General features: G+C 40.8%; 1 protein-coding gene across 1 annotated transcript; it reads right to left on the bottom strand.

Moving 5' to 3' along the window:
- Positions 1 to 25,322: 25,322 nt before the first annotated feature.
- Positions 25,323 to 65,621, bottom strand: BLOC1S5 (biogenesis of lysosomal organelles complex 1 subunit 5). Its single transcript, XM_079713301.1, has 5 exons — positions 65,468 to 65,621; positions 61,001 to 61,083; positions 43,707 to 43,836; positions 36,034 to 36,092; positions 25,323 to 25,660 (listed from the first exon to the last, which is right to left on the bottom strand). The coding sequence occupies exons 1-5, from the start codon at positions 65,583 to 65,585 to the stop codon at positions 25,466 to 25,468; spliced, it is 585 nt and encodes a 194-aa protein (XP_079569427.1). The 5' UTR covers positions 65,586 to 65,621; the 3' UTR covers positions 25,323 to 25,465.
- Between the last annotated feature and the right edge of the window lie 6,468 nt (positions 65,622 to 72,089).

Genomic DNA, 72,089 nt, shown 5'->3' with positions numbered 1-72,089 from the left:
AAAGCAGTTTCATGCAACTGACCATAATAATGGTGAAACTGAGCCGGAATCACCGAAGGGAGGCAGTGGGCCACATCATGTTCATCAATCAGTGCCATGGTGAAAAGCAGGTCAAGACGAAAAGGAATGGCCGGCCAGGAAGGGAGGAGAGCCATCATACAAAACACATTCAAAGAGAAATAAAAGTTTTGTGGAAAATGGAAATTTTTTTCTGGACTCATTGATTTTATAAATGTAGGTTACCATTTAACTGTACAGTACTCAAAGCAGTCACAGAGGAGTTTGCAGTGGTTTTGTATCAGTTGCTGCAAAAGTCCAAAACATTATTAGTTACATTGTGTGTCTCCATAACATCTCTGCTAGTAAAGATACCCGCTAGGGTGCTGGGGACTTTAATGAGAGACTCCTGGGAGGTTATGTTACTAGCATCCCTTTTGAGCCATATTCATTTGTTCATTCACATACTATGTCACTCACTGGAGAAGCAGTTATTAAAATTTATGCTAGGAATGAAGGAAACAGATAAAAGACATGGTTCCTGCTGCCAAGAAGTTGCTTGCCTTACCGATGGAATTTCCCAGTACACCATGTTGCTCTTGGCTATGCAAACATTAGATTCTTAGATTTCTACTCAAGGTTATTCCACTTAGAAAACGAGGCCTCACTACTGTTCACTGAGGTTGTCATTCAGGTATAAGGTGGGGTCACAGGTCTTGTTACAGCACCTGAGTCACAATGGCAGCCTCTGCACGGTGACAAGACTTCACCCCTTTCCCTAAAACTGTGTGAAAACAGAGAAACAGTATCTTAACATTGCTTTTAAATCTTCATGGCAAAAAAAAAGAGAGCCAGTACTCTGCCCAGGAAGGAAGAAAATAGCTGTATCACTTCTGTATATCTGCTAGGACGCTAATGTCAAAATGGGCTCAGACGTTAAGGGACACTGAAGCTGGGGTGGCATCGTTGTTTACAAGTCAATGAAAAGCAGATCAGATCAGACACCCAGTTCCTTGGTTACACTAGCCACACTCTAAGTGCTCAGTCCTCACATGGGGCTGGTGGCTGCCATATTGGACAGCTCAGATACATAACACTTCCTTCACCACAGAAAGTTCTATTGGACAATGTTGGAAATGGACTGGGTCTCCTAAAATGGTGGAAAGTTGGGATTGCACATGGTGCCAGTGGGTTTGGCTAGCAAAAAAGGAATTCTAATTAAATATAATGAGAGATCTTCTTTTAAAAGTTCAGCTGGAACTTTCTAGCATGTAATTAAGCCAAAGAATAATGACCGAAACAAGTGTCTCCTGGCTTTGGGTGTTTGGATACCGACTGTTTTGAATCTTGTCTGTAGGACATACAAGATGCCGTGCCCCTGTGTTCGGCCACTAGGTGGGCCCGGGATCACTAATTGTGTAGACACCATCCAGCTACTGGCTGACAGCAAAGGCCTTGCAATGCAAAGCCCTGAAAAAGGCAAGCGAGGAATTCCCTGGTGGTCCAGGGGTTAGGAGCCCGCGCTTCCACTGCAGGGGACCCGGGTTCGAGCCCTGTCTGGGGAACTAAGATCCTGCAAGCCATGCAGCACAGCCGAAAAAGAAAGAAAGAAAGAAAAAGGGAAACGCATTCATCCTGCACACTGAACAAATGCTGTCTGCCTGCGACTTTATTCCACAATGGGGGAGAAATGCCTTTAACAAGAGGGTCCTCTTATTCCTGTGATTGGACACCTAAAGGTTTGCCCTTGACCTGATCACATGGGAGGGACAGAATGGAGTCCTTCGGCGGTGGGTTTTGTTAAGTGCAACTCATCTTGCTCACCTTGACATACTATTCTATCGTACACCCCATTTACTTGCTCAAATCCAAGTCAACCTGATACACGACTCTCAATCTTAAACCATAAGACAGAGGTACACGGGTGCAGCATTTCTTTAGTCATGTGGGTAAACGAGACCTATAACAATGTCAACTAGGTAACCGGGGCTCAATGAGATTGGTCAGCACTAGTTTATGTCTTCTGTCTACCCCCTGGTGGAGGGATTCATTACCAGTTGGAGCCAAAGAAGGAAAGAGAAAGAGAAAAAAGCATGAATTATTTCCTGAATGTCTATGCAGTCCCTCCCTCAATCCTGTGGGGTTTGTTGTTTATACGAGATTGCCAGCTCCACGGGAGGGGAGCTGAAATCCGTTCTTTCCCTTTGAGCCTGTGCTTTCCCGGGAAAAGAAGGAGCAGCACAGGAGCGGGAGGGGGGCTCTGCCAGAGCTCTTCACTCTGGACTGAAGGGCCCATCACTCTGGGTGCAGAAAAAGAAAGAAAAGAATGATGAGCTTTGCTGCCCTGGCAGGTCTGGAACCCTTCCTTTGGCTGTGGATGATATCTAATGATTCAGAGGAAGTACTGTCCATTCTTCAAAGCAGACCTAGCCAATTGTGTAATGTTTATTCTGAAGCACTGGAAGAAGCCAAAAAAGAAGGGAGGTTGGGGAGAAATTCCTTCCTTTGCAATGATCAGCTTACACCCTGCACCACCAGGTCTGATTACCCTTATCTTTTCTTGTGTAACGACAGTGTTATGACTGCACAGAAGTGACCAGACTCCCCCCTCCGCCCCACCCAAAAAAAAACTCCAGCCACAATATTTGACTCTATGCCTCTGGCGGTAAATCCCTTAGACTGGCCACATGCTGCGTGAGAAGCTATTTCCTTTGATTTATTCATTTACCAGTTCTCACCTCCATCAGGTGTCCCTTGTTCTTACATTAGCGAACGAGGCGAAAAGAAAAGTTTGTTCGACTCACAGACATGTGGTTACCAAGGGGGAGGGATGGATTGGGAGTTTCGGATTAGCAGATGCAAACTAGTATACACAGGATGGATAAACAACCAGGTCCTACTGTATAGCACAGGGAACTACAGTCAGTATCCTGGGATAAACCATAATGGAAAAGAATGTATACATATGTATAACTGAATCACTTTGCTGTACAGCAGAAGTTAATGCAACATTGTAAATCAATTCTACTTCAATAAAATTTTTTAAAAAAGAAAAGTCTGGGGCTTCCCTGGTGGCGCAGTGGTTGGGAGTCCGCCTGGCGGTGCAGGGGACACGGGTTCGTGCCCCGGTCCGGGAGGATCCCACATGCCGCGGAGCGGCTGGGCCCGTGAGCCATGGCCGCTGAGCCTGCGCGTCCGGAGCCTGTGCTCTGCAACGGGAGAGGCCACAGCAGTGAGAGGCCCGCGTACCGCAAAAAAAAAAAAAAAAAAAAAAAAAAAAAAGAAAAGTCTGTTGGTGTTGCATCATCCCTTTCATTTAGGCAGATTTCATCTAATCTAAATATCCTTTCATCTCTTTTTCTCATATTGCATACTGATTTTAAAATTTTGTTCTTTTTAAAAACTAGCTTTTTAGGGGCTTCCCTGGTGGCACAGTGGTTGAGAATCTGCCTGCCAATTCAGGGGACACGGGTTCGAGCCCTGGTCTGGGAAGATCCCACATGCTGTGGAGTAACTAAGCCCATGAGCCACAACTACTGAGCCTGCGCGTCTGGAGCTTGTGCTCCACAACAAGAGAGGCAGCGACAGTGAGAGGCCCATGCACCGTGATGAAGAGTGGCCCCTGCTTGCCACAACTAGAGAAAGACCTCGCACAGAAACGAAGACCCAACACAGCCAAAGTAAATAAATAAATAAATTAATTTAAAAAAAACTAGCTTTTTAAAAAACTGAGTAATACCAGGACCCAGTTAAAATTATTCAGGCATCACAATATATAGAAAAAGTAAGTATCTCTCCCACTGCAGACCCTTGTCTCCCCAGGCCTCACCTCTAAGCCAGTCATTATTACCCACTGCTGTGTAAACTCCAGAAACAGCCAAACCCATGTGTGTGTGCATTTCCTCTTTTTAAAATGCATTTTCACATAACAATATATTTTGGAGGTCATTCCATTTTATCATCAGTAGTGCTGCTTCATCCTTTTTCATGGCTGCATCGTATTCTAGTTTGAATACATAATTTATATAACCAGTCTCATACCGATGGATATGTATGTTTCCAGCTGTTTACTCATATATGAAAAGCTCCAACAAAGACCTTTGTATACATGTCTTCACATACAAGTATGTGCATTTTAAATGCTGATAGATATTTCCAGATTGCCCTCCAAAGAAATTACATCAACTTATACTGTCACGACTGTATATAAGAACCCTTGCTCCCCACTTGCTTGCCAAAAGCATCTAATAATATTCACAATCTTCCATCAAATGACAGCTCTACCTAAAAAACCACACGAGGTATAGGGACCTCCAAATAAACATTGGGTCCTGACACCGAGCCTTCTACCCTATCTCTTTTTTTATATCAATTTATATATTTATATATAAATTTATTTATTTTATTTTTTATTTTTGGGTCTTCGTTGCTGCACACGGGCTTTCTTTAGTTGCAGCAAGCAGGGGCTACTCTTCATTGCAGTGCATGGGCTTCTCATTGTGGTGGCTTCTCTTGTAGAGCACGGGCTCTAGGCACGTGGGCTTCAGTAGTTGTGGCTCCCGGGCTCAGTAGTTGTGGCGCACGGGCTTAGTTACTCTGGGGCATGTGGGATCTTCCTGGACCAGGGCTCGAACCCGTGTCCGCTGCCTTGGCAGGCGGATTCTTAACCACTGTGCCACCAAGGAAGCCCTACCCTGTCTCTTGTGAAACCAGTGTCCCCTGTATAAGCCCTAATACCTAACAGAGCAAAACAAACAAGATGAAAAAAACAGAATGGGATATATGATCAAACCGACTAGCGCCGCCTAGAGGCTCCTTATTTTCAGTACTGCCAAGTTTGCAAACTACTTTAATTGTGCGTGTGCTTTTTGAGGGTGGGGTAGTGAGAGGAATCCACAGTTTTCATCAGATTCTCAAAGTGGTCTGTGACTGCTGCCAAAAAAGCTAAGAATCACTGACTTAGACAATAAAAAAGAAAGAGAAAATTAAAATGTGTATAAAAATTCAAGTGCCTGATTTTATGGCTTAATGTAGATAACTAAATAACACTGTAAACTTACACTCTTAATACATAAAATAATGAAATCACGCTAGAGCATTGATTCTCAAATTCTGGACTCAAAAAATTTCTAAAACAAAGTTTGTCGACCAATATGGTTTGGCCAAAGTTCTACTACATCAAGTAGAGATGTTAACAACAACAACAACAAAAAATTACTATGTTCTGTCATCATTTTTTTTTTTTTTTTTTTTTGCGGTACGCGGGCCTCTCACTGCTGTGGCCTCTCCCGCTGTGGAGCACAGGCTCCGGACACGCAGGCTCAGCGGCCATGGCTCACGGGCCCAGCCACTCCGCGGCATGTGGGATCTTCCCGGACCGGGGCACGAACCTGTGTCCCCTGCATTGGCAGGTGGACTCTCAACCACTGCGCCACCAGGGAAGCCCTGTTCTGTCATCATTTTATAAGACTATTTTAACACCCAAAAGTAGGAAAGGTGTAACCTTAGAGTAAAAGGCGGTCCTTTAAATTGAATAAGTTTAACTCTTTAAAACTCCCTACTCTGCCCCACATTTTCTCACTTCACCATCAGCCCTCAAGTCTGAATGACATAGACAGGAAAATGCTGTCATGCATCATCACTGTCTGTGGGCCGGCCCTCAGAAACCACTGCTATCAGGGACCTGTTTTTTTTTTTTTTTTTTAACATCTTTATTAGAGTATAATTGCTTTACAATGGTGTGTTAGTTTCTGCTTTATAACAAAGTGAATCAGTTATACATATACATATGTTCCCATATCTCCTCCCTCTTGCGTCTCCCTCCCACCCTCCCTATCCCACCCTCCCTATCCCACCCCTCTAGGTGGTCACAGAGCACCGAGCTGATCTCCTTGTGCTATGCGGCTGCTTCCCACTAGCTATCTATTTTATGTTTGGTAGTGTATATATGTCCATGCCACTCTCTCACTTTGAGGGACCTGCTCTTATATTCAGGGAAGTCAGGGCTCCTTCACTGTCTTGTTTTTGGTCTGTGCAGCTGAACGATGTAGAGGAAAAAGCACCAGATTTTGAGTCTTGGATTTGCCATTAATTAACTTCAGTTAAGTTACTTAATGTCTCTTTGAACTTCAGTTCTTACGTCAGACGAGAATAGTAACCCCTTTCCTGCCTACGTCCCAGGACTGACCGGTTCAGATAAATAAACATGCGAGCAAGGTTTTTTGTAAACTATGATTTATGATACAACATGCAAAGTTTATTCAGCTAAAGAGGAGTGAGGTCAGGACTCAACCCCATGACTCTCTGGGGATCCCATATTCTTCATCGTTAGGATATACTCTTTCCTAACATGATATAATTATTACTGTTATTCCTACAATTCTTATATATTTTCATTCCAACCACTGGCTGAACATACAATAGTTATTAATTTGCAAGACTTGGGCTCCTTTGATATGTGAGCAATACCTGTGCCTACAGATGCCAGCTTTTAGTCTAATTAACAAAGGATTTGCTCAAAAACATTCAGTTTGATTTCTTTTTATCTTCAGATATTAACCTTTGTAGATAATCATAAGACCTATTAGGTAGAACCACTCGGCTATACTGCTAAGAAAGAAGTCTGAGCATTATTGTACTCAAACTGAACATATCTTATCTGGTGAAAATGTAAAAAATGGGATGTAAAATTAGAAATGTCAGGTCTTTTGAGCAGTGTAGTCACTTTACTAAATCTTCCGTAAATTATAGGTAGGCATTAAAACAGTATGTGAGGCTTAAAACAAAACAAACAAAACAAAACAAAATAGTACGTGAGCTTGCTGAAGGCAAAAAATTATACTCTAAGGGACTCTCTGGTATACTATATTTTTCTCATTCATTCAATTTTGTGATTATCTAGAATAAAACACTGTTGACTTTTTCTTTTAATCAAGACAAAATCATATCTAGTTAAAGCTGACTGAAGCGTTGGTAGGTCAGGGAGGTCAGGTAGGTGAAGGAGGTCAGGGAAGTCAGGGAGGTCAGGGAGGTCAGGTCCACAGCGGGGAAGCCACTGGCAGCGGGATGGGGTCTCCCAGCAGGGAGGGCGGCACTGAGGGCCCCGCACTTGTGCTGCCAGCTGTGCGAGGTGGTGACACCCGGGCCAGCATCCTCCCACGTGGCCCTTCTTCCTGTTCTTTATTCCCCCAGTGTGGGGCCATGTGACCTCACGCCTTCCTTGGTGACGTCACAAGCGGAGTCCCAGAACTGCCCTCCTCGCCACCCACACTGCTGAGAGCCACACCCTCAGCCCCATCTGCCAGCTCGCTGGCCTTCGGGGTCTCTGTGGCCTCCAGCCTCAACCCTCTGCCCAGCTTCTGAGGCCCGACAGAATCAGCGTCCACCCGATTTATCCCATTGCTGTGCCATTACTTCGCCAACCCGACCTTACGTCAGGCATGAAGAGGACTTCACCTTTCTTTAGCAGACACACTGCTTGTACTTCTCCTCCTCTCTGGAATTTTCTACCTGCTCCCTCTGCAGGGTCATATAATACAGGGTATAGGCTTTGGAGTCAGACAAGAGTAGGTATGAATCTCACTCACATTCTTTCCCTATATATTTTAAAAACATTTATTGAGCAGGTACAGTATGTCAGAAACTGCCAAGTTCTTTGTCTCATTAGTTTTTTCATCACACTAAATCTATGAGGCAGCTGTTGTTATTGTCCCCAGTTTACAGGCGAAAAAATCTGCAGTTCAAAGACATTAAGCATAGCCAGTCCGGATGGGATACAAATTCAAAAATTCCTGGAATTCAGAGCCAATAACTTAACTGCTGCTCATTAGCAACCCTCTAGTTATATGAGCTTAAGCAAGCTATGTAACCTCTCTAATCCTTAATATTCTCATGTATAAACAGGGATATAAATGTCTACTCAGCAGGATTAATGAGATTACGTATACGATGCTACTATCAAAGAGCCTGGTGTCCAAAAGAGGCTCCTAAATGTTTCTCTCTTTTCCTTTCTGTCCAATCACATTCCCCTCATCTTTTACATCCTGCCTCTTCCATGAAGGGTCCTTGACAGATGGAGTGAACTACGTCAGCCTACCGTGGTCTCTTCCTCCTGTACAACCCAAGAGGTCTAAAATTTAGTTTCAAATTGTTTTCCAACCATTTCATGTAAGTTAGTTTTTGTGTTTTCACCTGAAGTTTTTCATAAGCAGCAGCCACATATTATACTTCATTTACATCCCCTGTTCTTTGCAAAGTACATTGCAAGAACGAGATACATGTGGACTGGATTAGCGATGCAGCCCCTGGATACAGTCTAAGACAGATTTTGCTTTAGAAAAATTTCATTCTATATTTCAAAGTGCTTATAAAAAAGGCATTATGGTAAATGCAGATTCATAATCTATTGTTTATCCAGCACGGGTAACAATGAATTGAAAATAAGGAACAAACTGGAACTTAACTGATATATCTTACTGAACTGCTGCATTACCAAGGAAATCATGTTGATACTAGAAAACATTAATAGCATCCATCCTTAGATAGATACCGCAGCCATTAGGATTTAAGTGTTCCATCCATGTGTTGATTATTCACAGCTGGTGATTTCCCTCTGTGGTCGTTAGAAAGACGATGAAGGTAACTGGGATTTATAGAATCGGCTAACTATTCTGTTAAGCCAGTCCTGGCAGTGAGCCAAGATAAGAAGCCAGAAATGACTCCACTGATACAAACTAGAGCCAAACAGCCAAGGCAACTGACTTAAGGCTCCAGACACGGTCTATTCTCCGTAAGCTCCTAAACTATGCCTAAGACCACTGAAATCCGGCCCAGCAGACGCCACAGAAGGAAGAGGGTGCCAAGACCTCGCCTGGCCCTTTTCCACCCACAGGGCCTACCTTAAGCACGTCCCAGGACTGCACGTAGCTGCTTCCCGTCCATTACCACGTGAGGGCCCAAGTCCTCCTGTCAGGCTTAGCTTCATCCTGGACCCTTTGCTAGACCTTGAGTTTTACCTGTTACCTTTTTACCAAAACAAATTGACCCATTTCCACCTACAGTTTCTCAATTTGAGTCTCTTGACTTGAACAGAGCTGGTGGGAATCAAAAGGAGACAAGTCCACAGTGTGGACATGTGGCCTTTAGGAGCCGGATGGAGGCTGCCAACTACACTGTCAAGTAAGGGCCAGGCTAAACGGAAAGACATCTTAAGGGAAGAAGGTCTCAGGTTAGCTATTTCCACTATTTCTGAAGAACTGGCCAATTTCTGATACAATCAGAAAGAAACAATTTTCAATGCCAATTTCATACTACGTTTTAAAAAGTTATATATTTCCTTAGAGAAATATGTCAAACAGTTTGACTTGATGTATCTGAATGGAAAGACACTAAATCAATACCTAAGCTTCCAGGCAGGGGGAAGATTTATGAAACCCAAACAAGCCGGCCTGAAAACATCTACCTTTCTGCGACAAACTTCCGGAGACAGCTTCTCTAACCTCCCTGGGTAATTACAGTGTCTCAAGTTTCTCTTCATCCTGCTCACTGTCCCTCCCAGTGACACTTGCACACAATATATTATACCTTTTATGTAGTAGGGAGGGTATGTCAACACCAAGTCAAATATTCAGATGAAATTCAAAGCAGGCAATCTCCTGGAAGTTTTCAGAGTTTTACAACTGGCATCCTACACTGGCATCCAAATGACTGTGCCCAATTTTGTCTCAGGACGTGAAGAAAGCCTATGTGTGCATCCCTGATGAAATAATTGGTTGCAAAGTTTCCCTTCACATGAAAATTCCAGAAGGCAGTGTCTAAACCTTCATCTTAATCATTCCTTTCTGCCATATGCACATCATTATGCTACATGGGCGATGCCTGGATGGTTAAGGGTCACAGAGAAGAAGGCTCTTATTATGAATATTTACCAACCCATATTTAAGATAAAGGAGCTGCAGGGTTTAAAAAGCTCTCACACTACTATAAAACATGTAGCCTCATTCTTGCTAGAAAGTATACATTTCTTGTCCAGAAAGTCTGAAACAGAAGTCTCAAATTCTCTTTAGGAGTAAAGGGAAACAATGTCATAAAATAAGTATAGTTCCGGAAGCTGCAGGTAATCTCTAGGATGGTTCCCATGAATGGACAGAAAGGAACCCATGGCCATCCTCTCACAAGTACAGGGTCCCATAGCAAAGACAGACAACTCACCCAGCCACAGCCCCTGTCAGTAACGCCAAGTGGGTAGTAATTCATTTCTGCTGGTCACTGGGTTCCAGTGAAGGAAACTGAAATGTCATACCTTCATTCACAACACTGTCTCATGGAATTATTTTTTCCGGATTCCTTGGGAAGTTAAAGTATTTGAGAAGAATATCAGGAACTGTTGTTTCAGCCTGTTTTGTGAGTAGATAATCGCCTTCCAACTCCATTATTGCAGGAAATGATGTGTATGGCATTGTTCCTAGTGGGGGGGGCACTGTGCTTTAGCCAGACCCGTACATGCTTATTAAACAAAACAAAAGCGTGCAGCCTAAGTCACTTCGCTGAACTCAGACTTTTTGAATCTGGTCTCTAGATAAGAGACTGGCCCCAGACAACCTACCCACATACCAATAACATTCTTTTGAAAGGGTGTAAGCAAAACTTGTTTTGAGAAATGAGAAATTTCACCAATACTACGAAATGTGGCAAATGAATAACTCCAATAAATTAAGTGCTATCAAAATGGGTTTAGCAGAGACCTATTTGAAAGGCTTGATTTTTCTCTCATGTGGGCCTGAATCAAAGACCAGCCTGGGAACTAGAAGTAAAACACATTTCATCCTGAGAAGTACCTTTGAGTCCATGGAATATATTAGCTGGTTTTCCTGACATGTGACATCATTTGTGGTACCAGCTGTATGGGTGTGCCATCTAAGGGTTTAGAAAACTAGTATTTCTTTGGCTTTAATATGTATTTTAGGGTCACAGAAAGCAGTCTGATCTAGCTAAGTGCTCCAAGAAGAGAGAGCTGCTATGGACTTCTCTTTAAGAACCTTAAGCTACTTATGATCATGACCTACCAGCCTTTTTATGGGTGGATTACAAAGAGTAAATTCCTAAATGGACATCTAGAATAGATGGTGATGATAATACAACTGTTATAAAAGCAAATATTAAACACAGCACTTATACGTCAGGCTCTGTTTAAAATATATGACATATGGGGGCTTCCCTGGTGGTGCAGTGGTTGAGAGTGTGCCTGCTAATGCAGGGGACACAGGTTCGAACCCTGGTCTGGTAGGATCCCACATGCCACGGAGCAACTAGGCCCGTGAGCCACAACTACTGAGCCTGCGCGCGTGGAGACTGTGCTCCGCAACAAGGGGGGCCGCCATAGTGAGAGGCCCACGCACCGCGATGAAGAGTGGCCCCCGCTTGCCACAACTAGAGAAAGCCCTCGCATAGAAATGAAGATGCAACACAGCCATAAATAAATAAATTAATAAAAATAAAATAAAATAAATAAAATATATGACATTAAGTTAACAAATTTAATCCTCAGAACAAACTAGGTAGGTTTTGGAACTTTTACTACCCGTGTTTTACAGATGAGGACAGTGAGGCACAGGGAGGTTAGGTAACTTGCCCATGGTCACCTAGTTAATAAGTAGCAGAGGTGGAATCTGAACCGTAGTGAATACTCTTACCCCTCAACTATCCCACCTCTGGGAACCTCTGGTGGTTCTCAGACACTTCTGTCCGATTCAGTTATGATACAATGATCTTATCTCCTCTTCATAGAGATTATTATTTGGATGGTTTGTTAATGAAATGAGAAGCACCGAACGTTTTCTGGTTAGAGTCTAAATATTTTTAATAGAAACACCATAGTTCTATTATAATTCAACTTTAGTTTCCAGTAGTTTCTGTAGAGAGATTTTATTTTTCCCTGGAACAGTATGCTGCAGTGCTATACATGATACTTCAATAAAGAGGAAACTATTTCTATGGAATGTCTAATGCCTAGCATTGTCATTCAAAAGCTTAAGGATCTTTAAATGATTTTTAAAAATCCATTACTAAATGTAGAATTAAGTTTAAGAAATACCTCAGTTCTTTCATATTATACCTTAAAAAAATCAGGTGTAAAGAAATACAGGTTCAGGGCTTCCCTGGTGGCGCAGTGGTTGAGAGTCCACCTGCCGATGCAGGGGACGCGGGTTTGTGCCCCGGTCTGTGCCCGCTTGTAATATGTTAAATTAATGATTTTGCATAATCTTTAAGTTTTTTTTTCATCTTCTAAAAAATAAAACTAATTTGATTATAACTAATGTTTTTTTTTATATAACTAATGTTTGAAACATGCATTTTTCTTCTGTACACATTTAATCAAAGTTTTGTTTTTTTGTTTTGTTTTGTGTTTGTTTAAGATATGATGGGGACCTAGACTTGACTCAGCCAGTCCACTGGCCACAGCAACTATGCATATTGCCTCTTACTTTTCACTTGCTGTAGCCTTGAGTTTTCCTTTTCCGAACACTTAAAAAGGAACTTGTCCTTTTCTTTACTAAAACTGAATCTAGGTGGGCAATGGAAACCATACCTCACAGGTGCGTCACCCGCCTCCCCCTTGGGGCTCTCTCCCCTCTCCCTGCTGTCACCACCAAGCATATTTGAGACTGGGGGTCAGCTTCCTTAATTCTCTCCACACAGCGGAGATCATGTTGGAACATTAAAAAAAAAGGGTTTCACTAAAGACTGGGGGTCACAAAATATAACCAGATAATCTGGTTTATAAAGCATCACTCACTCATCTTTGGCCCAGGCCCTCCTACAAAGACTTCATGACTACCTCCATATGAGGCAGAGGTCATCTGTAACCCCTACTTACTAAGGCTGCTATCAAGTGTGCCTAGACTTCCGAAATTCCAGATGAGCAGTGGGGGGAGGGGACAGGAGGGGAGAGGGAGGTTTCCACACCTGCCTGGTCCTAAGAATCACCACTTTTTCGGGTGATTAACATTAGGAATGTCCACACATTTCAGGACTCGAGTGTGGTCTTACTCTGTGTCCCTAATGAAATACCTCCATGACATGATAAGAGAATAAACCCAGAATCGATACAAGAGATACACACAAACACGTGTATCCGATACAGACGAGAGGAAGGCGTTTTGTCATCCTCTTCGGCGTGTAGACACCAGTGGGACCCGGCACCTCCAACAGCACCGACTCACTTCATGGTAACCCTTGTCTGGGATGGCGGAATCAGTTCAGGCAAGAAAGAAGGGAAGAAAAGAAATGAAAATAAACCCTGGGGGCTGCTCCCCCCAACCCCCTGTCACTTCTCCAGCCCCAGTGGAAGCCTATGGGCAGCAACCTCACAGCCAACTGGTCGGCTCACAGAACATCCCACCTTAAGAGGACCAGGGACAAAAAGTTATGGGAGCTCACTGAATCTGCAAATGCAGGTTCCTTTTACCCGGTGGTGCGTTTAAAGAACTATCACCGTCACCTAAGTATGTTAAAAATGTGTGTGTGTGGTGGTGGTGAGGAGGGACGCTTCTCTTCTCTCATCTACTTCTTATTCTCAGCAAATCATTTAAAAAACTTGAACATCTCTTTAGCACCAGATAAGAAACAGGGATACTTCATTGGGAAGTGGGATGGAGAACTTTTCTGTTTCAAGGCAGTAAGTGTAACAACAGCAAGGAAAGCAGACTGCAGGGAGGCTGGAACTGGGGATGAGGGAGGATTCGGCCTCTACCAGAGAAGCCTCCCTTCAGGAATGGATTCTTCCACCCCCGTTCCTACCTGGCAATACTGCTTCCAGAGCTACGGTCCAGCTCCCACAAGTTGAAACTCTAAATACATCTCAAAAACAAACAAAAAAAAGGCCTTCAATATAGTGGCTGATTACTAGCTTACATCACTGGTCCTGCTGCGGGTACTATAATATTTTGGGACACAATAGTCTTTGTGGCTAGAAAAGCCTAATCACTATGTACATCATTGTTTCTATCTGAAGATTCATTCCCAAACAGATATATATTTGGTAATTGGGAGTCACTGTTTTTTCCAAAAGATGTCAACTTTCTACTTTTACAGTATATAGTTTATCTTAAAAGCTTTCCTGGGCTTCCCTGGTGGCACAGTGGTTGAGAGTCCGCCTGCTGATGCAGGGGACACGGGTTTGTGCCCCGGTCCGGGAAGATCCCACGTGCCGTGGAGCGGCTGGGCCCGTGAGCCATGGCCGCTGAGCCTGTGCGTCCGGAGCCTGTGCTCCACAACGGGAGAGGCCACAACGGTGAGAGGCCCGCGTACCGCAAAAAAAAAAAAATAAGCTTTCCTGAGAGAAATAGCAAATATTATAAGCCAGATGACAGACCAGAAACCTGATGGTGTAGACTAAAAACAACAGAACATGTTCATCTAGTCTTTATCTTCATATTCAGCCACTGTGAAACACAAATGTAACAAAAGTAGCAAGGGTAATTCAAACCTCACTTAATCAAACTCATTACTAGCCTTATACTATGGAAGATGTTGGGGGTAGGAGTTTATTAATTAATTAATTTATTTTGGCTGTGTTGGGTCTTCATTTCTGTGCAAGGGCTTTCTCTAGTTGTGGCAAGCGGGGGCCACTCTTCATCGCGGTGCGCGGGCCTCTCACTATCGCGGCCTCTCGTTGCAGAGCACAGGCTCCAGACGCGCAGGCTCAGCAGCCGTGGCTCACGGGCCTAGCCGCTCCGCGGCATGTGGGATCCTCCCAGACCAGGGCTCGAACCCGTGTCCCCTGCACCGGCAGGCAGATTCCCAACCACTGCGCCACCAGGGAAGCACCCCCCCCCCTTTTTTTTTTAACACACAGCACATGTTCTAAGCATGGGATAGAGGAACAGCACAAAACACATTCTTCGTCCTTGAATAACTTAATCTTCTGGGAAAGGAAATGGGAAATCCTTAAATAGGCCTAGCTGCCTAATAAAAGCCCATAGTATTTTCTCACTAATGTATAAAAGCAAAATATTTATCTAAAAGATAAAGATATCTTGTTGATATCTTAACATCTTTTTGATCTTCCTAATAGTGATGCTGTTCTCAAAAGCAAAAAAATTCAGTCACTTGGGCTAACAATTATGATTATATATAAAAAAGCAACAGGGCTGATTATCTAAATTTTGTTGTCATAAGAAATATAAACAGTGCATAGACATACCTATATATGGATGTTAAAAATTCTCACAATCTTAAATTCCAAACTGAGATCTTCATCGCTATCCCTGCCCTGTCTAGACTAGGAATTGCTATTTTCAGCCACATTCTCAAAAACCCACGTGCAGGGTAGCAATTTCCTCTATCAGTCACATATCTGAGTCTATAGAGCAACCTTCCTGTCACACCATCATTGTGCCACACAGCCTCATTAACCTACAGGATATGCACAAATTAATAAAGTTGGAAGTGATGTGAAAATTGTCTAAGTGATGTTAAGTCTCTGTAAATTTAGCGATGGAAGCATAACTGAAACTTAGAGGTCTTTTGACTCTCAAACAAGTGCACTTTCCAATTTCCAGTCTTATCTGATATTTTCAACACCAAAGAAGTCTAGTAATTACTGTATGACCTTGCCGGTATTTTCATTTGCGTTTTTGATAAACAAGGGCAGAAACGGAGCTTTATGCATTTTTTTAAAATCCCTACAATTTATCTAGGAATACAAAGTGGCTGGACCACAGGTGCTTCATAAATGCTTTACTGAACTAAACTGAACCAGATATGTTGCCAATCTTCTCACTCTCCAAATCCTACTGAATTCAAGTTTTATCTTTATTACTAACGATTCTCTGATTATAACTTACAAAGATAGTTCCTACTAGGAATTCGCTTATTTTAATCATAAACTGTTTTCTTGGTAGAGCATGGTCTTTGATATGATACTGTGTAATACTATTGTCCTAGTTTTTCTATTTCGTTATTACATGCGCAAAACTGATCATAAATTCCATTAAGATGGAGTGCTATTATTGACTATAGTTCTCTTGGAATACAATCCAGTCACAGCACCATGCTTCAATGAATAAATGTGTATTAAATTCTACTTTGGCTTCCATAGTTGGTGGGAAAAAGATACCCTGACAACTAGCTCTTTAATTCCTACTATTATTTTCCACCAATTACCATATTTTTGTCTCTAAAAACTAATTTAGAAGTTATAAAACTATAATTTGGAGGAAAGAACCAAGGTTTCTTTTTCCAAATCCATTTAAAAACATTATGGGGAATGCTCTGTTTCTTGACTTAATTTTGGTTACACAAGATGTAACCTAATCAATTGTGTACTATTCTACACTTCAATATAAAGTCCAAAGCCTCACCAGGGATTTTACTGTACTTTTACTGCTAATAATACCTTCACATCAATAATATAATTTAAAAATCTGTATGTATGAAACATGAAGAAAGTTAGGAAAAAATACAATTCTCAAAAGTACTCCTAACCCTCCAGGGATACTATATATATGCTTTCTTAAATTTTGACATTTTTGCTCAGGATATAACTCAAATTCATTATTTCTTACACATCTTTGTTCACAGATGGTATGCACCCATCTACACAAAACTGCTTAGTGGGGGAAAAAAAAAATCTGTTATCACAGTGACACCTGCTGGTTTTTAGCTACAAATTTTAGATCCTGAGTGAAAAACAAATCCTTTAGCGTCAACATTTTTCTTAGTAAAATTAAATATTGTTTCAATCTTAATATTTGATATATAATTTTAAAATAAATTTATTCAATATACAATGGGCCACATAAGGTTTGTGTGTGTGATCACCTCACTGTAATTTTATGAACTATTTTTCTAAAAAAGATACATCTCCAAAGAAGCTGCTTAAGCATTTCAGAGTACATGAAATTTAAAAAAAAAAAAAAAAAAAGATTTAACGCATGGCTTTCTATTCAGATTCTCTACAAATTCTGTTTTAAGGGACTCATTATAGTAGCCTTAAAAATACTTACAAAATTGTTTCTCTGAAGAATTGTAATTTAAAACATATGGACAATTTCATAAAAGTCAAGAATTTGATCTAGAATTCTTTTCTTGTGATGAGAACTTTAAGATCCGCTCTTAGTACTTTTCAAATATACAATATTGTTAACTACAGTCACCATGCTGTACATTACATCCCCAGAACTTATAACTGAAATCTTGTATCCTTTGACCCCCCCCAACCCATTTTACTCACCCCCACCCCCTGCCGCTGGCAATCACCAATCTGTTGTTTCTATGAGGTTTTTGTTTGTGTTTGTTTTAGGTTCTAAATAGAAGTGAGATCATTTAGTATTTCTCTTTCTCTGACTGATTTCACTTAGCATAATGCCTTCAAGGTCCATCCATGTTGTTGCAAATGGCAGGGTTTCCTTCTTTCTCACGGCTGAGTAATATTCCATTGTGTGTGTATATATACACACATCACATCTTCTTTATCCATTCATCCACTGATGGACACTTAGGTTGTTTCCATGTCTTGGCTATTGTAAATAATGCTGCAATGAACATGGGGGTGCAGATGATCTCTTCCAGATAGTGATTGTTTCTTTTGGATATATACTCAGAAGTGAAACTGCTCGATCATATGGCAGTTATAATTTTTTTGAGGAACCTCCACGATGTTTTCCATAGTGGCTACACCAATACAATCCCACCAACAGTGCCAGAGGGTTCCTTTTTCTCTACATCCTCACCAGTACTTGCTATCTCTTTTCTTTTTGATGACAGTCATCCCAACAGGGGTGAGGTGATATCTCATCATGGTTTTGATTTGCATTTCCCTGATGATTAGTGATGTTGAGCATGTTTCATGTACCTGTTGGCCATTTGTTAACCTCCCTTGGAAAAGTGTCTATTCAGTTATACAAGTTCTTTATATTTTTGGATATTAACCCCTTATCACATATATAATTTGCAAATATTTTCTTTCACTCTGTAGGTTACCTTTTCATTTTGTTGATGTTTCCTTTGCTGTGCAGAAGCTTTTTATTTGCTATAGTACCACTTGTTTATTTTTGCTTTTGTCGCCTTTGCTTTTGGTTTCATATCCAAAAACTCACTGCTAAGACAAATGTCAAGGAGCTCACCCACTATGTTTTCTTCTACCAGTTTTATGGTGTAAGACGGAGGTGTCGTTTCAACCTTTCCATGTGGCTGTCCACTTTTCCCAACACTATTTATTATAGAAACTGTCCTTTCCCCACTGTATATTCTTGGCTCCTCTGTCATAAATTAACTGACCATATACATATGAGTTTATTTCTGGGCTCTGTTCCATTGGTCTGTGTTTTTATGTCAATACCATACTGTTTTGATTACTGTAGCTTAGTAATATAGTTTGAAATCAGGAAGCACCTCCAGCTTTGTTCTTCTTTCTCAAGATTGTTTTGGCTATTTGGGCCCTTTTGTGGTTCCAAACTTCAGGATTGTTTATTTCTGTGAAAAATGCCATTGAAATTTTGATAGGGATTTCACTAAATCTGTAGATTGCTTTGGGTAGTATGAACATGTTAACAATATTAATCCTTCCAATCCATGAGCATGAAATATCTTCCATTTATTTGTTTCTTTAATATGTTTAATCAATATCTTATAGTTTTTGGTGTACAAATCTTTCACCTCTTTAAATTTATTTCTAGGTATTTTACTCCTTTTGATGCAATTGTAAATGAGATTGTTTTCTTAATTTCTCTTTTCAGTCATTCATTGTTAGTGAACAGAAACACAGCAGGTCCTTGTATATTGATTTTGAATCCTGCAAGTTTACTGAATTTATTAGTTGTAAGTTTCTTTGGTGGAGTCTATGATAAACAATATCATAGAAGTAAAACTCTATTTGCAGATGACACTGACTTCTCTTATAGTCAAAAGTTTCACTCATAAATAATACCTCTATGGAGACTGGAAGTGTTCAGATTGAAAGCCTATGTGTGACAGAAACAAAAAAGAGAATTCATAATGTATATTGGAGGCATTTGTGATTCCTCCAGATTTTCATGAAACCTTGGGTTTAATACCACAAATCTACTTCTATCTACATACTCATAATAAGGACCTGGGATGTTTTCACAAACTATATAGAACAATGTCCTAAAAAGAAAAAAATAAAAAAGAAATCCAAAATGAAATATTCAGGTAAGAGTTATACAGGTTCAAAACGAGACTGCTATACTCTTATTTGCTTTTATTAGCTCACGAATAGTCAAAAGAATCCAATAGAAGTAATGGAAACAATCAAATTAGTTCACAAATAAGAAGAAAACACAAAATAGAAAATACTGAATATTAGGCACAATGATTGAAAGAAAAGGTATCACCCTTTATACTAGAATATGGACAAGGTCTTTTGGGAGGGAAATTTAAATATAATAAAATCAACATATACCTAACATACCTTTCTGTACAGAGAAATCTCCACTAGCTACTGAACACCAAAAATGCTAGAAAAAAATTTTAACTGTATTTATTTTTACTTTATTTTTTTTATTGGAGTATAATTGCTTTACAATGTTGTGTTAGTTAACTGTATTTTTTATTCATGGCCGAGTTCATCACAAATTAATGAAAACAACTGAAGGCAGATTGGGAAAAAGTGAAATTCTACAGGATAATTTGGCTCTGGAACTGATAGCTGTCCTAGGTCCCCATCCCTGTGGCCTAGAAGAACCCCCGTTTTAAGGACCCGTGCCTGCATGGGGGCAGGAATCACGGCCTGGGACTGTGTTAGTCTGCTTGGGCCACTGTAAGAAAATACCACAGATGGGGTAGCTTACACAAAAGAAATTTATTTTCTCACAGTTCAGGAGGTAAGAAGTCCAAGATCAAGGTGCTGGAAAATTCCATCCTGTTGAGGCCTCTCCTCCTGGTTTGCCGACGGCCACCTTTTCTGCTGCGGCCGTGTGATCTTTTCTCTGGTGCACGTGGAGAAAGGGAGCTCTTCTGTCTCTTCCTCTTCTTATAAGGACACCTGTGCTGTCAGATCAGGGCCCCACCCTTCTGACCCCATTCAATCTTAATTCCTCTTCATGGGCCTTGTCTCCAAATACAGTCACATTGGGGGTTAGGACTTTAACATATAAATCTGGGGGGACAAAATTCAGCTCACGACAGGGACTGAGCTGGACTGCAGTACAATTGGTGAATCCCAAAAGGGCACCACTCGCAGTGAGTGAACTAGGAAAACACCGAACGTTTCTCTTCTTTATTCCAAGTAGAGCTGTGAAGGATGAAAAAGATCTCTAGGAATGTCTTATCACAGCCTGACACTGGCATGCATTTGAGGAGGAAATTCACACTACCTGTGAGTTAACTGTCTGTGAGCACACACACACTGAGTGACAGGGAGGGAGTGGAGGGAAACTCAACGTGAAAACTGACTTTGAAGTGGTCCAGGGTTAGAGGGCCATAAGAAACAAAACGAAGGTGCTAGGAAAAAAACCTAAAAACCAAAAAACACAAAACATACCGAAAATTCCCGAAAATAAAGTTCAGAGGAATGTAAACTTACAATAAAAATTCACTGATCACATCAGAAAACAAGTCACCATAAACTTGTTTCAGACAAAACAACAAACTGTAGACTCAGATTCACAAAAAAGGAGAAAAATATAGAAATCATGATATGCAGAATGCAAAATAAGTACATTTAATATGTTCAAAGAAAAGAAAAAGAGGGAATAATGGAACTATCCCAAATGACCAAGGAAGTTTGAAAAAGAACCAAACAACACTTTGGGAAATGAAAAAAAATACCCATAATTAAAAACTTGATAGGTTAAATAGGTTAAAGACAGTGAGAAGACAGAATTAGTCGACTGCACAACAGATTTAAACAAATCATCCAGAATTCAACACATAGAGACAATGAGATAGAAAATACAAAACGGAGATAAAGCAATATGCAGAACAGAGTGAGATGGGAACACCTAAGTCTAATTTGATCTCCTAAAGGAGAGAATCCAAAGAATGTAAAGGTACAATATTCAAAGAGGTAAAAGTTGAGAATTTCTCATAATTCATGAAAGGCACTAATTCTCAGATTCAAGAAGCTCAGTGAATCTGAACAGATTAATGAAAAGAAATCCACAGTAGACATGTTGTAGTATAATGACATTTGATTGTAGAATGCCAAAGATAAAGAACTTAAACATAACCTGAAAGAGAAGACAGATTATCTACAAAGGAATACTGCTCAGACTGACAAGTGTCATTTCAGAAGCAACACTGGAAGCAAGATGACAGTGGAACAATACCTTTAAATATGGAGAGAAAATAACTGTCTATCTAGAATTGTATACCCAGATAACTTTCAAGGATAATAAACAAATACTGACTGTAAAAAATAACTGTTTTTGGAGTTAAACTGAGATAAAACTAAAATTCTAGACACTTATTAGTTCAGGGGAAGCAATCACTTTGTTCAGAAGTCTAACGTTCAAGTAAGAGTAAAGACATAAACTTTAGATTCTGTTAACTATGCAAACTAAATTTCATGGTAAGCACTAAAAAGATAAAAATTGAGTTTTACCTTTCAAACTAGTAGAGGAAAATTGTAAAACAAAACAAAACAAAACTCAGTGTGGAAAAAGAAAAGAAAAAAACCCCAAAGGTAGCGAGGAAACAAAATGATGGGACAAAAAGCACAGTAAGATGGTACAGCAAGTCCCCTACATGTGAACAAGTTCCGTTCTGAGACCGCATTTGTAAGTCCAATTTGTTTGTAAGTCTGACAAAGTTAGCCTAGGTACCCAATTAACACAATCGGCTATATAGTACTGTACTGTAATAGGTTTACAATACTTTTCACACAAATAATACATAAAAAACAAACACAAAAAATAAAGAAAACATTTTTAATCTCACAGTACAGTACCTTGAAAAGTACAGTAGTACAGTACAACAGCTGGGATACTGGGGCTGGCATCGAGTGAACAGGCAAGAAGAGTTACTGACTGGAGGAGGGAGAGGAGGTAGGAGACGGTAGAGCTGAAGGATCGTCAGCAATAGGGGACGGAGGGCAAGCTGCAATTTCACTCACGCCTGACGCTGATGGCACAGATTCTGGTTCCTTGCTGGATTCAATTCTACCTACCCTCTTGTAAAAACGATCCAGTGATGTCCGGGTAGGAGTTCTTTTTTTTTGTTGTCACAGATGACACGGTAGCACTGGATCGCATTCTGAATGGCTGCTGCAACCCTCGTGTACCGTTCTACGTTCGGCTCCTGTGCTCAAAAACTAACAGTGCCTCCTCAAATAAAGACAATCCCCTTGTCATTTCCTGTGTCATGAATCTCTTCTGTTCTTCAGTTACTTCTTCCTCTTTTCCCTCTTCGTCCTTTCTCTGGGCCTCCAATTCTGTCAGGTCTTTAGTAAGCTCCTCGTGTTGCACAGCAAGGTGTTCAATGTATGAAAGACATGTGAACTAGCTTACGTGATTGGACAGGTGAACGCACGCTCGCATCTTTGAAAATTCGCAACTTGAAGGTTCATATGTAGTGGACTTACTGTATAAATAAATCCTAATATATTAGTGATTTCAACAAATGTAAAATGGATTAAAGTCTCCAGTAAAAAGATAATTAGATAGAAAGAAAAAAAAGTGTAGTTACAGTTTTTAAGAGGCACATGAAAACATGATATAAAGGTCCAACAGAAGAATAAAGAAATATATACCCTACAAATTATTAACCAGCTGGTGTGGCCTGTATAAATCTCTCTTTTAGAAACAGATTTTAAAGCAATATAAACTGATACAAAAACATTACTAGAAATAGAGGCTGTGACTACAAATATAAGATTCAATTCTAAACTTGGAAGATAAACAATTCTAAACTTGTATGTACCTAATAACAAAGCTTCAAAATATATGAAATAAAAACTGAAAGAATTACAGGGAGAAATCGGAAAATCCACTAGAGTAGGAAATTTTAACACATATCAGAATCTGGAAGATCAAGTAGAAGAAAAAAACAACAGTAAAACAGAGACAATTTAACCAACACAATTAACAAGTTTGGTCTAATGAACACCCAACAGTTGGAAAATATGCATACTTTTAAGCACTAACATAACATTTACAAAAACTTAGCATATTTTAGGTCAGATGGCAAATCTCAACAAATTTTAACATCTCAAGTCTTACATGAATCTATCCTTGGATCACAATCCAATGAAAGCAGAAATCAATAATAAGAACAGAACTTAAAAATCTACATGTTAGGAAATGGAAAAAAAATCCACATATATAAGTCAAAAAAGAAATCATGATGAAAAATAAAAAATACTTAGAATTAAAAAAATATATTTCTATAGTACTTTAAGTTGACAAACATTATTTCGTTTGATCATTAGAAACTAATCCTGTGAGGCACACAGAATCCATATTCTCTCTGCTTGACAGCACAACAGCAGAAATGCTGTATGTTATGTAACAACTAAAGCTACTTTTTAATATATAAATAAAATACATATCAAAAGTGATTTAAAACTGGGAAATATAAGTGAAAGTGTTCACTACTGAAAATATTAAAGGGAAAGAAAAGCAACCCTCTCTTTTAGAAGCTATACTGAACAGCTAAGAAAGTCACAAAGAAAGAATTTAGTATCAATGTTTAAAGCTCAAAAAGTCCATTCAATCATTTTGGTTTAAGAAGTCTCTTAGATCCTTCTATAGTATATACAAACTCATATGGTAAAGTATTTATTATTCATATGAGATGAACAAACACTGTCAGAAATCTTTGCACAGGTTGAGGAACCATTCCTGCTCACACAAAGTCCTGATCTCCTGGTTCCAGCATCTGTTCAATGGTGCACTGGCAATTAATGGCTCTCCCCAAACTGCCTATGGGACAAAAGGAATTTTCATTTACGGTTCCCCTCCCTTTTCATGTGTGGGATATTTTGGGAAGTATGTTTTCTTTTTCCATCCACTGAAAGAGAATTAAGAAAATTCCAACATGCTTGAATGTCAGCAAGTGCTCTTTTTCGTCCAGGTACCACAGGATGATGGATGAACCTGTCAAGCCTACGGTAGCGGACAGACGGAGTTGGCAGAAGTTCAGTGTTACTGAAAGAAATCTCAGATACTCATTTCATCTCCTCTATTAACTTTAATCACTTTTCAACATGCAGCCAAGAATGAAGCTTTGACAGCAAGCCATAAATTTACACAAGCAAGCATTGTCACTTTTCTGCGGTAGCAACACTGAGATAACACAAGAGTTGAGTATTTTCTTTCTTGTGCCTTTCTTTACTGAAGAGCAATAAAAAAAAAAAAAAGACCTGAAAGATTTATCCATACCTCAAATTCATTTGCCATAAATCTCTTGAAATTATTGCATTTAATTCAGCTTGGTTTATGGTAAATAAAAAATCAACTTAGTTCCTCAATTAGATTGGTAAATGCAGATTTTTAAAGATCACAGTGATGACAGAACGGGTACGTGTTTCATCTTAATACACCTGCTTATGAGAACAGACGTTAAACACTAAAAAGGATTTACATTTAACATGGGTCATTTGCCATGTGGGCAAATACTTCTGGTTTACTCAGAGCCAGAATCTTTATATGGTTCCAGAGGGACGCCTTGGCAGATTTTGCTGATTACTCATTGAACAGCTGAAACATGTATAGACATTATTTATCTTACAAAGCTTACCCACAGCAAAACACACGTAAAAATGAGGTAAATCTATGGGCAAGATTATGGTTCTTGGAAAGGTTAAAAGTCAACTCTATTTTTGGTAAGCTTGTCCTTGTGAGCACATTTTAAAAGCTGAAAATATGAAGTGCTGGAAGGCCACGAACTTAACAAGCATGTCTTGTCATCCAGTGAAACACGGCATTACGCTGCCATGCAAAATCTGCAACTTCTCCCAACAGGCCAATTCAGAGACCAACGTGGCTCTCTTTGAAGAGCAGAGACAAAGTTTTGACTCTCTTCAATGTGGCCTCTGCTTCCAGGACAGTTGTTTCTCAGTACATTACTCATGGAATAACACTGTACACACTCCTCCAAGAGCCAGGGAGGCTCTGACAGGCAGCCACCATATCGGCCTTCTGAGCCACAATAATAAAGTAACATTAACCCTGCATAAGGATGAATTAATTTCTTTTCTAAGAAGTCTGTATTTACAGTTCTCCGAGATAATCAATGGAAACTAAGACCAATCCTCATTAACAAAGAGCATGTTTATACCATTTTCCTCCTACTTCTCCCCATTTAGAGCTATAGGCAGATACAGGAACTTAAAACCGGGAAGATGTGGCATTCTTCTTCTAGGAAACAGCTAAGACTCCGGTAGCAATTTCTTTTTTCTGCAGAGGAGTGCCACTGAATACACTGCTAAACTTGAGGCAGAGGCTAAGCGGTTTGGTGGGAGCGGTTTCTGAGGGGAAGGCAATGTTTTCGCATCAGTCTGTCACTGTTATGGTTCAAGTTCTCCAAAGGCTGGAAATTTTGCCAGGCCCTTCTCCATCTCGGCGTATTGTTCTTTAAGCCTCTCCATGGCTTTTCTGTGCTCCTCGTCCACTTCAGCCTGTTCGCTGTGTTGTTCTTTCATGAAATCCTCCCACTGCATTATATGCTGTTTCTCACTAGCTATTAAATGGTCATTATGCATCTGAGAAAAGAAAATTTGAAAGTCATGGGACATTTTTGCAGACAATTATTTTTCTATGCAGAGAGACAAAAATAACTACCTCTTGATATTTGCTCACTACAGTGTAACAATTGGCTTATAAGTCACAGTGACAAAACTGCTTTATAGGTTTTTTTTGTTTTTTTTTTTGCAGTACGCGGGCCTCTCACTGTTGTGGCCTCTCCCGTTGCGGAGCACAGGCTCCGGACACGCAGGCCCGGCGGCCATGGCTCACGGGCCCAGCCGCTCCGCAGCATGTGGGATCTTCCCGGACTGGGGCACGAACCCATGTCCCCTGCATCGGCAGGCGGACTCTCAACCACTGCGCCACCAGGGAAGCCCTGCTTTATAGTTTTAATGTCCAACAAGAACATGACATGTTAGAAACATCTAAGGCTTCTCTTACTATGCCCAAACATGGGCATTCACATTTCTGAAATTTCAAAAATGTCTAGTATTTTAAATGACAGAATCAAACATAATCCAGGTAAATTTTCATACCTCTATTTCTCCACAAATTCCATTTAATCGCATATAATTTAAAAATTAAGTTTAAAGAATACATGCCAAAAGAATTGTTATTTTAAGAAATTAAAATGCATGTCTCACATAAAATATTTTTTGGACACATTAAAAGAATCATAGATTATTAATCACTGGAAGAGAACTCAAGAACTCTCTCTTGGTTCAGTTCCAAAACTTAAAGCAAATAAACGGCAAAAGCATCTGTGTCAAATATCTAAGTTCATCTTGAGATGTCCCTTAATATTTCTATATGAGGACAAATTTTTTCTTTTGAGTAACACAACAATAAAGATGAAACAATATATAAATTAAAAGGCATAAATTTAATATAATTTAAATTATTATCTTTGAATATGTATTGGGCTGGCCAAAAAGTTCGTTCGGATTTTCCCGTAACATCTTACGGAAAAACCTTAACGAAACTTTTGGCCAACCCACAAAGAGCTAAATACAAAAAGAAAGTATAAAAAAACCTTTATATCTCTGCCTCAGTATTCTACATATGTGTCTAGAAGTTTTGCCACAGACTAAGTCCTGTTAAGAAAACAAGCACTGTGACAGATGCAAACCACCAAAAACCTACAAAGCACCAAAACGCTTACTAATCCCAGAGCTCTAATGAAAACAGGAGGACACCTGGTTACTCAGAATACTGGTAACTCAGATGCTGAGAGAGCTAGCAGGAAAAAGATAGAAGCCGTGTTTTCCTGCCACCTATAATGCCACCCATTATCTTCTCTCTCAACTGGGCCATGATGAGAAGCAAGGTGGAGAAGCCATGGTGCTCTAAGTATCTATGAAAGGTGTATTTCTGCTAGTTGTTTTGTATATCTTATTTACTTCTGAGGTTACAGGATTCTCATTTTCCAGATGAACAAATTAAGGCTTAAGAACACTAAATTTACTTCTCCATGGTCACTGAGCTACTACATTGTAGACTCAAACTCAGGACTTGCTGACACCCAAACCTATGGCTTTTCTATCACGAAGTGCAAATCCGATCTTTCCAGGGAAGTTTTACGTAGATGGCTAAAGGTCTTCTGTGAGACACACAAAAAAAACTATTGCAAGAGTTTTTTCTGCCAATCTGATCTAAAGCTCCTCAGCACCAAGGTGAGAGGTTAGAAGTGAATCTGAAGTTTCAGTTATAGTGAAACATTCCCCTAAAATATGTCCCGCAGACCCATGTGATCGGAACAGGCAGTACAGTGGTGGGGAGAGAGGGTTAGGATGGGATCTGCTGATCCAGTAAGTTTGGGAAACAGGTTAAACAAAATTCAAAACATTTCTTCTTAACCTTTCAGCCTCATGGACAGTAATTCTTCAAAAGATGAATAAAACATGAAGAGTTCATTAAATTCTTTTCATGGAACTTTTACAAAACCATTATATTTTAAGAGAAAAGTTATAGAGAAGAAAAATGCAAATAAATTTCATCAAAATGATGCCTTGCTTTGGCTGAAAATTAATTTCTAATAAGTACAGAGGATACTAACCCTGCATGCTCAGAAGCTGTTTAACAGATTAGTCTTTTCTTTTTAATTGAAGCACTGTCATTAGCTTGGCTGACCCTGTGATCTGGGCCATGAGGCAACAGCCCAGGTTCTACTTCCCACCAGGCAGCAAGTTGCCATACAGCTCAACAGAGAAAAATGAGGATTTGGGAAGTGGATAAACCTGGCTTCAAATTCTGGTTCACCTGTTACCAGTTGCATGACTCTGGCCACGTTAAATTTTCCTTAATTTTAAAATGAGGAAAAGAATATTTACATTCATAAATAAATCTGTATCATGTCAAGTTCCTAGCTCAGTGCCTACAGTGCTTAATAGAAGGTAAGCATTATTATACAGGTATGAGCAATGCATCTAGAAGGCAGATCAAACCACTTTTTAATCCTCTTCAATTTAAGGTTTTAAATCTTTAATTTTAATAATCTGATTTTAGCAATAGATTTTTATAATTCAAACAATACACGGCAACTCAAATCAAAGTAACAGTTCTCCCCTCCCAGTCCCATACTCAATTCAATCTTCCTGGATGATTCCACTATTTACCATTTGGCTGTAGAGAAGACTTTAATTAAGATATTGCCAAAGACCACTCTCTCTCTATTTTGTAGCTTCAGAATATTATTACCAAAGACATATACATCCAAGTAGCTTTTTCATAAGACATATCACTTCTTGGCCTCCTAGTCCAGGTGAAAAGAAGTTGAATACTGACAATTCCCTAACCGAGCTGAAAATCTAGTCTTGCTTTCGTATCAAGAAGTTCTGCAGACTTGTGGTTGCCAAGAGGGGAGGGGGATAGGGGAAGGAATGATTGGGAGTGTGGGATTAGCAGATGCAAACTTGTGTGTGTGTGTGTGTGTGTGTTGGATAAACGCCAAGGTCCTGTATAGCACAGGGAACTATATTCAATATGCTGTGAAACCATAGTGGAAAAGAATATGAAAAAGAATATATATGTGTATAACTGAATCACTTTGCTTAAGCAGAAATTAAACACAACATTGTAAATCAACTATACCTCAATAAAATTTGAAAAAAAAAGGTCTGGAAGCCACTCTACTTTATCTATCCTTTCTTAGTCTCCCACCTTTAGTAACAATAACTGCTTTGCAATCGTGTATTCTCCACAAAAATTAGTAAAGAAAAAAAGGGAGGGGTAGCTTGTATATTCCTGTACTGACAACACTGTCATCTTTACCTATAAACAAAAGTCAGCTACCAGAAAATAACATCTACCTGAAACTTAGTTGAGAACTTTATGGTAAGAACTTTAAGCAGTCAAAAAAAAAAAACAAAAAAAAATCGCGCGCGCACGCGCACACACACACACACACACACACACACACACACACACACACCAGCCCAAAATAACAACATAATACAAAGTCCTTTTAAAAATACTGCAGTATTCATGAGAAACTCTTCTGATTCTGAATTTATTTGCCCTACCTTACAATTCTAACCAGGTTAGTTAACTGTTTTCCAAAGCTATACCATATTAAAAGTCAAATTAAAGAAAATGCTGATAAATGAGATAGGAAGAAATGATAGGCATCAGCCTTACAAAAAAGAAGACAGATACAGAAACTTAGAAACAGACAGTATCTGAGGGCATTTGAAATAGAGAAACACTTTTTTCTCTCTAATTCCCTGAGGACATCACCATTTTCACCATAGCGTAAAATTTTACATTCTCAGTAATTCCTAATTCATAAAGAAAATTAACCTGTAACATTTAATAAACTTTTTATAAAAACCAGAAAAGTGTGGAATATATTTTCAAAGATTTCCATCCAAAATAGTTAAAGTGATAAAAGTACTATGCTTCAAGATGATAAAAATCTCAGCTTTGTGGTTGACCTGGCTATATGGAATGATTCGTGTTCTAAGACTTCTAGACACATGAGGTTTTATTGTATATAACAGCAGAAAAATCCCGAGTTAGCTATATCTCACATATCATCACCCAGGAGCAAGTTAAAAACTATTCTAAGCCAACAGGAGTGAAGGTTACCTCAGGGCATATCTATTCAAAATGTCAGGAAACACAGTCTGGGCAGCAGTAACCTCACCAGAACAGAACAACAGGAGCTGAATGATCCTTGAGCTGAAGCAGCAAAGGCGCCAACTCCTCAAGAACCGAGCCCGTCCTAAGGGCAGCACGCCTCCAGTTCACGCAGAGCAAGTTATAAACGCCAAAGATTTAGCCTAACATGCCAATGAGTCTGTTTACAACTAAAAAGAACTCTCAGAAATAAGGAACAATCTTTTATAAACAGTGAGCTAACTGCAGACCGTCATCGTCTGTGCACAGTAATTCGGCTTCCACGTTCAATATAGAGGGCTCTACATCAGATTTAGTCTGAAAGGAGGATTCCTCTATAGTTGAAATGCGTTTGAAAAATAATGATCATATCTAACTATCGTTATGTGCAACAGATTCACACAAGACTAACAGAAGGAACACAACATAGTAATGGAACTACTTACCATTTAAAGCTTTAAATTACCTGTAATAGGTAATTACGGTGAGCAGTTAAATTTCTAGCAGCTACCAAAAGAGTACATACTAAATTATACGTTTAAAACTTGATATTCATGGTGGTGGCAGTAATTAGGGTCTTTGGTGAGCAATTTGCAAAAATCTATCAAAATAGAAAGTATAAATACTTAATTCCTCTTATATTAGCATTTCCCCTTAATTTTTATTAAAGAAGTATCACAGATCTTAGAAACAAATTCAAACACAAGAATATAAAGGGACAGTGCCCCCCACAACATACACATACAAATCCTTTCCCTTGTTTCCTTTTTCCTAGTATTATTACTAGTTTGATGGGTACACTTACGCTTTTTCCTTTGTTCATACAAACCTATTTACTTAATTACAACAAAATGTAGTCATACGACACATGATAGTCTGCAGCTTTCTTTTTTCAATAACGATATTATATGTACTAATGGCATACCAACAGCACGAGGGTGGGAGAGCTCTGCCCTGGGTGCAAGCAACAAGGGAGTGCACTGTCTGAACAGAATTTAAACCAATGACACACACAACTGAAAGACTGGTTTTTATTATCACCAGGTGTTGGCAATACTGAGTAATGTCAGTGATAAAATACTCTTAACCCCAAAATCCTTCTTTGGTCTGAGTTCTAAACAATTATTGAGGCTACTGTTGAAGTTTAGTAATTACATAAGTTTCAAATTAACACATTTTATTGTTTATCCTTTAATAAACCTTGAAGTTAATTTAAAGGACTTCCAGTTACAGAGCCAGTCCTGAACAATGTGAGTCAGCTACACACGTTCATTTCCAAAAGTAAATTCCTAACAGTTCAGAATCATGTCAGCTTCATTTCCAAAACTCCTAACAGTTCAGAATCATGTCAGCTTTCTTTAGATGCTCAGCCCCTCTAATCCCTGAATTACTAAATGTCCTTGCATTTAAAAAATGATCCAGGACTTCCCCAGTGGCACAGTGGTTGAGAGTCCGCCTGCCAATGCAGATGACACGGGTTCAATCCCTGGTCTGGGAAGATCCCACATGCCAAGAAGCAACTAAGCCCACGAGCCACAACTACTGAGCCCATGTGCCGCAACTACTGAAGCCAGCGTGCCTAGAGCTTGGCTCCACAACAAGAGAAGCGACCACAATGAGGAGCCCATGCACTGCAACGAAGAGTAGCCCCCGCTCACCGCAACTAGAGATAGCCCGCGCGCAGCAATGAAGACACAACACAGTCAAAAAATAAATAAAATTTAAAAAAATAAAATAGAATAAAAAATGATCCAGCAGAGCAACTGCAGAAATAAAACCTGAATTAGTTCAAATCTATCATTCTACATTACTTTTTTTTTTTTTTTTACTTAAATTTGTATGTTTCACCCTGTAGTTAAAATTTTTATACTGTGGACACACTGGGAGCCACGTTTCCAAAGAAATAAAGGTAGTATTACAATTTCTAGAATTCACTGTGAAATATGACTTTTATGAATGCCTTCCAGACTCATCCTTATGTTTAATACTTTCCCAAACGACATATCTGTGTATTTTATCACAATAAAAATAATTCAAATCAAGTTTCAGAGGGTTCTTCCTAAACGAAATCAATTGCATACTCAAAGAAGTGGATACATTTGTTTTCCCAAGATAAAAAGAAAATGCCAACTTTAAAAGAAAATAAAGAGAAAGTTTATTAATGAGCTATAACTGTGTACCAAAAAAAATTAGCTGTAATGGTTTTTGTCTCTTTCTACAACAGAAAGAAACAGTAGTAATAACCCAGCTTACTTATGTCCCATTGGAGATACATTTGAAGAAAAGTCAATCCTGAAGGCAAACTGTGTCTAGGACCAGGTTTATAAATGAACTCATGGATACATAATAAAAACACATTTTTGCACGCATTAGTCTAAGTCGGTAATTCTCAGTGGGGGGTGATTTTGAGGCTCCTGTCCCCCAGGTTTTTGGTTATCACAACACAGGTTGGGGGGGGCAGTGATACTGGCATCTAGTGGGTAGAGGCCAAGGACGCTGCTAAACATCCTACAACATGCAGGAAAGACTCCACAATGAAGATTTATCTGCTCCAAAATGTCAATAGTGCAGAAGTTGAAAAACCCTGGTCTAAGGGAAAACTCTGAATAAAGCAACTAATGTCTAAAAGGTTCTTTGGAACATCTGTCAGCAATACATGTGCCTTTAATTTTACATATGCCTTACACAGATAAATGAAAAAGTATTTACTTCAATAAGAAGTATCAGAATAACAACTGCCAGTAATTATTTAAAATATTTAGAATACTATGTGCAGTCATCCCGTGGTATCCATGGGGTTTTGGTTCCAGGACCGCCCCCCCCACTATGGATACCAAAATCCACAGATGCTCAAGTCCCTTATAAAAATGGTGTAGTATTTGCATATAACCTGTACATCCTCCCATATACTTTAAATCATCTCTAGATTACTTATAATACCTAATACATATAAATGCTATATAAATACAGTGTAAGTGCTATGGAAACAGCTGCCGGCATGCAGCAAATTCAAGTTTTGCTTTTTGGAACTTTCTGGAATTAAAAAAACACACATTTTAAATACTTTGGTTCAATCCATGGATGCAGAACCAGCCGATGCAGAGGGCCGACTGTACTGATCGATTACCCGACATGTTCAAACTCCATCAAGAAAAAATGTATACACCATGCTATCTCATTGCTCTCATAAAAAAAAAATCATACAGAGGGAAAACTAAATTTAATAAATATTTGTGGACAAGAGGAATCAAAGGATTCATGTTTACTTTATTATTATCTGTCGTCTGGTTGAACAGAACTTCAATAGTTGATGCCTGTGCATGAACCTAAGTTTAAACCAGTGACAGATATTAATCAGCTCATCATCTGCCTTTGACAGCTTATTTAAGTCAGTGAATTTTATAAGCCAATTGTATTTTCATTTCACTACTCTTACTGCTAGTGCCCAATATGCAACTTGTATCAGTTACCAGTTTTTAAGACATATGTCAAATAACTGGGGAATGTGCATTTATTGTTCTTCTGAATGTACTTTTAGATATCAATTGTGGGAAATATGATTTGGATGAATGACGTTTATCGTAACTTACTTCCCACAGAATTCCACAAATTGTCTTGACATAAAAGAATGATTAATGGCAATAGTCTATTTTATTGCATTACTACTCCCATCTTTCTTCGTTCTGAGAGCCATTCAAATATACAAAATGTAGCCAATAGAATAACCGAGGCAACAATTAACATTAGATTGTAAAATGAAGCTAGAGGTCAATTTTGCTTTGTACATATTTGCTAGATGAGAAATTAAACTTTACCTCTCTGTCTTATATATATGTAGTCTGAAACCTCTGCCAAACGAAGTTTTGGCAAAATCAGATATGGCACTTAAAAAAAAAAAAAAGACCTTAAAGATCCATATTTCAAATGTTCTGCTAACTAGATAAGCACTAATAAAAGAAATAAAGACTACATTTCAATATATTCTAAAATACTGATTTTAATGTGTATTCTATAAAAAATAAAGTTCAATAACATTCTCTGAGATAGTACCTGTAAGAAATATATTTAAGACCAAAATACCCCAAGGGCTTTATTATTTCTTGAGGCCATTTTTTTTTAAACCAAGGGACAGTATCTTTCAATTTAGAAAATCGAGTGCTTCACCAACCCTACAGACCACAGCAGGGCTCTTATCCAGAGTGATGGCCTGCATCTTAAACACACGATCGAGGTGATGGGGGAAAAAAGCCACCTGACATTTGGAAAGTAAAGCTATTCCACATAAACCATATAACACAATACATCAGGTAAGTAGAACATCAATCTATCTGGTAAGTAAAACAAGTATTTGCTTTGAAGCTCAAAGACTTGTCCAAGGGCATACAGTTAGCTAATAAAGGCAAGTACCAGAAACAGAAGACACCAGGTATTGTTTACCCAATCTGGTAATTTTCCTACTTACATACAGTTAATACACCAAACATGAAAAAAGTTCAAAGTGACAAGTGGAACCATCTATCCCAATTATAATTTAATGTTAGGTTAGTTCTGCTTAAGAATGACAGGGATTGCCATTTTATCAGAATCATAACTGCCCTGAGAATGTCTTAGAAATAAAGACCAATATCATGTGAGTGCGTATTCACGTACAAAACACCCCTTTTTCATTTTTATTTTGAAAGCCAAGAGAACTGCATAAGTTACAGCCAGTAACAGCCAGCACAGCCAGTGTTCTATCAGAAAAAGTCTTTCTGATTCTCAAACACAGGAATGTTCCTGGTGCTTCCACAACAAACTGCTTAACATTGAATGCTTGATTCTCTACATTCTTCTCTGGAAACATCCATCTAGACAGTCTACCTACCAGCTCCGTGAGACCACCGACTTCTCCCATCTTTTGCCTTTGCTTCCACTATATCCCTTATCCTACAGTATCTTTCTTCCCATCTTCTATCACTCGAATTCCTACTCACTGATCAAGGTTGGGCTCGGATGCCACTATCTTCCTAGTAAATTACACTTTTTGCCAAGATGGTGCAAAGTTCTTTGTAACTATCACAGCCCTTACTTTATCCTACATTATATTAGCGTTAGTGGTTTGGGACTCCTAGACTTTTAGCTCCTACATGTATGAACTGCCTTAAACTTAAATTAAAATCTTTCACCCCCAGTGGCACCTAGCCAAGTAGAGACTAAAAAAATATCTGCTGTCCAGCTGGGCATGGCACACTGAAGCCCCCATGGTTGTCCCCACCGTGCTCTCCAGACACTGTGCAAGCACTGCAACCCGACACCAACTTCCCTGCCCACGGCTCTGCCCTGCCATGTTATCAGTGTTCTCCCAACAGCCCTGCTTCCCAACCTGCTGGGAACAGGCCTGCTGGGATCCTGTTCCTCTCGGGCAGCCTTCCCACCTGGCTTAACTGTCTTTTCAGTAAGGCTTGATTCATGAAATTGTTGAATTTTTAAATTTATATCAACATTAAGAGTTGAGCAAAGGGTGGAGAAATTTAAACTTGGGCAAGGTCCATATTTTTTTTTTTTTTACAGTGCCAGATCGGTACCATTATTATGGATAAACCACACATTCAGGACAAATGGAGACAGTAACACTTGTTGATATAAACACACAAAAAGGCATTATTTTCAGAGTGACTCAACGTTTCTTAACAAGTGTATCCCCACTAGTTTAGAACAATAAAGTTATAAAAATACTTCATGAAAACTGTAAGTTAAAACACCAAATTATTATAGGAACTTAAATTCTTGTGCTGTTTTTCCACATCTGAATTTAGTTAAGATATAATTCAAATAAGCAAAGCACTACCCAGCAAGTGATTCACACACTCTTATGACTATTCATTAAAGAACCCATCCACAGGCATGAATGCCTCCTTTTCTAGAAGAAATATACATAATATACTCAAGGCCTCAGGCCTGAAGATTTATATTTCCAATCTGGTGGGTATTTTTTGTTCCATGTAAAAGTCCTATTCTTTCTCCTCTAAGAGACAAATACCACTTTCAGGGAAAAGTTGAAAAGGAGAGAAAGAGGTCTGCAATTTGAATTATAAAAATACAGATCATGCAATTATGTGACCATAGCTCCTCAACACATCTTCAATGAATTAGCCATTTTTTAATCTTTTAAAATCACTGCATAAGAGAAAACAAATTCAGAGAATTTTTTAAAATCAAAAGCAACTGCTAATAATATGATGATAATAAAAGCCCTGGAGTTACAGCCTCCATTATCCAAATGGTCCACTTTTACCTTTTTTCGCTCCTGTTCCCTCTGTTGGAGTCTACAGACCGAGTCAGTAGCTGCTTGCACTGAAATAAAACAGAGAGTGGGTTTTCAATCAGCAGCCCTTGTTCAAGGAGAAATTTACCTGGATTAAAACAAAAACAAAACCAAAAAACAACACTTGGACTGTTTTAGATCTCAAGAAAGTATGCAAAAAAAGCTGGTATTATTTTGGTCATGGTAGGGTAGCTAAAAGGGGAAAAAAAAGTATTCAGGGTGTCATAATGAGAACTACTACCATTTGTGAGCTTTGAGCTGCAAGCCAAGGGCATTTAGTACTAATTCCAATGACAAGTTGTCATCAGTGACCTCAGAATTCTCTAAAAAGGTATAAAACACCTGATAAACGTATCATTCCATTCTGATGGACGGAGACTTTACAGAGTCTCTCTGATTCATTAACTTCCCCTGCCCCTTCCTCACTGGTACCCCTGCTCTCTTGCAGGCAGGACTTGATACCCAGAATGCTTCGACGACTTTCTACTAGTCTTCTCACCTCTTCTAATTCATCCTGGCTGCCACTGCCAGATTCAGGTTTCTCTGGACTGCTTCCTTTTGAGTCATTTCCCTTTTTAATGACTTAAACTTGCTAGTAATAATTACTGTAGTTATTTGCTGAGTATTACTATGTGCCAAGAACTGTGCTAAGTACTTTCCATGTATTACTCCTCTTAATTCACTTTCCTACTAGGTGAGGATCACTATCCCATTTTACAGATTTTTGTCATCTGTAAAAAACTGAGGCATATAACGCAGTGAAATGTCACTCAAGGAGGTAATATGACTAACAGGCACAGAAAGCAGGACTTAAGATCAGACCCCTGACCCTAAGACTTGGCTCTTACCTTCAGGGATCTACCTCTCTTATAATTTCAACAATGAAACTGGGTTTAATCCATCAGTTGTTCAAACCTCTTCCTTTACCGGATCCAGTTTATTTCTGTACACAAACGTTTTCACTTACTTCGCTGGTTGGTGTGCGGGCTAAGAGTCAGCCTTCCTCAGTCAAACCTCGAGTTGAACTTTAATTACGTGTGTGACTGACCTTGGGCTTGTTTGCTTGCTCGTTCATTAAGCCATTTGTCAGGTATTTATTGAGCATTTGCTATGTGCCAGGTGCTGCTGTTGCTGCTCCTAATCTCTCAGAACCGTAGCTCCTCATTTGTAAAATGAACATAACAGCTAATAAGAGGACTTCAGAATGGACACGAGAAAAGGATGAGATAACGCAGTAGATAGTAGGCTTAAAAATAGCTGAAAGATTAATAATAAAAGCCACTCAGAGCAGTTCTTCACACATGGTAAGCAGTCAAGAAATGTTACTGTTGCTATTATTCTATGCACTGTCCTCTCCCTACTGAGAGTGCTTTCCTTATTCCTTTCCTCTAGTTAAAATGTTTACATGTTTCAAAAGCCCAGTTCAAGGTTTAGGGCCTTCATAAAGCCCTCCAGTTGAATCCTTTCCCTATAAGGATCTTCTCTTATTTGAAATTCTTTAACCAGGTATGTGTACATCCTACCACTTTATCTTGCATTTGCTTAAACACTTTTACCCAGTTGTTTCACAATTACGCCTTTCTACCCCACTCAACCCAGCCCCCAGTTCAAAGTTCCATACAGGGCAGGGGCTGTGACTTCTCTTTCAGAAAAATGTTAGGCCCCTCCCTGAGAAAGGCAAAGGGGAGGAACCAGCTTTTAAAAAGTCATGTTTTTATCAGTAACCATTCATTTTAGTCACATCAAAGATAATACTTTAGTACTAAAAATTAAGGTTCCCAATCATTGTTTGTTCTAATAGAAAAGTTGAAAACACAACAAAATAAGAGTTGATTAGCTCTGCCTTCTTTCTGTGGTATATTAATATTACATCATCTCTCCCGAGTGGTGGTTCTATCATTTCCTGTATTTTTTTTTTTCTTGGCTCTGAACATAACTCTTAAAAAATCTATTTTGTGGTGTTTGGGTGCTTCATCATTTTCAGATCATTCTGGGCTTAATCTAAAAGAAGAGTTAGAGGACTATGACATTTATATTCTGTCATTTGTTATATACTTTAAAATTTTAATTAGAACACATTGGACAAAGGCACACTTTAGTTCCTTATCAGGATTATCTTTGTACTTAGAATATCCATTTTTAGAAATTTCAGTCCCTGAAATTTTTCATTCTTTATCCACATGATAAAAAAAGGTTTGCTTTCTGAATTTAATGAAATCTGCTCTTCTAAAATCTAAGAAAAATCACCTAACTACCCTTTCTTCCCCTTTCTTCACAAGTAGAGACTCCAAGAGGAAAAGGGCCATTTATCTAACCCTTCCTATCACTTCTACACCACATATTGGTCATTCCTGACTCAGTAGGAAGCCACTTCCCCTGCTGTCTCAGTGTCCCAGGAGGCTATACTGACTTTAAGGAGTTAGGAATTCATCAAATTATTTTCTCTAAACCAAACGATTACTTGAGGAGATTAGCACCACACACAGTAATTGTGACATGCAACAGCTAACAGCGTCCCTGTGTTCTCACATAAAAGAAAAACAAATTCATTCTGTCACAGTGTGTATGTGTAAACCGCAAATACACACCTAAGAAAGTAGCTCTGGTTTGGTATTAGGAGCAGATGTTGGCTGAATTCTCATTCATTCATTTCAATGAACAAATAGTGTGTACAGACGGAAAAGATGTCCCAGAACCAAGCCGTAGGGGACCCCAGTGTCAAAAGTGAAGGAGAGAAGTGGAAACTAACAAAGCAGACTGAGAAGGAGGAGCCTGTGCTGTAGGAGAAAATCCAGGAGAAAAGGTGGACTTTCCTTATGACCTTTTCCGCAGAAGCGTCATTCTGAAGTTGAAAGAGCTTGAGCTCTGGCAGCAGCAGGACTAAGACTGCACAGCGGTTCCTCCAACTATTAGGGAGAACCATGTTAAAACACTTTCAGTTTCCTCAACTATAAATGTTTTGGGAAGAGGGTGATAAATATTTACTTTACACAGTTAAGATGGTCAATGAGGAAAACACAGGTAAAAAAATGTAACTAGTCAAATGCTATTAAAAATTAGTATTTTAAGTCATAATGAGTTCTTAAAGTTTTCTAGCTAGAGGCAGAGTGAAGCAAAATCGGACACACTTAGCCCCCTAAGTACCTTATAAAACAAATCAACAGTTTTTTAAAAAGGTAAAAAAAAAATCCATCATTTACTGACCGAGGAATTATATAATTATATTTAAACTTTGAAAAGTGGTGGCCAAGGACTTCCCTGGTGGTGCAGTGGTTAAGAATCCGCCTGCCAACGCAGGGGACATGAGTTCCAGCCCTGATCTGGGAAGATCCCACATGCCGTGGAGCAACTAAGCTCGTGTGCCACAACTACTGAGCCTGTGCTCTAGAGCCCACGAGCCACAACTACTGAGCCTGCGAGCCACAACTACTGAAGCCCCGCACACCTAGAGCCCGTGCTCAACAAGAAGCCACCGCAATGAGAAGCCCGTGCACCACAATGAAGAGTAGCCCCCACTCGCCGCACCTAGAGAAAGCCCGCACGCAGCAACGATGACCCAACGCAGCCAAAAATAAATAAATAAATAAATAAATTTAAAAAAAGAAAAAAAAGTGGTGGCCAAGAATAGGAACACAGAGTCTATAAAGAACTGAGACTCCTCACCTCACCATAACCACTCCAACCCCCCAAAAATGAGAAAAAGAAAACGGACTGGGACTTCCCTGGTGGTCCAGTGGTAAAGAATCCGCCTTCCAGGGCTTCCCTGGTGGCGCAGTGGTTGAGAGTCCGCTTGCCGATGTAGGGGACGCAGGCTCGTGCCCCGGTCTGGGAAGATCCCACATGCCACGGAGCGGCTGGGCCCGTGAGCCATGGCCGCTGAGCCTGCGCATCCAGAGCCTGTGCTTCGCAACGGGAGAGGCCCCAACAGTGAGAGGCCCGCGTACCACAAAAAAAAAAAAAAAAAGAGAATCCACCTTCCAATGCAGGGGATGTGGGTTCAATCCCTGGTCAGGGAACTAAGACCCCACATGCCACAGGGCAACTAAGCCTGCTCACCGCAACGACTGAGCCCGCGCGCTCTGGAGCCCGTGCGTCACAACTAGAGAGCACGTGCACCACAACTACTGAGCCTGCGTGCCACAACTAAGACCCAATGCAGCCAAATAAATAAAATATCAAAAATTAAAAAAGAAAATGGATTGACAACATTCTTAGAACTTTAATATGCTTTAATTTGTAGAGAAACAGATGAGGGGGTTAGGGAGAAAGGAGTACAATATGGGAAAGACAGATAAGACAGACAAAGCATCCATTCTGAACGAAAATCTAATAAAATTCTCCACAGGTACTTTGTAACACAAAATAATATGAATTTATTAAAAGAGATCAAACATGAAAAAGGAGATTGCAGAGCTAAGGAGACCAACTATAACCACATCATTACAAATCTAAAAATAAATCAAAAAATGGAAAGAAACTGAATAGTCTAAGACCAAATAAACAATTGGCAACAGAGCCCAAAGCAAATACTATAAACCCTCATTTGTAAACAAAGTTAAAATTCACAAATGAGAGGTTGGGGACTAGAGGCCAGAGGGAAGGTAAGAAGTCCTGGCCCCTCCACCTCACACTGACTAATTAATGCAGAAACAATAACACGGCTCTGTACCTTATAATTATTTTTCTTTGAATGATCTTTTAGTAACTACTATCTTCTATAATAAATACTTATTTTAAGGTATTTCCTTAAATTTTACTTCAGATTTTTTTCTCGTAAATTCAAATAAAATTTAAAATTATTACCTTTACTTAAAAATTGTCTGACCCCATTCTTGTCAAAAGTTCTCTCTCCCCCTCATAACTTCCCATCTATTCATTCAGCTACCGCCCCTCCATCCATCCTTCTATTTGGATATATACAAAGATGTCAGGAATGATATTCACCAAAGTTAAAAAGCAATGGTTATCTTTAGGCAATTAAAGTGATTTCTTGCTTCTTTTTCTTTCTTATTTTCTTCTTTATTTCTACTTTCTTATTACTTAGGCATATATCCTTTTGTTTAAATAATAAAAAATAAAGTCACTGCTCTTAAAACTTAGTTAATTTGAATGAGGAATAACCTAAAGGCTTTCTGTCCTTCTTAGCCTCTAAAATCAAAGGCTGGGTCCTCAATGCTAAGCAAGATCTTGAGACGACAAACATGGTGAAGTTTACGAGTCTATGAAATAAATAGTAAGCAGAGCATAGACACTAGGATGAGAAAAACGTCCTTCACGGGTTACTCTCATGTACCCTCCTAGAGCTCTCACTTACTTTTTGTGTTTTTCAAGGAACCACAGGGGAGTTTTGGTTCTGAAGCCTCTGCTCATCTAACGCTAAGACACTCAGCTAGGATTCTGTAACCGTCTCCATCCAAACAATCCGAGACGTCCCCCACTTAATGCTCCACAGTTGCTCAGTTTTGTGCACAACGATTGACCAATAGCTTAAGATCCACACCACCGAGTTCTAAGATTCTCAGCCGACCACACTCCCAGCTCAGCCCTCAAAACATGCAGAGAAGAGATAAATGAGACAGATTTACTAACAGGCACAAAACAAAACTCAACTGTCACTAACCTTGTAAAGTATTAGTTAGATCAGCGTATACTGCCTAGATAAACTCACTTATAAGCAAGCCAGCGCCATGGCTCAAAATGTAAAGTTTTTAAACATGAAATCCTGCAGGAACAACAGCTGGGCCCAGGCCAATTTTTAATGCTACATTGGCTCTAAAAGCAGATAATTATCTCCATTATCCCCTTTAGGCTCATGATAATAGCTACAAGGAAATACTTAGGCTGGAGCCTGCTGAGGAAGCCATTCCTGCTTCTAGCAACAAAATTAACTCCAAAGCCACCGCATGTTTCTAATGCTAACAACAAGGTAGTCCTCAGAGGTTAAAAGTTTCATTATTACTTCACATTCTGTGTGCTTTAATTCTTTCTTTTAGGAGAATACATTTACAGTCTGGATTCCCTGTTACCTGTAAAACTTTTCTATTTCACTGTGAAGACTATACTTTTAGCTTGAGGCCTCACGTCAGAAATAGCTTTGGCCCAAGAATGAAACAAGTCAAAACAACCATTCAGTTTTCTTTTTCTTACTAAGTTTTTTTTTTTTTTTTTTTTTTCGCGGTACGCGGGCCTCTCACTGCTGTGGCCTCTCCCGTTGTGGAGCACAGGCTCCGGACGCACAGGCTCAGCGGCCATGGCTCACGGGCCTAGCCGCTCCGCGGCATGTGGGATCTTCCCGGACCGGGGCACGAACCCGTGTCCCCTGCATCGGCAGGCGGACTCTCAACCACTGCGCCACCAGGGAAGCCCCTCTTTTTCTTACTAAGTTTTATCCAATATTTTTTTATATACTCAAAGTGTGTACAAGGAAAGTTATAAGTACATCTCAAAAGTAAACATAAGCATTCTTATCAATAATAATTTGAGTTTTACTTTTACTGTAATGACTAGAAAGCTTGTCAAGGTTAAGGAAGTGATGGTATGAACGAACAAGGGTGTGTTTGCAGTTACCATGCAAAGCCTGAAGTCAATTTTAATTTCTTTTTTTTGCGGGTACGCGGGCCTCTCACTGTTGTGGCCTCTCCCATTGCGGAGCACAGGCTCCAGACGCGCAGGCTCAGCGGCCATGGCTCACAGGCCCAGCCGCTCCGTGGCATGTGGGATCTTCCCGGACCGGGGCACGAACCCGTGTCCCCTGCATTGGCAGGTGGACTCTCAACCACTGCGCCACCAGGGAAGCCCCTGAAGTCAATTTTAGACTCTTTGCTCTTCTACTCAAAGAAACCAAATGTGATTGTGGGAGGTCTGTCCTCTCCAAGCTCCTCTGAGCATCAGAGGACCCAGGCTAACCTGGACTTGCACGCATACTCTTACGTAACTCAGTCATTAACCAAGCCCCCCTGCTACCTTCCCTCACAGGCCATTACATTACCCTCCAGTTTTGCTCTTTTCTCCCCAGAAAGATACTGTTTCATGTTGCCCTCCATTGTTATCTACCAGCATCGTGTGTCCTTGGACAAACTGAACAGTGTCAATATGGATCCGAGAAGTCCTGAGTTTCTGATACACCTCTAATTTTAAACTCAGTTACTAACAAACCTCCTTTTATTTTATAGTTTAATATGTTTAATAAATATCCTTTTAAGCAAACATCTCTCCATGTTAAAATATTCTGCTTAATGAAAAAAGTGATAAAACATAAACGTTTTTGACAGGTTTTTTTTTCTTTTTTTTCTTTTAGTTAAAAACTCCAGTATCCTGTTTGAAAAAGAAGCTTCATTTCATATCCTAATTACTGGTCATCAAACTTTTTCTTATGAATAAGTTTTTTTTTTAAGGTAAAAAATGTTTCGATTGTCTTACATCCTAGAAGGATTATCTTGTGCACCCATCTTGCTTTGGAGATTAATGCTCTTAGCATCAAGGGCAACACACACTAACTGCTAGATAAGCACTTTATCTGTGACTTCCCTCTCCTGGCTTCCACTTAAGAATTCTCTCTCCATCTCTCAGCAAATACTCAAGGACATCCATTTTGGCAGAGCATGCATCTGAAATAAAACAATATACAAAAATCTCTGGCTTACGTCTCTGGAGAACTTGGTTTAAGTTGTCTTGCATTGTTTCCCTACACGTGGGAAGAGTATGTTCATTTGTTTCATGGATCATATTCTTCAAATTTTCAAGAACTCGCATTTCTCGAAGACCACGTTTTTCCTATTAAAAGAAAGTAAACAGCTAGTACATATTGTGTCTTAAATCTTAGTAATTACTTTCTGGGATTTCCACCGAGGTTTTGGTTATGTTATTACCTACTACTGAAATTTACACAGCCTTCTTCTAGTTATTTGACAATAAATGAGGTCACAACCTGGAGGCATTTTTTTAAATTACGAAATGCTTCAAAAGTTGCAATGTAATATTTTTATACCTATGTTTAAAAATGGGCATGAGAAATACTAAAAGAACAAGAAGAGACCTAGACTCCATGTATTTCAACTGTGGCAAAGAAAGAAATGATCTGGTTTTAAATTTTATTTTGTTTTCTTACCATCATAAAGCTTCTATTATTACGCTCTGTATTTTTCATCTGATTCCAGTTTTCTCAACTAAAAATGTGTCATAAAAGTAATAGTATGTGGGTATTTCCCTGTACAGAAAAGAGTTAACACTGAGTGCCTGAGGCCTCCTCCTTACAAAGGCCTGCCTGCAAGGTTGGCCTTTGGCTGGGGGCTGGGAACTTGACCAGGAACAGCTCCCATGGAGGTATAAGCCACCTCGTTCCTTCTGGGAGTCTGGAAGTTTGATACACGCTAGGCAGAGGGTGCCTACTTGTCCAGTGCCCATTAAGAACCATGGACCCCCAGGTTCAGACAAGCTTCCCTGGGAGACACTATTTCATGCGTGTTGTCACAACTCACTGCTGGGGGCATTCTTGGAAGTTTCTGCCTGGCTTCCTACAGACGTCTCCCCATGCACCTGTTCCCTTTGCTGATTTTGCTCTGCATCCTTTTGCCATAATAGAGTTCAGCCACCAGTACAACCACATGCTGAGTCCTGTGAGTAATCAATGTACCTGGGGTGGTCTTGGGGACCCCCAGCCCATCCCCGCTTCTGAAAGCTGAGCTTAAACCACCCTTCCACTTGGGTGGGCTAGACTTAGTGACTTGCTTCCAAAGAATAGGGCAGGGAATGAGAAAAATACTAACTTTACAGTGGAGTCAATGAAGGTGACCTCATCAGTGATGTCATGGTGACAGCACGCACCTCCCAATGTAATGTGACAAGAAGGGCACTTTAACCTCTCTGGTACTCTTTCCCAAAGCCCATAAACCCAGTCTAATCTTAGGAAAAACAGCAGACAAACCCAGATTGGGGGACATTCTACAGGATACTGCCCAGGACTCAAGATTGTCAAGATCAAGAAAAACAAGGAAAGACTGAGAAACTGTCACAGACCAAAGAGGACTAGACAGACATGACAATTAAATGCAGTGTGATGCCCTGGATTACATCCCCGAACAGGAAGAGGACTGCAATGTAAAAACTAGTGAAATCCAAATAAAGTCTGGTGTTTCATTAGCAGTAATGTATCAATGTCAGTTTCTTAGTTTTTCCCAATGTAGCGTGGTAATTAATGTAAAACATTAACAACGGGAGGGGACTTCCCTGGTGGCACAGTGGTTAAGAATCCACCTGCCGGGCTTCCCTGGTGGCGCAGTGGTTGAGAGTCCGCCTGCCGATGCAGGGGACACGGGTTCGTGCCCCGGTCCGGGAAGATCCCACATGCCGCGGAGCGGCTGGGCCCGTGAGCCATGGCTGCTGGGCCTGCGCGTCCGGAGTCTGTGCTCCGCAACGGGAGAGGCCACAACAATGAGAGGCCCACGTACCACCAAAAAAAAAAAAAAAAAAAAAAAAAAAAAAAAAAAAAAAAAAGAATCCACCTGCCAATGCAGGGGACACGTTCGAGCCCTGGTCCGGGAAGATCCCACATGCCGTGGAGCAACTAAGCCCGTGCGCCACAACTACTGAGCCTGCGCTCTAGAGCCCGCGAGCCACAACTACTGAAGCCCGTGCACCTAGAGCCCGTGCTCCGCAACAAGAGAAGCCACCGCAATGAGAAGCCCTCACACCACAATGAAGAGTAGCCCCTGCTCACCGCAGCTAGAGAAAGCCCGCGCGCAGCAACAAAGACCCAAAGCAACCTAAATAAACAAACAAACAAAACAAAACAAGGGGGGGGTGAGAGGTATAGGAGACCTCTGTACTACCTTAGTAACTTTACTGTAAATCTTAAAATAATACAAGATGAAAAGTTTACTTTAAAAAGGGTGGTAAACTTGATTGTAAGGAAATAATGTTAGTTACTGGGGGTTTTGTTTTGAACCATTTTTACGGAGCAGCTGTGGTCAGATTTTCACTCAAATTTTTCCATAATAAAAAATGTTAAACTTACACAAAAGTTGCGAGAGAATGAAAGAATGAATCCTCACGTACTCATCACCAAGCTTCAACTCGTGGCTGACTTTGTTCCCCCGTAACACTCCGTACATCCCCCTACCCACAATCCTAGATTCTTTTAAAGCAATATTTCAACATCTACCTTTAAAAAACAAGGACTCCTCTTTAAAAAAAAAAAAAAAAAGAATGAAACCACAGCCCCCTTCCCCTCCCCCAGCCCCCACCCGCCCACTCACTCTCTCTTTCTCAACAATAATTCTTCAATACTAAATATCAACGAAGTACTCACATTAGCTCAAAAATCCCAATGTTTCCTTCTATACCCCAGTTCGTTTAGACCAAAATCTAAATAAGATTCATACACTGCAACTGGTTAATATGTTTCCTAAATCCTTTTTAATCTATAGATTTCCCTTCCATTTTTTTTCCACCTTGCAATTTGAAAAAAGCGAGTCATGTGTTCTGCACAGTTTCCCACAAACTGTTTTTTAACTGAATGAATTCTAATGGTGTGATTTAAGATATCCTTTTGTCTCTTCTCTTTCCTGTAAATTAGTAGTTAGAACTAGAGGCTTGATCAGATTCACGGTTTGTTTTGTTCTTTGTTTGCAAGCATATTTCAGAGGTAGAGACTGGTTCAAGATGGCAGAGCAGAAGGACGTGTGCTCGCTCCCTCTTGCAAGAGCACTGGAATCACAACTAACAGCTGAACAACCAACAGGAAGACACTGGAACTCACCAAAAAAAAGATACCCCACATCCAAAGACAAAGGAGAAGCTGCAATGAGATGGTAGGAGGGGCGCAATCACAATAAAATCAAGTCCCATGACCACTCGGTGGGTGACTAACAAACTGGAGAACACTTATACCACAGAAGTCCACCCACCGGAGTGAAGGTTCTGAGCCCCACGTCAGGCTTCCCAACCTGGGAGTCCGGCAACAGGAGCAGAAATTCCCAGAGAATCAGACTTTGAAGGCTAGTGGGATTTGACTGCAGTAGTTCGACAGGACTGGGGGAAACAGAGACTCCACTCTTGGAGGGCACACACAAAGTAGTGTACGCATCAGGATCCAGGAGTAGTGACCCCATAGGAGACTGAACCAAACCTACCTGCTAGTGTTGAAAGGTCTCCTGCAGAGGCAGGGGGTGGCTGTGGCTCACCATGGGGACAAGGACACTGGCAGCAGCAGTTCTCAGAAAGAAGTACTCCCCTTGGCGTGAGCCCTCCCAGAATCCGCCATTAGCACCACCAAAGACCCCGGGTAGGCTCCAGTGCTGGGTCGCCTCAGGCCAAACAACCAACAGGGAGGGAACCCAGCCCCACCCATCAGCAGACAAGCGGATTAAAGTTTTACTGAGCTCTGCCCACCAGAGCAACACCCAGCTCTACCCACCACCAGTCCCTCCATGAGGAAGCTTGCACAAACCTCTTAGATAGCCTCATCCACCAGAGGGCAGACAGCAGAAGCAAGAAGAACTACAATTCTGCATCTTGTGGAACAAAAACCACATTCACAGAAAGATAGACAAAATGAAAACACAGAGGACTTTGTACCACATGAAGGAACAAGACAAACCCCAGAAAAACAACTAAATGAAGTGGAGATAGGCAACCTTCCAGAAAAATAATTCAGAATAATGATAGTAAAGATGATCCAGGACCTCCAAAAAAGAATGGAGGCAAAGATTGAGAAGATGCAAGAAATGTTTAACAAAGACCTAGAAGAATTAAAGAACAAACACCTAGAAGAATTAAAGAACAAACAAACAGAGATGAACAATACAATAACTGAAATGAAAAACACACTAGACGGAATCAACAGCAGAATAACTGAGGCAGAAGAAGACAAGTGACCTGGAAGACAGAACGCTGGAATTCACTGCTGCGGAACAAAATAAAGAGAATGAAAAGAAATGAAGACAGCCTAAGAGACCTCTGGGACAATATTAAATGCACCAACATTCGCATTATATGGGTCCCAGAAGGAGAGGAGAGAGCGAAAGGACCCGAGAAAATATATGAAGAGATAACAGTCGAAACCTTCCCTAACATGAGAAAGGAAATAGCCACCCAAGTCCAGGAAATGCAGAGTCCCAAGCAATATAAACCCAAGGAGAAACACGCCAAGACACACAGTAATCAAATAGACAAAAATAAAAGAAAAATTATTAAAAGCAACAAGGGAAAAACAACAAATAACATACAAGGGAACTCCCATATGGTTAACAGATGATTTCTCAACAAGCCAGAAGGGGGTGGCACAATATATTTAAAGTGCTGAAAGGGAAGAACCTACGACCAAGATTACTCTACCCAGCAAGGATCTCATTCAGATTCGACGGAGAAATCAAAAGCTCTGCAGACAAGCAAAAGCTAAGAGAATTCAGCACCACGAAACCAGCTCTACAACAAATGCTAAAGGAACTTCTCTAAGTGGGAGACACAAGAGAAGAAAAGGACCTACAAAAACAAACCCAAAACAAATAAGAAAATAGTAACAGGAACATACATATCGATAATTACCTTAAATATGAATGGATTAAGTGCTCCAACCAAAAGACACAGGCTTGCTGAGTGGATAGAAAAACAAGACCCACATATATAGTCTACAACAGACCCACTTCAGACCTAGGGACACATACAGACTGAAAGTGAGGGGATGGAAAAGATATTCCATGCAAATGGAAATTAAAAAAAAGCTGTAGTAGCAATACTCATATCAGATAAAATAGACTTTAAAATAAAGAATGTTACAAGAGACAAGGAAGGACACTATATAATGATCAAGCGATCAAGAAGAAGATAGAACAATTATAAATATATACGGACCCAACACAGGAGCACCTCAATACATAAGGTAAATGCTAACAGTTATAAAAGAAGAAATTGACAGTAACACAATAATAGGGGGACTTTAACACCTCACTTACACCAATGGACAGATCATCCAGACAGAAAATTAATAAGGAAACCAAGCTTTAAATGACACACCAGACCAGATATATTTAATTGATATTTATAGGACATTCCATCCAAAAACAACACATCACATGTTCTTCTCAAGTATGCACGGAACATTCCCCAGGATAGATCACATCTTGGGTCACAAATCAAGCCTCAGTAAATTTAGGAGAATTGATATATCAAGCATCTTTTCTGACCACAATGCTATGAGATTAGAAATCAATTACAGGGAAAAAAACGTAAAAAACACAAACACATGGAGGCTAAGCAATACATTACTAAAAAATGAAGAGATCACTGAAGAAATCAAAGAGGAAATAAAAAAATACCTAGAGACAAATGACAATGAAAACACAACGATCCAAAACCTATGGGATGCAGCAAAAGCAGTTCTAAGAGGGAAGTTTACAGCTATACAAGCCTACCTCAAGAAACAAGGAAAACTCAAATAAACAACCTAACCTTACACCTAAAGGAATTAGAGAAAGAAGAACAAACAAAACCCAAACGTAGCAGAAGGGAAGAAATCATAAAGATCAGAGCAGAAATAAATGAAATCGAAACAAAGAAAACAATAGCAAAGATCAATAAAACTAAAAGCTGGTTCTTTGAGAAGATAAACAAAATTGATAAGCCATTAGCCAGACTCATCAAGAAAAAGAGGGAGAGGACTCAAATCAATAAAATTAGAAATGAAAAAGGAGAAGTTACAACAGACACCGCAGAAATACAAAGCATCCTAAGAGACTACTACAAGCAACTATGCCAATAAAATGGACAACCTGGAAGAAATGGACAAATTCTTAGAAAGGTATAACCTTCCAAGACTGAAACAGGAAAAAATAGAAAATATGAACAGACCAATCACAAGTAATGAAATTGAAACTGTGATTAAAAATCTTCCAACAAACAAAAGTCCAGGACCAGATGGCTTCACAGGTGAATTCTATCAAACATTTAGAGAAGAGGTGACACCCATCCTTCTCAAACTCTTCCAAAAAATTGCAGAGGAAGGAACACTCCCAAACTCATTCTATGAAGCCACCATCACCCTGATACCAAAACCAGACAAAGATACTACAAAAAAAAAAGAAAATTACAGACCAATATCACTGATGACTATAGATACAAAAATCCTCAACAAAACACTAGCAAACAGAATCCAGCAACACATTAAAAGGATCATACACCACGATCAAGTGGGATTTATCCCAGGGATGCAAGGATTCTTCAACATATGCAAATCAATGTGATACACCATATTAACAAATTGAAGAATAAAAACCATATGATCATCTCAATAGATGCAGAAAAAGCTTTTGACAAAATTCAACATCCATTTATGATTAAAAACTCTCCAGAAAGTGGGCATAGAGGGAACCTACATCAACATAATAAAGACCATATATGACAAACCCACAGCAAACATCATTCTCAATGGTGAAAAACTAAAAGCATTTCCTCTAAGATCAGGAATAAGACAAGGATGTCCACTCTTGCCACTATTATTCAACAGAGTTTTGAAAGTGCTAGCCACAGCAATCAGAGAAGAAAAAGAAATAAAAGGAATACAAATTGGAAAAGAAGAAGTAAAACTGTCACTGTTTGCAGATGACATGATATTATACATAGAGAATCCTAAACATGCCACCAGAAAACTCCTAGAGCTAATCAATGAATTTGGTAATGATTCAGGATACAAAATTAATGCACAGAAATCTCTTGCATTCCTATACACTAATGATGAAAAATCTGAAAGAGAAATTAAGGAAACACTCCCATTTACCATTGCAACAAAAAGAATAAAATACCTAGGAATAAACCTACCTAGGAAAACAAAAGACCTGTATGCAGAAAACTGTAAGACACTGATGAAAGAAATTAAAGATGATACAAACAGATGGAGAGATATACCATGTTCTTGGATTGGAAGAATCAATACTGTGAAAATGACTATACTACCCAAAGCAATCTACAGATTCAATGCAATCCCTATCAAATTACTAATGGCATTTTTTACAGAACTAGAACAAAAAATATTAAAATTTGTATAGAGACACAAAAGACCCCAAATAGCCAAAGCAGTCTTGAGGGAAAAAAACAGAGCTGGAGGAATCAGACTCTCTGACTTCAGACTATACTATAAAACTACAGTAATCAAGAAAATATGGTACTGGCACAAAAACAGAAACATAGATCAATGGAACAAGATACAAAGCACAGAGATAAACCCATGCACCTATGGTCAACTGATCTATGACAAAGGAGGCAAGGATATACAATGGAGAAAAGACAGTCCCTTCAATAAGTGGTGCTGGGAAAACTGGACAGCTACATGTAAAAGAATGAAATTGAAACACTCCCTAACACCATACACAAAAACTAAACTCAAAATGGATTAGGGACCTAAATGTAAGACTGGACACTATAAAACTCTTAGAGGAAAACATAGGAAGAACACTCTTTGATATAAATCACAGCAAGATCTTTTTTAACCCACTTCCTAGAATAATGGAAATAAAAACAAAAATAAACAAATGGGACATACTGAAGCTTCAAAGCTTTTGCACAGCAAAGGAAACTATAAACAAGACGAAAAGACAACCCTCAGAATGGGAGAAAATATTTGCAAACGAATCAACGGACAAAGGATTAACCTCCAAAATATATCAACAGCTCATGCAGCTGTATACTAAAAAACAAACAACCCAATGCAAAAATGGGCAGAAGACCTAAATAGACATTTCTCCAAAGAAGACATACAGATGGCCATGAAGCACATGAAAAGCTGCTCAACATCACTAATTATTAGAGAAATGCAAATCAAAACTACAGTGAGGTATCACCTCATACCAGTTAGAATGGACATCATCAGAAAATCTACAAACAACAAATGGGAAAAGGGAACCCTCTTGCACTGCTGGTGGGATTGTAAATTGATACAGCCACTATGAAGAACAGTATGGAGGTTTCTTAAAAAACTAAAAATAGAACTACCATACGACCCTGCAATCCCACTACTGGGCATATACCCTGAGAAAACCATAATTCAAAAAGACACATGCACCCCAATGTTCACTGCAGCACTATTTACAATAGCCAGGTCATGGACGCAACCTAAATGCCCAGTGACAGACAAATGGATAAAGAAGATGTGGTACATATACCCAGTGGAATAATTATTCAGCCATAAAAAGGAACGAAACTGGGTCACTGTAGAAACCTGGATGGATCTATAGTCTGTCATACACAGTGAAGTAAGTCAGAAAGAGAAAAAACAAATATCGTTTATTAATGCCTATATGTGGAATCTAGAAAAATGGTACAGATGAACTGGTTTGCAAAGGAGAAACTGAGACACAGATGTGGAGAACAAACGTATGGACATCAAGGGGGGAAAGTGGGGAGGGTGTGTGTGTGTGGTGGTGTGATGAATTGGGAGATTGCGATTGGCATATGTACACTAATATGTATAAAATAGATAGCTAATAAGAACCTGCTGTATAAGAAAAGTAAAATAAAATTCAAAAAAAAAAGGAATATTTCAGAGGTGGGCTGTGCACTTTCAACAGGATGCTGCTAACATTCTGTCTTCATTTATCAGCAGGAATACTTTCATAAAGAGAAATTTCCCCTCGACAACTATTTGGTTACTCTGAGATATGCTCATATGAAAGGCAGAATAAAACATTTGATTATTTCTCTTTATTCACCAGTTTCAAAAATAATGGTTTGGTTTCCTAAATTTGCTAAAGGTTTTTTTTTTTTGGTATGTTTCCACGCATTCCTATGACTCATAGGAATATTTGAAGTTTTTAATCCATTGCAGTATTTGCCCTCCCTGATGCTGAAATCATCTTATCTATTTCCAGGGAGAGCCTATTTACCTTGGCTCTGGAATGCTTCAGTCCAAACCCCAGTGCTCCTTAGTAGCTTCTTTGCTTTCTAGTTAGACCTGATGCTCCAGGCTCTTCTTGTCCATTTCCTGACCCAGACTAGGAATCAGCAGGTCTCTAAACACCACTGGTATTTAGAGACTGAGCACTAAGGGTCAGTCATCATTTCTAGCCCTTTGAGTGGACAAGGCTAGGAAATAGGTATTTTTGTGAAAAGAAAAGAAACATCTTAAGTTCACATTCCTAATCAAACTTAAATTCAGGGGACTTCCTTGGTGGCTCAGTGGTTAAGAATCCTCCTGCCAATGCAGGGGACGAGTTTGAGCCCTGGTCCGGGAAGATTCCACATGCCACGGAGAACTAAGCCTGTGCACCATAACTACTGAGCCTGCGCTCTAGAGCCCGCAAGCCACAACTACTGAGACTGCGCGCCTAGAGCCCGTGCACCGCAACGAAGAGAAGCCCCCGCTCGCCATGACAAGAGAAAGCCCGCGCACCGCAACAAAGACCCAACACAGCCAAAAATAAATAAATTTATTTTTTAAAAAAAACCTTAAATTCGGGACTACAGGATTTTTAATTACCCTCCTGTCTTTATGTTTCTTTTTCAATTCTCAAAATACCAACAGAGTTACTCATTTGCTTTATCACCAAGTCAATGAAATAACAATACCAGTGCCAGAATTAACAAAATTACTGAAAATAATTTCAGGGATTTTTTTTTTTAACTTTCTGCTCTGAAGGGTATTCCACTAGAAATGTACACAGTCAAATTACTGCGTTTTAAAGTTACCTGGAAGAATTTCTCTGCGTGGCAACGCCACCATCTAGGAAAATAGGTTTGCTTTTTTACATGTTACTTGATTTTTAGGGATTGCTCCTTAAAATTTAATTTTCTTTTAAATTATGTAACATATTTACATGGCTCCCAAACTACATCTAAAAATATATACATTCAAAAAAGTCTAGCTTCTACCACTATCTTTTATTTTATTTTATTTTTTTTATTAATTTATTTATTTATGGCTGTGTTGGGTCTTCGCTTCTGTGCGAGGGCTTTCTCTAGTTGTGGCAAGCAGGGGCCACTCTTCATCGCGGTGCGTGGGCCTCTCACTATCGCGGCCTCTCTTGTTGCGGAGCACAGGCTCCAGATGCGCAGGCTCAGTAATTGTGGCTCACGGGCCCAGTTGCTCCACAGCATGTGAGATCTTCCCAGACCAGGGCTCGAACCCGTGTCCCCTGCATTGGCAGGCAGATTCTCAACCACTGCGCCACCAGGGAAGCCCTACCACTATCTTTTGAATCCTATTCCTGCTATCACTCTCTTTAGAGAATTATTTTTACATTTTTATCCTGCCATTGTCTTAAGGCTATACATCTACATGTATACATAGGTATGTGTATGTATATACACAGACGCATATATAAACATATATGTGTGTATATACACATATGTATAAATATATTTCAATTCCTTCTTAAACAGAAACATGATATACAGACTTTTCTTATTTCACTTTGAGTCACGCTGATTAACACACACACACCCACAACGTATATAATCTTTCTCTATGTGGTCATGCAGTCTATTTGTTCTCTCTTTTGGGTATCTCTTTCAGTATTTTAAAAAGTTGGCGCTTTTGTTCTCATGGTTATGTTTACACTAATACTTCTTACAATACCCTGGTCTCCACTCTGGCTACTGTCTGTTGGTTCCCTACTCTAAGCAAGATTAGTATTAGGTGGTCACCTCTTCTGTCTCTAGCCTTTCCCTCACCCTCAGAATCTAATCTGCAATAGCATCCTTTCCCTCCCAGTTAATACTGATAAGGCAACAACTGAGGACAGTCTCCTTTTCATATGCCCTCCCCTCTCCTTCCGTTTTCTGATAGGCTGTATCTACATGGGCAGAAGACAGAGCCACCGCATGTGACCTGGTTAGGCTCTCTCCCTTATAGCCATTGTTTAGCCTTAAATTACACGTTATAGTAAGTGAATTTGTACCGTCACCTCTCTAACAGCCCATTAATGACAATAATTTAAACAACAAATAGGCCCATCTGGTTTGTGTTTGTTTTTATGCTGGTATTTTTGGCTAAGGTATACGGTTGACACCTACTACAAAAGGAAGACTATAGGGCTTCCCTGGTGGCGCAGTGGTTGAGAGTCCGCCTGCCGATGCAGGGGACACGGGTTCGTGCCCCGGTCCAGAAAGATCCCACATGGCGCGGAGCGGCTGGGCCCGTGGGCTGTGGCCGCTGAGCCTGCGCGTCTGGAGCCTGTGTTCCACAACAGGAGAGGCCACAACAGTGAGAGGCCCATGTACCGCAAAAAAAAAAAAAAAAGGGAAGACTATAAACCAACATCTGTTTATTTGTTATATGAATATTATTTCTGGGGTGAAAATTCTCAGAGCAAAGCACAGCACCAATGAAGCTTGGTTTCTGATGTATAACACCCCATAAAATTAAATATACAGTTAATTTTTCTCAAGTTGAAATTAATAACAAGCGCTCAGGTAATGTGCTTCAAGACAGTGCCTGGCACTAAATGCTTCCAAATGTTAGCAATTGTTCATAATGTTAGTACAGTCACTGTAATATTTACATTAAAGATGTAACTTGATAGTATTAGAGAGGAAATGAGAGACCAATGTAGTATTTAAAATTTTCTTTCCATCACAAAATGGTCAGTCCCACAAGTTTTTTTTCCTCACAAGTTTTAAAACCGTTATCATACATACATGAATCTATTACATGCCACATGGGATCGACTTCTTCCTGATATTTAATACCCTGACAGCTACTCTTACAACCTAACAAAAATGAGATCAGATGTCAAATGAAATTCTTGTCTGTGCTGCCTTTTAAGGGACTTTATCTTTTTATCAGTACAACTCACATGCAGATGCAGTAATAAGAACCCTCACACCTCCTGTAACTACTGTACTTATTTTAACAAATTTTTTTGCCTCAATTTTAATCAACATTTCCTCCATTTTTTCCCTCTTTCTCTAACATCTGTTTTTCTTTCTCAGTTCAAGTATCAGTCCCCTTCTGAAGATTTCCCTCCCAGCTCAGCTGGGAGTTATCTCCTCTTCTGAGATTTCAATCACTTTGTGCTTATTTTATCATAATAATTTCACCATTACAATCTGTTCTCCGCAGACTGTAAATTCCTGAAGGTAGAGACGGTTTCGTATCTATTTTTGCGTACCCAGTGTGACAGACAGCTCTGCATCCATCCCCCTCCTCTCCTCCTCTCAACACCCAAATACCACGTGCTGGTAAACCTGCGCGTAACAGACACAGCTAGCCGTCGCCCACCTGCCGTCCTTTCTGCTGCATCAAGTGCACGCACCACGGCTGGACTCCCACAGCTACCCTGTGAGCGTGAGCCTGGGGTGAGAGCAGCACGGCAGTGCGGAAGAAGGAGAAGCTGGAGGAAGAGCTGACGTCCTGGGGCTGCCACACCAGCCCCAGGCTCTGGCTGCTGTGAGAGGAAAGTAAGCACTTAGGAAAGCCACTCTCCTCAGGTGTCTGTCACTAGTGACCAAACACCTTCCTTATGATACACCAAGGTATTCAGGAACCAGTCAATAAAGCAGTCAGAGATTGAGGTTTGCTGAAGATGAGTTCGTGCAGGACTGCACAGCCCCTAAGCACTTCATAAACGCTGACCTGCACGGCCTCCCCTGTGTCCCACACGAGAGAGGCCCCGGCGTCTCTGCAGCTGGAAAGATAACAGTGCAGAAGATCACGCCTTTACTCGCTGACACAACCAGACAGGCTCACTGGAGGGGCCCTGCCGGGATCTCTGTTCATAGTATTTACTGGAATCGGGGGGAATAAAAGAGCTGTGTGCAGCTGGGAGCAGGCCAGTCAACTGTCCTGAAATACTAACAAACACAAAAAGAGAGCTTAAAATATTATAATAGAGCATTGATAATTTAAGCAATGCTGCCACCGTGTGGCACTTATTCCCTTCTTTTAGAAAGAAAATTTTATAAAGAAAAAGATTATCGTTGCCGCGTGCGTTAACTTTTAAAAATATATAAACTATAAACGAGTTTCCTTTTAAATGCTAGCCAGTTTTTCTTCAAGTGAACCACATTTAAGTGACCTAGGGAAGACAAAACTTAAGGACCTACTGTGTGGCACATGGAACCATATACAATATCATGTAATAACCTGTAATGGAAAAGAATCTAACAAAGACTATACATATATATGTATGGGTGTGCGTGTATATATATGTATGTATAACTGAATCACTCTGCTGTACACCTGAAACACTGTAAATCAACTGTACTTCAATTTAAATAAAAAAGATGAAACTTGTAGGAAGCCCTGACAGCTCTGCCTCCCCGTTCCTCCGGTCCAGCCGTGCGACGCTGGGGAAAGACCACTTTTATTAAATAGAGGATGTTTTTATTTGGGCCAAGATAGAAAAGAACGGTAAGTAATGCACATATCTATTCAAATCTAAATCTCTAAAATGCTTTCAGCTTTTCTCTCGTAATTTGAGGGGAAAGGTTAGTGTGTAACAGACAGAAAAGGCAGCCGAGCCTGATGTACAGGAAAGCTTCCAGGAGACACTAAAAAAGACGGACCGGGGAGGTGACTGCGTGAAAGGACGGCATCAAGTTCTTTTCAAGAAGAGGAGTCATGTGACCAATTAGCTGGTGAGAGCGCAAACGCAGCAGACGAAATATTTTTGAGCCCTTCAGAGACCATTCTTCAGTGACTACATGAGCCTGCCCTGCTGCATAAAGGCTGGGCCCCTGTCTGTCTTACTCAGGGATACAGCACTGGTTCCTGACAGGAGGTCTCACACAAAATAAGTGCTGAAGACATTTTGTTTCACTTTCTATAATAAGCTTACATCTGTCATACCCAGTGTGAAAATTTTATTCTTTAGTAAACATTTTCCTGAGATGTCTATGCCATTTGCTTAGCAAATCGCTGTTTTCCCTAAAGATATTAAAAACTGAACCAAAACTCATTCAAAGTATTGCAAATTCTGAATACAATTTTAATTTGATTCTACTTGCTCCCATCTTTCTCTTAATAATAAGTTACCAACACGTGCCTAACATCGACATACCAGGGATTTAAAAAAATGATACATTACTTAATCCTCACAAAAACTCTGCAGTATGCATTATTGTTCCCGTTTTAAAAAAGAGGAAACTAGGCCTTAATAAAGCAAATAATCACAGCTAGGAAGAGGGATACCAGGATTTGAGCCCAGATACGTCACATGTCCAGCTCCAAGGCCCATGTTCTTTTACGCTTCAGCACAGCCCTGTCTCCAAAGAGACCCTGGAGGGCTGAACAACGTGGAACCCAGGAACTAACTGCTCTCCTCTCAGGCACATGCCCGTCTTCTCTCGGCCCCAGTTAACAGAGGTGTTGGCTTCAAAAGGGAGTGAGCTCTTCAGTATAACATATTCCGCAGCATAAATGAAATAACACTTCTTTCATCATCCATTCAAGACTCAGTCTTGCTTGTACAGCCCTTTCACAGGAACCACCTACATTATCTAATGAGCACTCAGCCACTAATCAGCTGTGTGACCTTCTGCACATTTCTTTCCATCTCTGGGATCAGTGAAGTGGGGGTGGGGGTGGGTGGGTGGGTGTTGGATTAGAGAAGCCATCTTAATTCCAAAATTCTGCTTCTTTTAATATAAAGTAGGCCTTTAGATATACATTTACAAACTTTTAAAAAATAAAAGCTATTTAGCATTTCAAATTAACCAGACTGGCAAAAAATAAATAAAGATGACTTATGAAAGGATGTTGGAAAAGCCAGGTTTTAGGCCAAACTCTGTTAATTGTGCTTTTGAATCATATTAAGTACCTACCTTACAATGCACAAGACATTCTTTCAGGCACTTTGAACACAACAGAGCATAAGAAAGCTAAGTGTCTGGGCTTCCCTGGTGGTGCAGTGGTTGGGATTGCGCCTGCCAATGCAGGGGACATGGGTTCGTGCCCCGGTCCGGGAAGATCCCACATACCACAGAGCGGCTGGGCCCGTGAGCCATGGCCGCTGAGCCTGCGCGTCTGGAGCCTGTGCTCCGCAACGGGAGAGGCCACAACAGTGAGAGGCCCGCGTACCGCAAAAAAAAAAAGGTGTCTATATTCTAGGGAGGACAACGGGCAATAACTAAGCAAAGAGTAAGGAAAATACCGGTAGTAATAAGAGCTCATGGAAGGCAGAATTCAAGATGGTCCCTGAGAGCACCACCCCCAGGATATACACACCTCTCAGTTATTCAGTCAAACCCTACCGAGGTGCTGTTGTATAGCTATTCTGCAGGTTTACTTAAAGCCCCAAATAAGCTGACTTTAAGAAAAGGAGATTATCCCTAGAGGGCCTGACTCCATCAGGTGAGTCCTTAACAGGGATGGGACTCTTCTTGGTAAGAGAGGTTTAAAGCATGAAAGAGAGACTTCACTTATGTCTTTGAAGAAGGAAGGGGCCGTGTGGCAGGGAATATGGGTGGCCTCTAGGAGCTGAGAGCGGCCCTGGCCAACAGCAAGCAAGGAAATGGGAACTTCGTCTACCTGGGCAAGGAACTGAGTCCTGCCAAAATCCTGTGAGTCAGAAAGAGGACCCTGAGCACCAAATAAGAATGGAGCCTAGACAGCTCCTTGATTTTAACCTTGTAAGACCGTGAGCAGGGTACCCACCATTCTGTGCCCAGACTTTATTCCCACTACTTTATCCTCACTATTGAATTGTTAATAATCTTTACATAGCGTGATGAGGGAACAGTCTATGGTTAATTTTCTGTCTGTGGGATAATTATTCTTACTCTACAACAGCAACAGTAATGATGACAAAGATAACTAATGGTTATTCCTAGGGACCAGAAAACATTCTAAGATACACACACCTTCCATCTTCACAATAACCCCGTGAAGCAGATATTAGGCAGACTGAGTCTCCTGAACCCAGCAATGGTGTGTAATGCTGCAGCTCTGTCTGTTTTCAGTGCTCTGTGCCACAGGCTTTCTGTACTTTTAAAGGGTTTATGGAAAGGTTCTCTCCTTTTAGCAGGTTTAGCCTGCCTGCTTGGTTGGAGTCTCATTTGAAAATAAAACCCCGGGAATTCTCTGACGGTCCAATGGTTAGGACTTGGTGCTCTCACTGCCAGGGGGTTCAATCACTGGCCGGGGAACTAAGATCCTGCAAGCCGCGAGGCCAGAAAAAAAAAAAGAAATAAAAGAAAACCCCAACTTCCACAAAATCACAAAACTGCTTGTGTAACATCATTTACCATCTACCCAACAGCAGCTTGGGATGTTACTATTCAACGCACAGTGAACCAATTATACATGTGCAAAAATCACCGTCAAACGAAACAGAACGGCAGGCTAGTGCATCAGGACTGTTGGGACATAGCACACAAGGTGGGGTGGGAGATGGTAAGGCTAGAAAGATAGGAGCCGGGTCACAGAAGGATGCTGGGCTTTGTCCTGTAGACAGAAATGATATCAAAGGTTTTTAAAAAGTTAACGTCAGAGCGCTCTGGCAGCAGGGTTAAGACTGGATTTGACTGGGTTGATAGAGCAGGCACACCAATCAGAAAGGACAGAGATTTGCTTTGTAACATTTGGAAGGCCTGACCACTGAATGTAACCTAAGGGGGAGGGAAGAGCCAAGGGCGATTCTCATGTTTTAACTTGAGTGCTTTGGGTAGATGTTGCTGCCCCAAATGAGAAAAAAAGATATAGAAAATGGGTCTGCACAACTGAGCCATTCATCTGTAAAATCACTTTTTTCATTATATCTCATTTTATACATGAAAACCTGAGCTCAACAGACAGTACACACCTGAGAGCAGGCACCGGAACTGGAGCCCAAGGCGCCTGCTGTCTACCCTCGTGCACCCTCCATTCATGTCAATGCCTCTGAATACTTTGTATATTTTATGAACACATGAACAGAAATCATAGATTTTATAACTAGGGAATTTCCCTTCCGTATATTAACACACTAACAATTAGGGCAGTCTTTTTACAAAATAGGTTTCAAATACTCACTTCAAATTCTTTCACAAAATAACGGGTTTCACCTTGGATAACTGGTCTGTGATCTAACAGTCTTGAATGAATTTCTCCGAGATCTGTAAAGACAAGATGAAATTCACGGTCAATCCACGCTAAGTGGCACAATCTCTAGCTTGTTTTACTCTTCCTGTTCCCATAAACGTATGAAGGTTAAAATCCAGTTCGGACTATGGATTATCCAGTCAGTAACTTGGTAAAGTACTTTTGAGGGCGATTTGGCAATATCTAATAAAGTTGAAGACATATACCTAGCAATTTCATGCCCAAGTATGTGCCCTAGAAAAACTCTTAAACAAAGGAAAGAGAAATGCATGTGTACTACCGCCTGAATATAACGTCAAAAGAGCAAAAAAGGGGAACGACCTAACATACTCATAGGATGGATATTACAAATCAGTGAGTGAAAATGAATACAGTGGGGTTACATTTATTAACAAGGATAAATCCCACAAATAAAATGTTAAGCAAAAAAGCAGCTTTCAGAAGGATAGAGCCATTTATATAAACTTTCAAAATACGCAAAATCACTCCCTGTTGGGACATATACAGAAGCCATAAAGCTATAAAGAAATGCACGAGAACGATAAACACCAAATTCAAGACAGCGGTTACCTTAGAGGAGGGAGGGCCGTGCAATGAGAGCAAAGGGCACGATGGGGCTCTTCACGTGTGTTTATTAATATGGGTGGTGAGTGTTCATTGTAAGTCTTTATAAGTCATAATTAAGGAAAAAAAGTTCTGAATTTTAACTGTTTTTGGTGAGTCATCCCGGGGTATATTCTGCTCTGATACCACTTACCACACTGTCCTGAACTTTCCTCTCTACTCCAGTGAGTATCTCAGAGACCAAATTGTTTGTATCATCCACAGAGGGTTAACATACATTTTTCTATATGACTGAGAAGCCATTACACTGATTTTGGGATATCTGCATCTGTGGCCTGATGTAATGGGAATTTACTTAGTCTTTGGAGAATTCAATTCTGTTCAGAAGTGGATAATGATCACTTCTGAAACCCTGACTGCGCTCCAAAACTTAAGATGTGAAGATTAGGGGGAAAAAGATTCTGAAACACACAAGACCACAGAAATTAAGCTGGTTTTGTAATAACATTATAACAACAAAACAAACACATTATAATAATTCAGAGTTGCAGGTATCCCAAGGATTACAAATTCTCTCAGTTTAATCATGTAAAGGTAAGCCACATATTTCCACATAAACTCAATCCTAGCCCTGCTACAGGCAAAGCACTCTTTTGTTGTTTGTTAACAAGACAAAAGATATAATCCTTTGTTCTCCAAAGTTCATACTCTAACGTGGGAGTTAGACAATCTCTTCACACAAAAGACAGAAATAAGCACTTCAACAGACTATGAGACAAGAAAAGACACAGTAAACTGCAGATCTCTCATTATCTAATAAAGTTCTGGCCCTGGATTTGCAGACCTTTAATGTAGTATGTGGATCTCTTTGCCCATCATAAGGAACAATTTACTGCAGAGTAAATTCTTCTGATAACACCCACATCGCCACCACTGTCACCTCACTGCTTCTCAAATCCATCCCTTCTGTTCCATCCTTGCTTGTCTTGGACTATTTCAACAGAGTGAGTCACACCCCTCTTCAACCCACTCCATGTACAGTCAATTCTGCTTATCTGCAGGACAGTAGGCCCTTTGTATTCTCTGATTCTGCAGTTACAAATTCACTTTATAAAGTAGGCAAGTTCACAAATGGGCAACCTGCAAGATGAGGATCCACTGTACCTGCCTGAGTCCTCTATTTAAAACACAGATCTAACCACAAGACTCTTGTTCCATAACAATATGGAACATTCAACAAGAAGTCCAATCTCCTTAAAAGGCAAGAATTCTTCTTCGGTCTGATTCCCACGTGTAGTTTCCCAGACATGCCATGCTGACTCAGGCCTCCACGCCTTTGTTCATGCTGTTCCAAACTAAGTCCAAAATATCCTTGCCCTCTTTTCTCAACTACTAACCCTTTATTCTTCAAGACTCAGGTCAGACACTCCATGCCCCAGGAAGCTCCCCGTCTCCTAACAGCCAACCACAGCCCAGAAAACCTCAAAGACCTGGGGCCTAAGTATTGAAATCATTTATTTATATATTTCCCTTTCACTAGACCCTGGCAATAAAACTCGACACGTATATTTTCACAACTGATAGTCTTCAAGTAAGATGAACTAAAAACAGATTTTCATAATGAAAATAGTAAATGGTTCCACAAAAAAACCCAAGAAGGTTCTAGACATATTTTCAATTATAACTCAATTTTGAATTACCTGAAAAACTTCCTTTGAATTACCTTCTTTTAAAGAAAGTACTACATCTGAAACTAATATATTGTAAATCAACTGTACTTCAATTTAAAAAAAAAAAGTACTACATCAAAATCACAAACTTCTGTGCATCAAAGGACACAATCAACAGAGTGAAAAGGCAACCCACGGAATGGGAGAAAATATGGGCAAATCATGGCTGTAAAGTGGCTAATATCCAGAATAGAAAAAGACCTCCTATAATTCAACAACAACAAAACACACTACCTGATTAAAAAATGGGCAAAACACTTGAACAGACATTTCTCCAAATAAGATTTGCAAACGTCTAGTAGGCACATAAAAAGATGTTCAACATCATTAACCTTAGGGAAATGCAAATCAAAACTACAAGATACTGGGACTTCCCTGGTGGTCCAGTGGGTAAGACACCGAGCTCCCAGGGCAGGGGGCCCGGGTTCGATCCCTAGTCAGGGAACTAGATCCCATGTGCCGCAACTAAGACCTGGCACAGCCAAAATAAATAAATAAATATTAAAAAAACAAAAACAAAACTACAAGATACTACCTCACACCCATTAGAAAGGCCACTACCAAAGAAACAGAAAATAACAAGTATTGTTTAGGTTGTGGAGAACACTTGTGAACTGTTGGTGGAATGTAAAACGGTTCAGCCACTATGGAAAACAGTATAGTAGCTGCTCACAGTTACAAATAGATTTATCATTTGATCCAGCAATTCAGCTGTGGGTATATATCCAAAACAACTGAAAGCAAGAACTTGCTATTTGTACATCCATGCTCACAAGGGCCAAAAATGGGAAGCAATCCAAGTGTGCATCCATGGGTGAATGTATACCCAAAATGTGGTGTGTGTGTGTGTGTGTGTGTGTGTGTGTGTGTGTGTGTATACAATGAAATATCTGAATCATATTCAGCTTTAAAAAGGAAGGAAATTCTGACACATGCACGATTTTACTTATATCAAGTACCTAAGTAGCCACATTCAGAAACAGAAAGTAAAATGGTGGCTGGCTGGGGCCGGGGAAAGGGGAGACTGGGGAGTCCGTGTTCATGGGTACACAGCTTCAGTCTGGGAAGATGAAATAGTTATGGAGCTGGATGGTGGTGACGGTTTCACAACAACGTGAAACGTACCAATGCCGCTGAATTGTATGCTAAAATATGATTAAGGGAAACTTTATATTCCATGTATTTTACCGTAATTAAAAAAAATTTAATAGTTCACTAAGATTGCACATGTAAACAATTATAATTAACGCCTAACACCCATGCACTACGCCCACTAGATTTGAGACACCTGAATTCTAACTAACTAGATTTGAGACACCTGAATTCTACACAAACCTGACAGATACGGTTAAAATGCAATAGGCATGAACACGAGGATGCCATTCCCTGGGCAGCGCTGAGGGGCGCTGGAATCCTACAAGGGTTTCAACACTGCAAGACGGTAGGGCTGCCGGCAGAAGCGAGGGGGTTAAGAGGACGGAGATGAGGCGGTGCGGTATTTAACTGGCAAAGATCTTCCTGCAGGAAACAGTTGTTTAGAGCCCGGAGAATCAAACCAATTCAGGTTCTGTGAGAATCCGGGCTGTAGCTAGGTTGTGACCTTCTCCCAGCTCAAAGCAGACAGGACGAGTGGACATCGGTACACGTGTTGGGGGCCTTTCGTGTTTTAAGATGCCTTCATGTTCTCTCGTTTCCACCTTGCACGACCCAGGAGCAGACAGGGTCAGAGCGAACGACCTAGGCACACACCTCCTAAGCGGCCTGCCTGGGTGCGCGGGCTCTTCCCGACTCCCAAGTTCAGGGCATCACACGTGGGTCGCGAGCCCGCGTCCACGGCAGCTCCACGCAGGGTCCCGGGCTGGGGGAGGGGAGAGGGCAGCCCGACGGCTCCCGGCTGCGGCTTCTACGAGGAAGCAGGAGGGGCTAGGGCGGTTTGCTGTTACTGGGAGGCACCTGGCGCGGGGAAACAGGCGCCAACGCGCACAGACCCCTCCCGCCACCCACCCACCGCCCCACCGCAAACGCCAGGCCGCCCGGGAGCCGGGGGTCGACCTGGGTCCCGCCGCGCTGGGACCACCGGGCCGAGAACCCTAGTACTCCGTACCCTTGATAATGAGGTGGGCTGGCGAGCCCGCGGTCCCCGGCGAGTCCTTCTTCTTGCTGCCGCCGCCGCCCGGGGCGGCCTCACAAACCTCGGGGGTCTCCGTCCCTCCGCCGCTCATCCCGGCCAGCTCCGCCCACCCGCGGCCGCGCTGCGCCTGCGCAAACCTACGCGGCCCGCTTTCCCCGCGCGGGGTTTTGGCGTCATCAAAGGGCATCGGGGAAGCTGAGTCTACCCAGCGGGCGGTTCCCATAAAGCCACTATGGTGTGGCCAGGGACGTGAGCTTGAAGAAGCCGGTGCCGCCATGCTGGGTTAGGGCAGATGCTGCCGGAATAGGAAGGTGTCTGAAAGTTAGAGCTCAATTTATTCCTCCCTAAACCTGCTGGAATTTATCATGGTTTAGAGAGGTTGGCGGAGAGGGGATCTAGTCATAGATGAATATGAATAATAGTGTGTAAATACATTATCTGTATTATTACCTGCCACCGGTATTTAATAGAGGTTGTTGACGTGCATGCTTTGCCACATTTGCTCATCATGGCAACTGCGGGAAACAGTTTTGTCATTTCTTTCTAACAAAAGAAGAAACAGGATTAGAGATTAAGTATTTTGCCCAAATCACTTCTCAGACTCATTCATGCCCATGTAAGGAGCAAAAGCGTCTGTTCTTGGCATTTGTATTTACAAAATCTCAACCAGTTGTTATAGGGGCTAAGATAAAATAAATGCATATAATTATGGAAGGGACCATAATTTGCTAGGCTGCTCTGATTCGTAGCCTTGAAGAGACAAATCTGGTGCTGACAGATTTGTATCTAGTGCTGCTGTTTGGTAAACTCCTTAGAGTTGGTCTTGTATTCTCAACAAGTTGTCATTCCCTTCCTGGCACAGGCCCTCCCCCATAGCCTCTGCTTTAGCTCCTGCCTGAAGTACCTAGATAATAGTAATTGATGCAATTTTCCTGAGGTGTTTCGCAGATGTGAACCCACCCCCACCAAATGGAAGATGTTAACTACTTGATGACTATGAGCATGTAGCCCCAGGCCTCCCGGAGCCTAAGGACTGATAAAGTTAACCCCTGTGACACCACCCTGTTCCTTCATCATCAGCCAATCAGAGTATTGTGCACGATCTGATCGCGTATCCTGCAAACCCCTCCCCCCACCTTGCACTTGGCCTTTAAAAATGCTTTGCCGAAACCCTTCAGAGAGCAGGAGGCTTTTTAGGACGTGAGCCACCTTGTCTCCTTGCATGGCCTTGCAATAAACCTTTCTCTGCTCCAAACGCCGACGTTTCGTCGGGCACATGAACTTGCGTTAATATTTGTGCCTGTTCAAACAACAGACGGTGCAACTTTTCAGTGACTCCTTCATCTCCTGTGTTCACCCAGTGGTTCTAAGAATCATCTCTTAATCTCTCCCTTCTCCCTCCTCTCTTCCTGCACTGTCCTTACCCTCAAGGGTCTCTCAGTCACCAACATTTACAGTCTAGGGCCTTGTATATGATAGGATGGAGTTAAGTGCAGCACATGTGTGGGACACCTGGGGGCAGGAGGTGGCCAGGAACGACTTCCCAGAGGAGGTATATTTTGTCTTCAGACCTGAAATGTTGTGTAAGTCATGTGGGGTGTGGTGAAGATGGAACTTGGGGTTTTCTAGCACAGGAATAACAAAGAGGCATAAAATAGATGAACTCATAAATAGAATGTGAACTTGGTTAATTGCATGTTATTGGGTCCAGCTTCTAACCTTTTATTTCCCTCACTTTGGCATTAACCTCTAGAAAACGTAATTATTTTTAAAGCCCCTCATTATCCTCCCCACTTCTAGGCACTTTTCGTATTCAAGTTTTCTTCTGCATCTGCCAGACTAAATCTTCTCTAAGCTTGGCTTCTTAGTTTCTTTGAACTACTGAAAAACCTGGGAAGACTTGACACTGAGCAGGACACTGTGGGGCTCCTGGGCACAAAATTCTGTGTCCCTCATTTCTCGATTACAGAAAATAGGTTTCATTCAGCCTCCATGACCTTCCCAGAGTCCCAACTAGCAGGTTCAAACAGTTGCTAATTAGGGAAGGGAGGGGATGCGGAGACAACAGAGGAACCCTGAAAAGAAACAGTAGTGTCAGAAGTTCCTTAATGGTCCGGTGGATAGGACTCAGCGCTTTCAGTGCAGTGGCCTGGGGTTCAATCCCAGGTTCCCCTGGTCTGGGAACTAAGATTCCGCAAGCCACGCAGTGTGGCCAAAAAAAAAAAAAAAAAATAGTGCAGCCTTGGGGCAGGGATATATAACAATATCTTTGCTGATACTGAAACCCCTACCAGGTGGGAGAAATTAAGCGTAATAAGCAGGTTGACTCCAGACCGGTTAGAACCAGAAGGTTGACGATGCTGACTCCCACTTACTTCCCCACCAAGTGGACAATCAGAAGAATGTCCACCAGCTGATCACGCCCTCTTTGAATCATTACTATAAAACTTCTCACTACCCCCTCTAGATTGGGACACACAGTTCTGAGAACAGGAGTCTGCTGTGGCCTCCTTTGCTTGGCAAAGCAATAAAGCTATTTTCTACTTCACCCAAAACTCTGTCTCCAAGATTTAATTTGGTGTCGGGGTACAGAAGCCAGATTCGGCTTCAGGCTCCCTCTAGTACAGTGAGATTGATACTTCTCCCACATTAACATGGCTGTTAAAATTGCAGATTCTGGGTTCTGCCTCTCCAGATTCTATTTCAGTAGTTCTGGGGTAGCTGCTACCTCCCCGTACCCAATTGCCAGTTGATTATGATATAAGAATTCCAGGTGCAGTAGTTAAGGCTTTGGAATCAGACAGAACTGGGTTCAAATTCTGACTGTGCCACTTGCCTGATGTTCCTTTTCTACAGAATAGCAATAAGATATCCATATTATAAAGTTGTGGTGATTAAAGAAGTTAATACCTGTAAAGTACTTAGAACAGTGCTTGGCACAGCAAATGCTCAATAAATACTATTTCAATAACCTCTATCTCCTTATAAAGCCCTGTATAATCTGCGCTTTCTCCCAATCCACCTTTATTTGCCATAACTATAATGTCTTGCAAGTGTTTTGCGCTTTATGATTTATAAAATGTCATCACACATAACATACCATCTTCTCATTATTCTAGTTGGGATAAATATTAAAATACCCATTTTCAGATACAGAAGCTAAGGATCAGAGAATGTGGGAGAGTCTCTAAGATGGCTGCGATGTTTCCTCCCTTCCCGCCCGTCAAGAGATGGAGTTTGTTTCCCCTCCCCTGGAGTCTGAACTGACTTTATGACTTGCTTTGATGGGTAGAACATGGTGGGCCTTAAGTCACCTGGCAGTTTCTGCTTTTGCTCTTGTCAGGAAGTCTAGGCTGTCCTGCTGGGGAGAGGCCGGCCATGCTGTGGAGAAGCACGGGAAGATGAGACATCCCCTGCAGAGAGAGGCTTTATAGGTGAGAACAGAGGCACCCTAGCAGCCAAGTGTGAGGGAGGCCTTCTTGGATCTTTCAGCCCAGCCATCAGCCAAGCTGAATGCAGTCCCATGAGCTGCAGTGGAGTGGATGCCACCACATGAAGCCAGAAAACTGCCTAATCAACCCACAGTGTTATGGAAACAGGAGGGAAGGGGGCAGGGCACAACCTCTAAAAGAATGACATAGGGCTTCCCTGGTGGCGCAATGGTTGAGAGTCCGCCTGCCAATGCAGGGGACATGTGTTCGTGCCCCGGTCCGGGAAGATCCCACATGCCGGGCCCGTGAGCCATGGCCGCTGAGCCTGCGTGTCCGGAGCCTGTGCTCCGCAACGGGAGAGGCCACAACAGTGAGAGGCCCGCATACCGCAAAAAAAAAAAAAAAAAAAAGAATGACATAGCCACTGAGGATATGACAAAAACTGGCTAGAAACCATTAGGTCAAAGACGGCAGAAGATTCATCTTCCAGTGGACCTTGAGCCTCATTATACGCTCAATGTAATACATCAGCTAAATGACACACCCACCAGCGCCATGACAGTTCTGAGGCTGACGATAAAAGGCCAAAAAGTGGGCAGTGGCCCAAGTCCTGGAAATCCCCGCCCCTTCCCCAAAATAGTTGGAATAATCCTCCCACTCGTTAGCCTATGAAATTACCCAGCCCATAAAAACTAACCACCCCATAGTTTGGGGCCTCTTGCCTTCTGAGATGGCCCACACTGTCTGTGAAATGTGTTTCTCCCATGGCCACTCTAGCCTTTTGAGACAGGCCACATTCTGTCTATGGAATGTGTATCTCCCTAAATAAGTTCATTTTTTACCTATCACTCTGTCTCTCACTGAATTCTTTCCATGCTGAGACATAAAGAACCTGAGCTTCATTAAGTCCTGACACCAGGTGTGTGATTTCAATTAAAAGACAGTGGGTTCCACGTCCCAATCTGAATTGTGCGGTTTCATTATGAGAAATAATAAATTTTTATTGTTTTAATCCACTAAGGTAGGGGTGTGTGTGTGTATAAATTATGCCCACCTCTTATAGAAAGGATTTCACGTGGTTTACAATGATCTGTAAATGTACTCCCACAAGATGGTACCATAGTTATCAAATAGCAGAACCATGGTCAGAGCCCTGGTCTATGGACTTCAAGGCTGGTGCATTCTAAAACAGCAGAGCTCCGTCAGCTGCGGGGTGGGGGGGGACGTGGTCTCTCCACTGTGTCATGACTATGCCAGACATTATTTCTGCCTCTTTCTTTTTAGACACCCCCTTCCTGGAATGTTTTCCTTGCCCCTTCTGCCTGTTCAATGAATTGAATCAACTTTATTTCTGTTGTATAATGAAGAACTTGGCTGACCCTTGTCCCTGGTTCCTGGAAGATAACCTCTAAATCCTTGGAATTTCCCAAGTGATGGGAGTGGCTTTGTTATTCTTGGTGGGCCGGAGGTTATGCTAAAGCCTCACTCATGTGGGGCCCAGGATGGTTACAGGATGGGGGCTGGCCATGCATGAAAGACCACCATGTGATTAAAGGGTTGAGGCTTTGAGCCATGTAATATCAGCTTGACTTCTGGCGAGGAGAGCGGGCTGGGGATTGAGTTCAGTCATTTGGGCAATGATACATCAACCATGCCTTCACAGTGAAACCCCAGTAAAAACCTTCTGGACAGCCCGGGTGACCTTCCTGGTTGGTAGCCATACTTTAATGTGCCAAGAGGGTGAGGCAAACTGAGGACCCAGAAGCTTAGCGTTTGGGACCCTCCCAGACCTCGCCCTATGCATCTATTCATTTGGCTGGTCTTGATTTGCATCACTTACAATAAAATTGTAATCATAAGTACAGCACTCTCCTGCATTCTGTGAGTCATTCTAGTGAATTATTGGAACTGAAAGGGTAAAGTGAGACCTCCTGACATTTGTAGACAGCTGGACAGAAGCTCAGGTGGCCTGGGAACCGCCAGAGCCTGTGGAGCCTTCTGGAGTCTATGAGGTCTGGGCTGACTCTGGGAGTCAGTGTCAGAACTTGCTGTAATTGAACAAACGCTTACACGGCACTTAGGACAGGCCAGCTAATGTTGTACGTGCTCTACACAGGCTGATCCAGTTAGGGCTCACGGCAGTCCTCTGAAGTTGGCAGCATTATTATTCTCCCCATTTGACAGGTGAGGAGGCTGAGGCATAGAGACGCTAAATGCCCAGCTGGTTTGGGGCAGAAACAACCTGGTCCCTGCGTACATGTTTAAGGGTAGGTGGTGGATAAAGAGAAAGCAGGGGAGGGTGATCTGGAGAGAAGGAAGAAGAAAGCCATACTACCTCTAACTGGCCTTTTCATTTCCTCATTCAACACGTTTAACAAATATGGATTGAGCACTTTCCGTGTGCCAAGCGCAGTGCTAAGGGCTGGGATATAGCACTGACCCAGCCTTTTCCTCCCCTCACGGAGGTGACATCTACCAGAGGGGACAATATTAAATCCCTATGCAATGACTTTCCTGCAATTCTGTTGCCTACAGCCTGTAGATACACGTTCCAGCTGTTTGATTGTTTTCTTCCGCCCAGTACTGCGTTGCGTTGTTCTCTGGGATGGTCAGGTCCAGAGTACACCTCTGTTTCTTTCTCCTCTTTTACAGAAATCTTTAAACTGCAGCTCAGACAGCAAAGAGCAACTGAAAGAAAAGTTCCAGTGGCAGAGCCCTCCTGCCAGATACCTTGGGCTGGGGTCCGGGCTGCTCTGTGTCCTTGCTCTTTGACCCATGGAATCTCAGAGTTTTGAGGACAAAAAGGACTCTGTCATCTCCCTGAAGGGCTTGTGTTATCTCTAGTTGTCTCTGGATTGATGAGACGTTTCCTGTATCATTTAAATAAAACTTGTATTGAGATAATTGTAGATTCTCATCCAGTTGTAAGACATAATACAGAGATTTGTGGTACACTTTGCCTGATTTCCCTCCACTGGTAACATTTTGTAAATGTGAATATCATAACCAAGATATTGACATTGATACAGTTCATCAATCTTATTTAGATTTCCCTAGTTTTACCTGTACTCATTGTGTGTGTGTATTATGTTCTGTATAATTTTATCACATGTGTAGGTTTTTGTACCTGTCAGCACAGTCAAGATATTGCACAGCTCCAGAGC

This window comes from Hyperoodon ampullatus, assembly GCF_949752795.1.
Source record: "Hyperoodon ampullatus genome assembly, chromosome: 10".
Classification (NCBI taxonomy): Eukaryota; Metazoa; Chordata; class Mammalia; order Artiodactyla; family Ziphiidae; genus Hyperoodon; species Hyperoodon ampullatus.
This window is presented reverse-complemented; position numbering and strand designations above follow the sequence as displayed.

Bases quoted from the DNA above. Each gene is read 5' to 3' on its own strand.
- BLOC1S5 (XM_079713301.1), bottom strand. From the start codon at position 65,585: ATGAGCGGCGGAGGGACGGAGACCCCCGAGGTTTGTGAGGCCGCCCCG. The intron at 61,084-65,467 runs GTACGGAGTACT...TTGTCTTTACAG, and splicing joins AGCCCACCTCATTATCAAGG to ATCTCGGAGAAATTCATTCA. The intron at 25,661-36,033 runs GTAAAAGTGGAC...TTCTTTTCTCAG, and splicing joins GGGAACAGGAGCGAAAAAAG to ATGCATAATGACCATTTAAT.